Below are 72,089 nucleotides of genomic sequence, written 5' to 3'. Positions count from 1 at the left end.
CCTTTTCTCCTCCGAAATTGCTTTGTTTTATTTTGTAGTCGGTGATTAGTTCTGTTGCAGTGTTTAGTTCGCCGGAGAAGTTCGTTTGGTGTACCGTTCTTCTTGTCTTCCGCCGTTGTATCCTGTCAGGTAAATTGCTCGTCGATTTTCGACACCGGTCCGTGGAATGACAATATTACTTTAAGCAGACCGTCGAACGGTCCTCAACCTTTGGTTTTCCATCTTGTTTTTCCTTTACTTCTTCTCGTTCATAATATTTTTGTGTTGTACTTTATTTATTCTAATATCAAAGTTGTCGTTTATTTCCATAAAATAAATATTATTTACGTAATATTTCTAACAATATATCTATGTGTGTATGTGTGCGCGCGCTTATTTATAATTCTAAGTAGTCTCTAGTTCAAAAATATTATAATTAATTATAGATGGCTTTGTTGTCTGCCGCTACTAATTTGTTGGCTGCAATGTCAAAGTTTCTGTATGAAGTGTCGCAATACTTGGTTGATTTCCATCGTATAAAAATCCAACCAGGATTTGTTTCTTTGTTTGGAAATTATGGTACCGTGTTATCTGTACAGATGATAGTATTGTTAAACTTGGAATTCCTAGTGTGTAAGTGCCGTTGTTGTTTCCAATAAGAAAGGAGAGACTTTTCCATATATCTTCTTCTTCAGCGAGGCCAGTCCATTTTGAGCATATGAAGGAGCACACAATCGCTCACCTCTTCAAAAAATGGTTCTCGAGTAGTGCAAAAAAAAAGTATCGTATAAAGTAAATTACAACATGCTTGCTATATCTTGTAGAAAATTTGGAAGATGAGGATTGTGATATTAACATTTTGATCATTAAAACTAGTATGACTACAATAGCTGTCGCTCTCATTAAGGCGAGTAATTCCTTTTCCAATATGAGTTATGGAAGTGGACATGGGCTCGGTTCTTGATGAACATTGATGGTTCATTTAATTCAAGAAGAGAAATTTGATTATGTGGGTCTCAATGTTAACCAAATATCAAAAATTAGAATGATTATTTTAAAAACATTTGAAATTAGATTTTTGACATAAAATCGGACAAAAATACCATTTCAGGATATTTCATCCTCTTTCTCTCATCCTCTCTTTAATTTTCCTCATTTCCTTTGTTCATGCTCTCTCTTTATCTCTCAAAGATCCCTCTGATCTTCTCTCCATTTGCGGATTTTGCTGGATAATAGTGAGTTTCGATTTGGTGATCCATGGTAAATAAAAAAAAACACACACACACACACTACAGAAAATGAGATTTGCCTTATAATGTACGATAATATACGATAAAATATGATAATATACGACAAAATACTATAATGTACAATAAAATTGAAACACTAAAGAAAATGAGGTTTGCGTTATAAACACGATAATTTACGTTAAAATACGATAATGTGCCATAAAATACGATAATGTACGATAAAATTTATATTTTTTGGGAATTTTTTAGTAATTAAGATAATTTACGATGATATACGGTAATATACGATGGTATACGATGATATACGATAATATATTATGGAATACGATAAATTATGATAAAATTCATACTTTTTGGACATTTGACCGGTGAAGATCACATTCAAGTGAAAACTCATCGTAGTCTGTCATAGCACGTCAGATTCCCTCGTATCTCGTCGAATTTTGTTGCATCTCGTCGGAATCGAGCGTGAGTGAGACGGATCGAGGGATTGAGAGGAGATAGAGTGAGAGTAAAATATATTAATTTGATTGAATGACATTTTTGTCTGATTTTGGATTAAAAGTCTAATATTAGATATTTTACAAATAATTGGTTTAACTTTGATATTTCACCACTTTTTAGGGTTACTTTATGAAATTTCTCCTTAAGAATGGAAATGGAGCTATTGGTTGTATAGTGAGAAACTCTAAAGGTGAGTGTATTTATAAGAGTTTTGCTGGTGGTGTTGTAGTCGACTCTAGTCTTGCTGCCAAGTTGTAGAGTTTGATATTTTGCATTTCAAGAGATTTGTGGGAAGACATCAAAGTAATTGAGAGTGACTGATCTAAAACTATAATTGATTATTTGAATGGGAAAACTTCTCCTCTTGGGATCATCAATGCCTACTGGAATTTCTTACGCTGTACAAGGGATTGAGCTTGTTCATGTATTTTCTGAAGAAAATATGGTGGTTAACGCACTCGACAAATTTGATCATCCTGAAAGTCAGCGCAACTTCATTGATCGTTTAAACATCTCTTGCTATTTCTTCTCTACTTCTAAAAGATTGCACGGGATTTCATAAAAAAAAGTCATGTAATATATGATTCTTACAATCTTTTTTTTCTTTCTTTGTTTTTATTTTTTTATTTTTTATTCTGATGTACCCACTGTATTTCTCCCCCATAAACGAGGGTTATGAATAAAATTTCCCTTGGTTCCGCCCACGTTTAATAAAAAAAAAAGAATGAGATTAATTGATCAAAAGAAAAAGCGGCTCCACTTATTTTTTTGGCAATAAATATTGATGGTGATTTAAATCAGAAAAATTGTCAATTTAAACGCTTGACATTGCTAAATACCCAATGTTTGTTATATGAAAGTGTATATTTATCTAATATTTACGTTTGAAAGTGACTATTTACCTAAGATTTACCGAACGTTGACTATTTAGCAATGTCAAATGTTTAAGTTGACTATTTTTCTAATGAATCCATTTAAATTTCATCGTGTATAATTGATCTAATAGACATTGTTTAAGTTTACTATTTTCCTAATGAACTCATTTAAATTTCTTCGTGTGTAATTGATCTTATATTACCTTTGTACTAGACATTGTAATTATATTAGAGCGTAAAACGGGAAAAGCATTTTGTAGATTTTTGCATTTCCTAAAATTTGATTCTTGGATCATCAGATTAGCGACTTGGCATGAAGTCACCAATCCATGAGTCTATTGATTAAAGGGCTTTTGAGAGTTATATATAACATCCATAGAAACTCGTATAGCCTAGATATATTTTGAGTAGAGAATTCGAGAGGATTGGGGTGATTTTGTGAAAGTTGTAATCGGTTCTCAAAGAACATTGCTCATTGACAGTGGATTTACTTCTAAGATTGGACGAGGTCAATTAAAACGAACCAAGATAAAGCTCTTGTACCTTTCTTTCCTTCATCATTCTCTATTGAGTAAACGAATTTGCTTGTATTGTCGCAAACACTTCGTATTATGGATAATTTTTCGCACATATATTTGTTTGCGAACGTTCAACAATTGCTAGAATAACTAATAATTACATCAGATAATTGTCGAAAGAAATTTTTTTGAGCAATTATTTATCAATACATATTAATTTTTTTGGCAATCTAAATTAAATATAAGAATTAGTAACTTAACTCATCAGTGCTTTACACTGTTAAATTCTATCTTAAAATCAATTAGTGTCAAGTGCATAAATGCAACTAATATATAAACACATGTCAATTCACACACACAACCAATATGATACTATCCCATTTCAATACTCCCCCTCACGCGTAGCGTAATCAAGCCGAGTAACAATCTCTCTAATGCTTCGCGTGGGCCGTGTCAAATTCAAGTTGTGTGAATGAACAAAGCTTTGATACCATGTTAAGTTTCATCTTTAAACTAACTGGTGTCAAGCGAAGAGATGCAACCGATATATAAACACAAGTCCATTCACATACACAATTAATGTAAGACTATCCCACTTCAATATACACTTATTATTGTTGTTCTGAGTTTGTGTAGAAAATGATATAATAAGCAAGGAGTGTGCTTAGTTGTCACACTCTTAAGATCTCTTTGAGTTGTCTTTTGTCAGATATCTATTATTTTTATAAACTGAAATCATCCGACTCCATCAAAGCTTCCTCTAGCACTTACATAATTCTCGATAAAATTTTATTACCACAATCAAATAAGGATTTCTTAACTGTATAGCCATTTGACTTATAGTGTTTTGTATAATATCCAATCTTTTGTTAATTATCTGTAAATAGCCACCTTAATTTATTTACGGCACTAAAAAAACCAAAATAGGCGGGAATGTTTTTGGGTATTTTTGTCTTTTTGATTGCCGTAAATAAGTTGAGATGGCTATTTACAAAAACTTGACTATCTAGCAATTCTTAGACTTTCGGTGACTTATTTGGCTAATTTTTTTTTAATCAAATAACCATATAAGCAAATCACAAATTACACCCAACCCTTTCCCTCTAATGTTCAACAATCATGTTTCTCTTAAAAAAATAAAGAAGCTCATCAGTTGAATTGATCATGTTGAAAATTATTAATAAACGCGTAGGTTCGAAAACATAAACTGGAATTGACGGCTATTGGAAGATTTTTTTTTTCTTTTATCACGTCGTTTCTTGACATTTTTTTGGACATTATGGTGTTTGATTCGTTTTTTTCATTTTTATATTCTGCCGTTTTTCTCTCTCTTGTCGTTTTTATTATTCCTGTCTTTTATCCTCAATTTTCGTAATTTTCTACCGTTTTCCCTTGTGAAAGTATCATCGGATTCCATCTCAAAATCAATTGACAATGAGAGGAGTAACTCATGATCTTTATAAACTTTGTTGGTTCCCATTCTTTATTTCTATGTGGAATACCTAACAACCCCCTTCAAGATGATGGCAATTCGCTCATCATTTTGAGCCTAATCTCAACGATTGGACCTGTTACTCGTTTGGGCTTAGTGGGCTCTGATACCATGTGAAAGTATCGTGGGGTTCCATCTCAAAAGCAATTGTCAATGAGAGTACTAACCCATGGTCTTTATAAACTTTGTTATCCCTTGTTGTTTGAAATTCATAAGAGAAATTTCATTTGTAGATCTCAAAATTGGGAAAATATCAATATTAGACCTTTTAGTTGAAAAATATCCAAAATTGGACTTTTGACTCAAATTCGGACAAAAATATCATTTTAGCTAATTTAACCTCTAACTTTTGATAAATTCATTGGAATTCATAGGAAATTTGATAAATTCCGATGATTTGGCCTAATTTTACAAAAAAATGGTCTTTGGACGTCACTCTATAATAAAGTTACATTAAATCTTCATAAAACATAGAATATAAAATTATAATTGATGTCACTTTTTTAAACAGTGACTTTAAATTATCAATTCGGAATAAAAATTTAATACAACAAACATTAACTAATTAAAAACTTTGTTTCTCAAAAATAAAAACTCTTTAAACATCTACATTCATTATAAGTTTTAAATTATTAATGTAGACACATTTTTATTAATAAAGTAGATATATTTTAATTAAAAAAAAGTAGACGCATTTTTAAATGGAAAAATGGCATGAACTAGCCAATTCAAACTATGGCTTTTGCAAAATAGCCATAGTTTCATTAGGTTAACCAAAATAGCCATTACTCTCATCCCTGGACTAAATTAATCCTGCCTGGATTAAATTTAATCCCGATATTTTATGTGGATTAAATTTAATCCTGCCTGGATTAATAATCGCAGCTTGGCTATTTTGCTTATACTTGATAAACTTTGGCTATTTTGCAAATCCTTAAGTTCTATTTGGCCATTTAGCCGCTTGACCCTTTTTAAATATAGTACCTCAAGGCCGTCATATACAATATATTTTATCTAATGATGTAAATATTTTGAATTTAAACTTTTTCTATCTATTAATTTTAAGCTCTTTGTTTTTTTTTTTTTTCTAACACCATCGACAACTCAGATAAAGAAAAAAAAAAATTAAACGTTAAACAACTCATCAGAATGATTTCTCGATTGTGAACAACTTTTCATTGCAAAAAGAACTTAAGTGCATTTTTCAAAGCAGAATATGCCACAGTAACTGAGCAAATCGGAATTTATACAATCTTTTTGTAGGTTCATCAGAATTTATATATATGCGTTATTGATGAATTAGAAAGGAACTTTCAATGCAGAATACGTTCCCATATGGTTTCATGAACCAAAAATAAACTGCAAACAAGGAGTAGTAATTATTCGTAATTACTAATCTAAAATAGATATAAAAAACAAAGATTTGCGTGACCGACAATGTAGGGAAGAAATTGGCTGATAAGTCAATTTTCATCGATATAAAATCATATATATCTTTCTACAATATATAGTGATGAAAAATTAAAATCTGAGATAAAGTTGTCCGTTTGTAAGTTGTTTTTTTCCCTATTCTTTTTATAAAAGTCTTTTTAGGGTTTTCAATATATTAAAAAGCATACCTTTTTCTTTACTTTTATAAAAATCATACCAAATTTTAGTACATGATAAAAGACATGTGGAGTGTTCAATCATATTCTTCTTCTCACGGGCTTAACAGCCGGTACATGTTAAAAAAGTTCTCTCTCTCTCTCTCTCTCTCTCTCTCTCTCTCTCTCTCTCAAGTTAAAAAGATAATTACGCTGTAGAAAAACGTTGATTGAACAAGCAAAATGAAGCTTAGCAATATCCTGATACTCTCACAACTTATCCGTCAAACAAAAAAAAAACCTGAATATTGATATTACGGCTACAATACGAAATGAAATCAACAAAATTAGTAAATTATCCCAGGAAATCTAATTTTTATAAAATATAACTTATTTGAAATGTTTGCAGACTTCGTCTTTTGTAAAGTAATTTTTTTACTTATAACAAGTTTTCCGGTAAGCTAATTATTAGTTAAGAAAGTAACTAACATTAAAACAAAAAATTAATGTTTTAAGATTTTACGATAAAGACAAATTAACACATTTACTTTATATATATATATATATATATATATATATATATATATATATATATGTGTGTGTGTGTGTGTGTGTGTTTGTGGCTAGATATAGCTGTTGTTTTACAGAATTGATTGGTCGCGACCACTACTATACGTTATGGTTCATACGGGTTTATTAGGGCATCTACCTACGACTTTTTCTAGTTAATTTATTTTATTAATATATTAATAAAAGAAAAAACATAAAATTATAAATTGCAATATAACTCAAACAAAAAATTCAAAATCCTTCATAAGATTAAAATGAATCAATACACAGAGAATTATAGTGAGATCCATGCCAGTAAAAAACAAGACAATATCTATTCTGAGATTGGCAAAACAGACGTCGAAAATATCAGACAGAAGGACCTGTAGAAGAGCGGTTTATATCTATATAGACTCGTTTACAAATTTGTATTCAGTATTTAATCCCCAGAGCTCTTAATTCGACACGGTTATAATTATTTAACTAGTACGATAAGTACTATGCAGATTTAAAATGGGAACACAAAAAATTGAACGACTATAATTTGTGGTGTACGTTATTCCATGAACCCAACCAAGCTGTAGTTTTGAAGAAATTCACTCGTTAGTTTGTAGTCGATCAAGTCAACTGAAAGAGATATAGAGGGGAAAAAAAAATCGTAGTTGTCCCTTGTCGTGTTCATTCAGTCAATGAATAATTAAACTGGGGGTGATGTATATATTGAATACCCTGAAGGAGACAAAACTGCATCATTCTTCAGTACATATACGTATCACTCACGCCATTGTTTTACAGGGAATATATACAATGAGACTTAAATATACAACTTTGTTTTACTATCTTCATCTATATTGGTTTCGTGGAACAGTAATATCCTTGCATATTCGGTTAAGTAAATAATTGGATAATGTTACCACCCGTACGTTCATGTGATCCGTTAGAACATGCTTTTGCATGTTCATTTTCTAGGATAACATTGTAAATAAAACGCACTAGCTAGCACATGCAATGTTATCAAATCAGCATATGTCTTGTGCAGCTTATAATTATTGGTTCGGTTTAACTATACAATTCACCTGAGGTAAGGTAAAGAATCTAATGCAACCGACATTATTTTATTATAATAAGTTTGTCTCGTAATCTTAATGTCATCATGTATCAATATTTAATATATACAATTGAGAAAACGATGTCGCGTTTTTCCAAACAAGATGACACGATCAAATGCTAGCTAGCTAGTTCTTCAAAGAAAATTGTGTACGCTTATTTTTAACAGCATCAGCGCAATAGCCAGCTCTTTTGCTATAAAACAATAGCTGGCTAGTGCAACAATTATAGCATTATCATAACAATAGCTACCTAGTATATTTCTTAGAGGTAATGATAATGAATAAGCAATGGCAAGCTAGTACTTCATAGGAATTTGTATACATAATCTATTATACGTTATAAAAGCTATATTTCAGATATTTCGTATAACATTTTATTCACTAAGCCTTAAATGATAATTTATTTATTTAATTTTTTTTTTATGGATTTTGCGTTTGTCATTAAGCCATAAAAATAAAAATAAAATGTATACCTATAACGACTATATGGATTTTGCGGGATTTGTTGGATTAAAATTACAAATTTATTGAAAAATTTAAAATAAAGATGTAATCAAAGAGCTCGAGAATATTAGTTTAGGCTAGTTTCAAAATAATATTTTATAGGGAGTTTCCAGTTACTATATTTTATTCAAATACATTATTTAGTTACGTTAGTAGTGAAAAGAGGATATAACTGCTCTAAAATGAGATGATTCATTCAAAAGATAAATAATCATCATGCCCAAAATTTAATTTTAATTTTTAGAATAACATAACAAGATTATAATGTAGAACAAAAGTTTAACAAATTAACTAAAGAAATTATTTATCTATGAGTAAAAATTACATATACAAAATTTGGACATTGTGATTTATTTTTTAAAATTTAACATCCTGTTATATCATTTACATCACTATACATTTTATTTTTATTTTTTCCAAAAAGTTTATTTGAAAAACTAAATACGTGTAATACTAAAAAACGATAATAATCGCAATGAGAGAGAGAGAGAGGCATTTGGAACTCCTAAACACAAAGTTTCCACTGCCTTTAGATTAATGATGTGAAATACATGGTGAGCTCCACATGCAGGTGGGTCCCACCTATATCTCACATCATGTATATCAGTGTTCCCGTCTTTATGGTCATGTAATGGAGAAATAGTCCATAAACAATTCTTTGTAAATCTGCTAATATGAGCAAATGTATGAACATGATCATAATAATATTTGAGGTTTCACAAATAGACGATATTTAAGTTTTTGCTAAAAAATGATCAATTTCAAGATTTTTTTTTTTAGATTAAGGCTCATTAGCACACATGATAATGTAAGGGGTCATGTGTACTTTAGATAATATTGTTGTCATTTTAGTATTGTACTCGTCTTGAGGACCTTAACTATGATTAAAAAGGTGAATTTGATATACCACGAGATCAAAATAATCTTATATAAATCAATTCAAATGAGGAGTCGATCGTAGGTCTTGATCTTCTCTTCATCAAAGTGTTGGTTTTTGGGTATCTATCACCTTGGTAATCAAGAAAATAGCTAAAAGGGGGAGATATTTTCTCCAATGCACGCTCCGGTGATCATTAGCTCAAGTTGGAGGCCTAAGTTTTGTCCCTTGATTTAAGAGAGAGAGTGAGAGAGAGAGAGAGAGAGAGAGAGAGAACTTTCATTTTGTTATAGTTTGCCTAAGTTCTTATGTTAAATGAGGGGTATTTATAGGCTTTTTTGTGTGTATGTGGACCAAGAGAAAAAAGGACAAGAATATCGTCTTGCTGAGAACCGTTGATCTTGAGAGCACATGGCAAGATAGCCATTTGGTGATAGGCGGGGGCATGAATTAGCTAGTTTCCGAGCATTAGTTCAGTGAAGACTCTTGAGCATTGAAGGTGAAGGCAAACATATGGGAAAACAAAGACATGGAAAAAGGCTATAGACTCATACGGGAAAGTCAGTGAGGGGACGGCGAGTGTCTTTGTATACTGGGTAATAGGATGGCTCGGTATATGGGACAAATGTACCTGTCAACGGAAGCCAATATTGGTGAAGGCTTGACAAGGGGCCGATTGTCCACATTGACAAAGGGATGTTTCGAGTGATAGCCTTTCTCGACAAGGGGATATTTCACAAGGAGGCTAAGCTATACGTGAGGTGATGAATCAAGATCTAGCTTTGATAAAGGGGACAAGAGATTGGAAGTCAGAGTTTGGTGAGGCACTGAGGGTGTCTTGTTCGATTAATTAGCTAGGTGATGCGAGAATCATGCGAGGGAGATTTTCTTGGAGAATTAGTTTGGTGAGGCAAGGAGAGCATTGTGAGAGGGAGAAATGAGGTCTCGCTCGAAATTTGGATTGGCAAGGCTAGAGGCGAGGTCGTGTGACAAAAAAACTGTGATCAACATTAGAAAACTAATTTGACTAAACTAGAGGCAAGGGGTGCAAGTGTCGAACTAGAAAATATGACATTCACACCAGAGAAGTCGCATATGTATCTTGTTCCGCTAAATCACGGGTGATTTTTTTATGTCCACTAAGGGGAATTATGTCCCACATTCTATTGTTTGTTGTGCAAGTCTAGATATAGACGTTGTTGACAGACAAAATTAGTACAACAATTATCTCACGACGAGCACCTGGTTCCGAGCACGCAGTCTCGAGAACTCCAAATGTCTAGGTAAGATTATCTCTAAATATACACAAATCTAGTAAAAGAGAGCAAGTAAATGAGGGTGACGAATGATAGGTAAGACTTCAGGCGTGTGTTTCTGTGCGTCAAAAAGTGAATTGTCTTGTTTCAGTGTGTCTTCTTGTATTTATAGACCTCAAGGTTGAGTATGTGGGGTGATCAATGCCACGTCCCTGTCCGTTATAAGGTAACCGTTCCCAGAACATGTGTAGTGGGTGATTATTCCCTCGAGTGCTCGGAATAACCGTCAAGGTGTCCGGTTTACTTAAGTTTGAATTTGTTTACACATGTTTATATTTGATTTGACTAGTCTTTGACTTACCAACTTCTCTTATCTCCGAAGTTCAGCTCAATACGGTTCGTTCTTAACTTATGAATGAGGTGTTCCTTAGACTTAATGTGCTCTTGGGTTTATTTGACTCAGGCTCAGTGCTAGATTCCTTCTGCTCTCGGTGCCTCCGAGCTATTGCTCAGACTGTGCAAATTATATGAGTAATAGAAGCCTTCCAGTTTCTTAGTATATTATAAAAAAAATGGTAAAGAACTATATGGTATGATCTTCAATTCAATTCTACCTCGAATATTCTTACTAATTTTTTTCTCGTGATGTTCTGAAAAATTTGGGCTTGCTCTTTTTTGGGTTAAGTTATTGAGACGACATCGTCTTGGTTATATTTTCTTTTGAACCGAGGCGACCTTTTGCCTTCACCATTCGATCGTAAAGCTTCTTGGACGTGTTTAATCTCGCATGTTGATCTAGACTATATATAGCCTTTTTGAGGATTCTCAATTAATTTCTCTTTCTTTCAAATTTTCATCATTTTCCCGATTCTTTGACTTCTTGGACGCGTTGTTTGGCAATTTTTGTATTTTTGAAGTTTCTTTGGCTACAATCTTGTTTGGGTAAGTCTTTCGGTCACCCTAATTGCTCATGTGTTCAGTGCATGTCTCTTTTTGTTTTATTAGGTGGAGAGTTTGAATATTGGTAATTTCTCGATGCTCGGACCTTTAATGTTTCCCAGTTCTTAGGGTTTTTAGTTTTCAGTCTGAATGTACTAGGAAATACAGGGTTTTTGCATCCAAACTTGAAATATTATCATCGAGTCGTTTGTAAGACAAAACTTGATCCCGAGGTCGTCATTCTTTCTTCAGGAAATGACGTTTCCTTTTTCTTTTGGACACAGATTGGTATCATGTTCCGAAGATTGGTTAGGACCAACCTATTTTTGCGACTGCCCTGTCAAGAGTCTATCACCGGCCTCTTGGGCTCTCCGAGTCTGAGAATAAAAACTTAAGGATAGGATGTTTTTATCTTTCCTCGCTATTGTGTACGGAAAATGTCTCTGCTGACACTGACGCTTCAGAGATTGTGGAGAGGAATGAGGATCCGGCTTCGAGCCCAGAGCGATAATCTTCTTTTGCCACCCGATCTATTGAAGCGGATCATGCCCAAGCAGCGGCTGCCCACTCAGAGCCCCTTGGGACCTATGATCGGACTTTTGGAGTGGATGTTCCCATAGAGAGCTCAGAAGAAGAATACTTTGAAAGGAAAGAAGGCCAATGGTCGGGTATGCACTAGACTTTTCGGGTAAAAAATCGGTACCTTTAGGGTATACGCCGCCCCCCCCCCCAATCTCCTCCCCTCATTTCGATAGAGTAGCCTTTAATAAGGCAATCTTGAAGGTGATTAGAGAGTTACCCATGCACCCGCTGATCGATCGCCCAGTTTCTTAACCGGCTCGGATGCGCACCGACTCAGCTCGTCCCTAATGTTTATAAGATTTTGTTGGGATAACCACGTTGTGGGACAAGTTCAATGATGCATCTCCGTATAGTTTGAAGACAAGTCCCGATCAGTGTTACTGGTAATAAACCGCCACTCACTGAGATGCCGAGAAGATAATGGAGTGCCTGCAGTCAAAATAAATGGAATGATTACTTCTTCTGGGTTGAGGGAGCCTATCATTTTTACAAGTTCCCTATTCCCACTGAATTTTCACAAATTGGTGTGGTTCGGAGCTTATTTATTTTTGTTACTTCATTAGTTACATATCTGATTATACTTTGTTATTTTCATGTCCTCTGCCCCTGTATGCTGAACAAGACCTTCAAGATTTTTCTAAGATAAAACAAAATATTCGATCTTGATTTTCTTGAAGAAAAATGAGAAAAAGCATGACTAAGAAATCTAGATAACTAACAAAGAGTTGTTCGGCACTTTAACAGGAAGGTCCGATCAAGAACATTCCATGTCGGCGACAAAGTCCTCCGAAAAGTCTTCCTCTATACAAAAGTAACCCGAGATGGAGCCCTCGGTGCCTATTGGGAAGAACCTTATGTCATCAAAGAAGTCTTCGGAAACGGCGTGTATTGACTACAAAATCTTAACGCATAAATGTAAAGAAACCCATGGACCGTAGAACACGTCTGAAGATTTTACATCTACCAAATGGTAGAATTATTTCGTGAGCATCTCTACCCACTCACTTTTATGTTCATCCAACTTCATTTTTAGACCATGTTTGATGATCTTGTTGAGTGCTTCCACTAATTCGTTGGATTATGGTCGGACTGTTGTAGAAAACGCTTTGTTAATACCATATTTTTCACATAAAACTCGAAATGAATCACAGTCAAAATAATTTTTGTGGTCGAATACTATTTTATTCGGTATTCCGAACTCTGTGAAGATATTTTACCACACATAATTTTTCAATGTTATAAGGAGTTATTTTGTTTAAAAAGTTCTACTTCGACCCATTTTGAAAAATAATCGACTGCTACTATTGCATACCGACATCCTCCCTTTTCTGCTGGCAATGCACGATGAGATCTATCCCCCATTTTGCGAATGATATAGGGGATGTTAGTGTTATGAGGTTCGATGGAGGGAGCCTCAGAATGTTTGAGAATTTTTGGCACTTGGCGTATTTGCGGGCCATGTTTTGAGCATCCTTCTTCAGGTCGGCCAATAAAGGCCTTGATGAAGGGCATTTTTGGCCAGTGCTTATGCTCCGATGTGGCTTCCACAAATCCTTTCGTGAATTTTCCGAACCACAAACTTTGTCTCATACTCATCTAGGCATCTGAGAAGTGGTCTTGTGAAACCTGTTTTATAAAGAGAATTTCCTTCCATTACGTAATCGCGCAACCCAGAATTTAAGGTTCCTTCCATTAAATTTTGGATGGTGGAGTTTTCCATGACTTTTATCCTTCTATTTGAAAAACTTAGCAGCCTTCCTATATGCTTGAGTGGTACACCTAGATGATTGGGACTGAGTTTGAGACAGATCCTTGAGTAGCTAGCTTTGCTAGGGATCGGCCTCTTCATTCATAGCTGTTGCAAAATAACTCGCGCACGCAAGCATACGTGTGTCGCTCAAGTAATATAGAATGTAAATTCGAGTATCGTACCCACAGAGACTAGTGAAACAACGATTTTCTAATACTTGATGCTAATTAACTCCAAATAATATTAAGAAGATGTTTGTAGCAAGAATAATAATAAAACTAAAGCAGAGAAATAGATACAAGTTTTGCAAGATGAGAAGGTAGGGGTCATGACTTCACCGGAGCTAACTAGGTCGGGGGGTTTTGGGTTTGAACAACAAATCTACTCCTATAAATGTTAATCTCACTCTGTCGAAATTATTCACTAGCCTCTCTCGAGTGTTCTAGCAAACCTATGTAATTGACGGATTATTATCCTCTCGGCATCTAGTCCTATTAAAACAATTACACGCAATGAAACAAGAGTTCAAACGATTACATAAATTGCCTAGATTTCCTAACCTAGGATCAACTATGAAGCCATGAATAGACGCATGATTATCGATTCTCTCTCGAGTAATAAACAATCCTAGATAACAATTCTAATGGTGATCAAGCACTAGAAAGCATTAAACATGATTCATGATAAGCAATTTAATAGATGGAGTAAACAAGCATAATCTAACCTAACACAACCCCCTTCCCATTATCAACCCTAGCTACATCGTAACCCTAAAGAAATCTAGCCGCTAAAGGAACCCATGATAATCAAAACACAAAGCAAAATAATCAAGAGCAATAAGATGAGCATGGAAAGCAGAAACAAATTCATATTGAAATTTAAACGAAGTTCAACAATATTTAAAAGAGAATAATAAAATAAAAGTAAAGGAAGAAGGAGAAACAATGGTTGTGAGTTCAAGTGAGTCGCCGGAGTTGTCGATTCTAACGAAGAACGCTCTCTCTCTCTCTCTAAGCAATCCTCTCTAAAACAACCTAAAAGCAATAAGAAAACTAAAAATAAAAGCAAAAGTATGTTTCTAGGTTACGAGAGTGGTTTATATAGGAACTAAGGTGATTTTCAAAGCTCAAATGGGCTTTTGATTGAATTGATTTGGCCCAAAATCTTCAAAAACGGAAATAATTCACGCCAAAGTCGAAGCCTCTCGCGCCGCGCGAAACAAAGGTCGCGGCGCGAGGATGTTGTCTGGAGGACGTCGCGGCGCGAGGAATAAGAGTCGCAGCGTGAGGAATGCTGCTTGAGGAGTTCCGCCAAAGCCGAAAGAACGTCGCGGCGCGAGGATAGACGGTCGCGGTGCAAGGTGCTCCGGAATTCTTCTTCTAACTCTTCTATGCTTCATTTTAGCTCGTTTTTCGTCATAAACGCTTCTATTTGTCATCAAATACTCCGAGACTTCAATTAACACCATTTTCTTGAAATACGTTGCAAAAACTCACAACAACCGTTAAAAACACTTAAGGACTATCTCAATTCAAGTCAAATGAGGGTGTATTCGCACGTAAAATACGCGCTCATCAATAGCTCTCGGGATTTGAGTGATCTCGCGGTACTTGAATTCCTTTGTGAAGCTCCAAGCCTTCTCGGCATATAGCGATCGTTTCGCCTTTTTCCTGGAATTCATTTTTCATTTGATTAATAATCGATTGAGAGTCCATATAGCTTTTTAGTTTCTTGATTTATAACTGTTTTTCAATTTCTTAACCGTGTATCATGACCTCATATTTAGCCTCGTTATTTGAAGCACTGAAAGAAAAATTTAAGTAAATTTACCTTATGATTATCTAATTCTGAGATAAAAATTCCGACTTGTGCTCCTTTTTTCGTTTGCTGCTCCATTTATATGCATTTCCCAGGTTGGATAATCTATGGGTTGGTATGTAAACTCATCAATGAATCCCACGATTGCTTGCTCTTTTATGGAAGGTTGGGGCTTAAACTGAATGTCTTACTGAGTTAATTCGATTGACCATTCATTGTCCTTCCTTAGACATCTGCTTTCTGCAATACTTGTCGGAGCAAGAAATTGGTGAGAACGGTGATCAGATATGCCAGAAAGTAATGTTTTAGCTTCCGAGATGCCGCCACGAGGGCGAAATCTAGTTTTTCTAGCTCTGGATATCTTCCTTCGGCATCATGTAGGCATCTTGATGTATAGTAAACCGGCAGTTGGTGATTGCCCTTACCTATAATGAGCGCCGAGCTCACTACATGCTGCAAGACTACTAAGTAGATTTCTATTGATTCTCCATCTTGTACATTTCTTAAGTTCGGGGGCCAACTGAGGTGCTCGTTTAATGCTTCCAACTCTCTGTTGCACTATCTATCCATTCAAAATATTTTGACCCTCGAAAGGCGTCGAAGAAATGAATGCTCTAATTCATTGATCGGGATATGAACCGACTAAGCGCTGCAATACACCCTGTCAGTCTCTGCACTTCCTTTATGCTCTAAGGAGGCCTCATGTCTAGCACTGATGTGATTTTTTCGGGATTCACTTCTATCCATTTCGCATGGACGATGAGACTTTAAAAAATTTCTGCAGAGACACCAAAAGTACATTTTAAATGGTTAAGTTTCATAAAAAAATTGACGAAGTAATTCAAAATAATTTTTAAGTCTTCTGCATGTTCGCTTATTTAACTTTTTTACTAGTAGGTCATCGATGTATGCTTCCATCATGACTCTGAGTAAGTCTGCAAGCATCCTATTAACCAATCTTTGGTATGTTACTCCCGCTTATTTTAGTCCGAAACGCATTAATGTATAGCAGTATAATCCTGGGTATGTTATAAATTTCGTGTGATCCTGGTTTGGACCATACATCAGTGTCGCCCTCGAGTCCCACCACAGCGACCCCACCTTCTCCAAGCTGTTCGGCAAGACCGTCTGCATCGATCACATCCACGACCTCGTTGATGTCCTCACTTACGAGGTCTTCCCATCATCTTCCCGACCACTTCTCACTTACTCAGTGTTATCAACTTCTTATATTCATTGTTTTTGCAGCGCAAGTGTGAAGCCCTGATGCTGCTTCATAAGAACGGCCTCCACAAGAAGAACCTGGCGATCGCGGTCGTGGCTACCCTATTCGGGGACGCCAAGGACATCGCTTCTCTCGAGAGAATGGCCTCGTGGAGTGGAGCGAGCAATACTCGGCCGAGGAGCTGATCAGCGGGACCCTCGACGAGTCCCAAAATACATATGCATATGTATTGTGGCTGATATCTGTTATCTGTGAGATCTAGTTTTCTAGTGAAAAAGAAGTGTGTCTGTATTTTCTGGCTCGCTGCTCATATGATGATGCAATTGCTGGTGAGGTCAAGAGTTTTATTTTGCAGAAGCTTCTTGTTGGGTAGGAATTTAGGATTTTGTAGATTTCGTTTACTCCATAAGATGCAAGAGATTTCCATTCACATAAATTAAAATCACTTGCGGCACAAATGATTATTATCCGTAGCTGTAAATATTGGCTCTTCTAAAGGTGTTTGTTTAGAATTTAATCTATAATGTTTTTACAATGTTGTACAGTTTATCCACCGAGATTTTGAATCTTAAGAAGAAACATGTAAATAAGGTCCAGCTTTTAAAGCAAAAATAGAAAAGTGATGACGAAATCCAATTTATCACGGCACCAAAGGTCGAATGATGCATTATTATCACTTTCGGTGTCTTAATTATTTTTCTTTGTTGTTGGATCAATGCCATTTTTTGCTATGGTTTTGCTCTATGTCAAAGGTTCGATTACAAGAAACATTGCAAACTCTAACTTTCTCCAAACTCTTGTTTGGCCATTGAATTTCTTGTACTAGTCTCTTACAGGTTTGCTTCTTCAAAGTTATATATATATATATATATATATATATATATATATATATATATATATATGTGTGTGTGTGTGTGTGTGTGTGTGTGTGTGTGACTAACCATATGTATATCTCTTTCTCTATCTTCGGAGCTGTGATTAGTTAGCCTCGTTCTTTTTTTACGGTTGGCCTTTTCTCTGTCTCAGTCTTGGTAAAATATTACCTCAATGTGGACTGGTTTAAGCTTTTTCTTTTTATGATGTGGTTAAGTTATACTTTGGTGTTGTTGTGATACTACTCTCTCTCTCTCTCTCTCTCTCTCTCTCTCTCTCTCTCTCTCTCTCTCTCTCTCTGTTAGGCGCATGTTGGGTTTTGTCTTCGAGCTTGGGCAATGTCGGTAAAAGAATTTGAAACGAAACTACACATATATACTTTATATATTTTGATGTTACACAATATGAGTAATACTTTTGTTTTCTTCATTTACTCATGTATACAGCTTCATGGGCACTATTGTGTATAACCTCATCGTCACTAGTTGGACGAGGAAGGCTAAAAGAAGAGAGAAGGAGAGAGGCTAGTCCTAACTTAGCAAAGTCGTTAGTCACATTGATTTATTTAGTACTCTTAATTTAGTTTTATATTTTAAAAACAACTCTTAAGTTTTGCAAACCATACATATAATATTGTTATTCTTGCATTTTGGATATTAATCTTTATAAATGTGTTTTGTTTAAAATATATTTTTATTAAAAAAAATTGTGGTTACGTAAATTTTCTACAAGAATAAGATGTAGTCTATATTATTAATAAATAATTTCATAAATATAAACCACTGTTTATAATTGTAGTCTTTATTTACCAGATACTATCACACTTCTGAAAACCAATGTAACCTTACAGTATCACTTCAATATGTATACATAGTCATATAGTATGTTAATTAAACATAAAAAAACTACCTTGTAACACTGTAGTTTTTACTCATTAGATTTGTATATACTATATGTAAATATCGGAGTAATATAGTTTAACAACTGTTTTATAAGTAAAAAAAAATTACGAAAAAAAAAAGAAGTCCTAGTTTAAAGACTACGGCCAAATGTTATTGTTGATAAAGTGAAGTCTTCTTGTATTTATAGACCCCGGGGTCGAATACATGGGGTGATCAATCCCACGTCTCTAGCAATTATCAGGTAACCGTTTCCAGAACGTGCGGAGTGAGTGATTATTCCTCGAGTGCTCTCTATAGTTCTGCTCGATAGAGTTCGTTCTTAATTTATGAACGGATCGTTTCTTAGACTTAATGAGCCCTCGAGTCTGTTTGACTCGAGCTCGGTATTTGATTTATTCTGTTCTCGGTGAATCCGAGCTCTTGCTCGAATTGTTCAAATTATATGGGTAACAGACATGGTGATTTTGTGCGTCTAATAAAAAATTTAGACGCGATTTTTGTGACATTATCAGATGCAATTTTCTCTGGTGTAAGAAATGGTTCATTGTAATGTATTAAGAAAAAAAAATTAGTAAAATAGTCACGTTAAACAAATAGTAATTGAGCAAAGTAGTCATTATATTATTTAAAGTGAATCTTGAGTGTGTTTTTAGCATATTTAAATCGAAATATGAAAAAGTTTTAGCTCAAAGTTTCACTATTCTCCAGCAATTGGGAAACATTTAAAAAATTTAATTGACCATATTTCTAGGGATCCCTTGAAACCTATGTAAATGGTTTAGTTAGACCGTAAATTTTGTATTTATGTTAATGTAAGTATCCTGATTGAAACTGGGACGAAAAAATTACCATGGATTAGAGATCCCAAATTAAAACTCTAATTATATTTAAAAAAATAAAAAAATAAAGTAAATAATCAACTAAAACGTTTTGAATTGTTATATGGCCAACGTTTTTTTAATTTTACGTAAATAGTCATAAATATGATGTGGCCTAATAAATATATAAAAATGGTTATTTACCTAAAATTTACGAAACGTTGGTTATTTAGTAATATTAAACTGTAATTGTGGTTATTTATCTAATGGAGCCTAAAAAATAATAATTCTAAGGTAAAGAACATTAATATACAAAATTATTAGCTACATAAGAAGAAGAAGAGATAAATAAGGAAAAGAAAAAAAAAATATGATTCAATTAATTTAAAACCAAGTCAAAGTTTCATATAAGGCAAGATCTGAACACGCTGAATGCACATCTCAGTGTCGGCTCAAGGAGGAAGGCAAGTGGGATCTTGCGCAAGACACCTCCCCAAAAACGCCTATTTTTTTTAATAAATATATTTTTATATATCTAAATTTGATATATAGTATATAGTTTGGATACTAAAATTTTACTTTATTAGTTTTAATTTATTCAGTAAATGAGTATTAGTATATTGTATTTATAATGTTAAGTACATTCAATAGTTTATTTTGTATTTATTATTAAGGGTAATTTAGCAAAATAGCCAATTGAAACATTGGAAATTGCTAAATAACCAAGGTTTTGTAAATATTAGGTAAATAGCTAATTTTATATATTTACAAACGTAAATATTAAGTAAATAGTCACTGCCAAGCCATGTCATCATTTATAGTTATTTACCTAATATTTATCTAACGTTGACTATTTAGCAATATCAAACGTTTAACTTGGCTATTTTTCTAATTTTTTGTATTATTAATTTACATGATAATTAATAAATATTATTATTAAAAATTAGAGACCCTTCAAACAAATTTATGTCCAATGCCTTAAAAAAAATTGTCGAGTCAGCTCTTGCACTCCCAATGAAGAGATCAGTTCAAATTACCGTCAAAACAAACATGATAAACAAAGTTTTATATTAAGTATTGAGCCATAAAAATCTATTAATTTTATTAGTTGTCTTTAACTATGATTGTTGGATTTTAATTAAATAATAAGGATAATTAAGTATGAAATTATAAAATAATATTTATTAATATTCTAGATAACATCTTAACTGTTTACAATAGAAACTAATTACTTTCCAATAATCAGTTATCTAAAAAACGCCAAACTCTAAGATAGTAGTGAACTATTTGTATTCAATACAAGAAGTGATCCAGAGCTAAATCTGAAAATGGGTATCCAAAATCGTAAATATTACCCCCTGATGGGAATTTTCTTAACTAAAGAAAAATTCTACACGACGCAAGCGAACGTGTCGTCAAGTAATAAAGTGCAAAAGCACGGATATCGATCCCACAAGGACTCTAGACTATTTCCGAAGCAAACTCACTAGCTTTCTTTTTCGAGTTATGGAAAATGAAAAATGGGGGGTTTTTGATTGTTTTGAGAACAAGATGAAATGTAAACAAAAGTGAAAACACTATTTAAACACAAGTTAAAAGGAAGGGGCGCGATTTCGTTATTTCATCGAGTCGGTTGGTCTTGGTACGATTCTAAGCTCGGGTTTAGAGTTGTAAAATTTAGTCTCAATCCCTCTTAAAACATTCACTAATCTCTCTCGAGTCTTTAGGAATCTAGTTACGTGTCGAACTTACACCTCTCGGTTTGGGTCCTACTAAAACACAAAACCGCATTTAGCCCGGGATTTCAATCAACTACATCTACCCCCTAGTCTTTCTATAGCTCTAGGAAGGTTAATGATGGGACGGGTAGAGCTCACTCGTTTATTACCTCTCGGTTTCTAAACTCGTCTAAGGTTCACTAATTAGTTAGCTACTCTAATTAGCGTTAACACACAACCCATACCCATAATATTTCACTCTCAACCTAACCATGAAGCACAAAATCTAATCTAAAGGTTTGACCAACCAACTCAACTACTCAACTACATCGCACCCCAAATCTATTTAGCTACTCATAATTAAGAATAAACAAAGTAAAATTGAAATAAGTAAAAGAAACAAAACAATAAAGAAACAAGACATTGAATGCTAATCTCAACAACCAAACAAAGCTTTCATTAACTCAAGCACTACTTCAATATTCCACTAAGATAAAACAATAAAGTAATCACAATACTCAATGCTCAATAGATAAAAATAATCAACAAAACTCAATAGAATGCTTGAAAGCTTAAAATATGTTCAACAAAACATTAAGTGGAGTAAATAAGTAAATAACAATAAATAAAAGAGATAGAGTTAAGGATGAACAAATGGAGATGATGAGGATGATGGAGGTTGTCACTTCTCCCTCTTCTTCTTCACTTCCAAGCTCAAGAACAAAAATGAGTGTCAACCCTAGCTTTCTCTCTCTCACTTTCTCTCTCAAGGTTTCAAAACAAAAACTAAAAGTGTCCTATGCTAAAGCCTCCTCCTTTTCTTCTTTGAATAAGTGTATATGAGGGTTTAGAAGAGGTTTTCGGAGCAAATATGGACCCTTGGATGAGATCCAAGGGCCAGAAATGATTTAAAAGACGAGCTCCAAGAATTCTGAAAAAGCACCTGGCGCGGCGCGCCACATAACAGGCGCGCCGCGCCACTCTTGAATTTCTGAAGGCGCGCCGCGCCTCTCTTGCGCGTTGGCCGCTCGAGCTCTCGGGTGAAAATTTGGTCACCAGGGGCGCGGCGCGCCATTAAATAGGCGCGGCGCGCCAGCCTTGAGAAGCTGACTTCTTGTTGACCTCCGTTGACTTTTGTTGACTTGACTTCAAATGACCATAACTTGCTCGATTTAGCTCCGATTCAGCCCGTTTTCGCACCACTACCTTCTCATACTCTCTCAAACCTGAAAATGCAATGAAAACTACAAAATAATATCAAAAACATTAAGAACAAGCTTCGATTCTTATCTAAGAGTCATAGATAAGTGTGAATGAATCTCACTTATCAAACCCCCAAACTTGAACCGTTACTTGTCCTCAAGTAACAAAGCAAAAATATATACAACACAACCACACAAAACTTAACAAAGTCACAAAGCTATACCGAAGAATGAAAGAAGTTATGCTACGCTAAACTAAAAAAAATGAGTGTTGAAAGTGCTATGGCCTTGGTTTCGCATGAACATCTCTCCTAGACAAAATCAACTCAAGAGTAAGAACAATCACAAGTAAAGCTCAATTAATACAAGTGTTCAACCAATTCTCGTGTGGCTTTACCTAGCTTGAGGCTTCCCGTGTAAAAGTTTTCATCGAGTCCAAGTCAAGTATCTTCGGAGTTCTTTCTACCTTTTCCTAGCATGCAAACTCAAAATGGATATTCAATGATGAATTAGGAACACCATAAGGCTTTCACCAAACACTCTCCACTCGGTTTAGGAGAGTAAGCGCTAGTCCAAAGGTCTTTTAAGGCTTGTAACGTTAGGCTTGGGTCAAGGGTAGGATATGGAGTTTTTAAGTGACTAAACACGCTACCCTAGCGACTCATACTCACCAAAAGAGCAACATTCACAACTTTCTTTTACATTCTTTTCTTCGTTAACACTAAGCTTCACCAATACCCCCAAACTTAGACTTTTCAAACTCTAGTCTAGATTATGTGATTGCTTGTCTAACAAGAAATGTTGCACCACGCCAAATACAAACAACATAAAATAAAATGTAAAAGGATATATGAATATGTACATCTCTTTACCAAGCAAGATTGTGCTCTTTTTTTTTTTTTTTTTTTCTTTTTTTTTCTTTTCTTTTTTTTTTTGTTTGATTTTTTTTTTTTTTTTTTTTTTGAAGAAATAAAGGGAAATAATAATTTACATGGATATAAACAAAAGCCGGCGCGGCACAAATTTCGACAAGCAAGAAGAGCACATATTCTACAAGATATAACACACAAGCTCAAAGAGTCACTCAAGAGTCGCTAGCTCACGGGGTTCTTTGTGGGAATTTCAATTCATTGGCTAGGCTTCTTTGTGACTATGTATCAAGAGTTGATTTACGTTCGGCTTTTTGTGAAAATGGTTCTAAGTGGAAGTAGAACGGGTTGGCTTTTGGCTCGATTGGCTATTCCTATGCCTTTTTCATCCTAACGCTTCTCTCCTATTACCATTGAGCCTCGAGGAAGGATCAAACGGTTCTAGTGTTCCGAGATGCATTCTTGCTAAGGTTAGATTTTCAAAACTCCTAAATACTCTCTATGGACTCGAAACGTGCAACGTGAGATGAAGATTCATCGGGTCACTAAAAGCTAAGCAAAGCCACCATAGAGTTTTGGCCAAGCACAAGACTTGTAGCGCAAGAAAGATACATTGCTATTACTCCTAAGTCTCAAGATTCTACGGGTCATCAACATTCATATTCCACAAGCAAAACCAAGGCATTTCACACATCCAAACACGACAAAAAAAAAAGGAAAGAAAATAAATTATGAAATTAAGCTACTTAAGATCAAGTCACACAAATTATGGAAAACCTAAAAAGAAAAAAAGAAACTAGATTAAACCAAAGACACACATAACACAACAAACAAACTTAAATTATCCAAAACAAAATATGCTACGAAAACGAAAATAAAGCAATAAAACTTAAATTATCCATGAAAAATGAGAAAAGAGAGAAAATAGAGTACCGACAAGCCCCCGCAATTTGTGGAAACACCCCCCCAAACTTGAACTCGACATTGTCCTCGATGGCGCGCATTGGAGGGGGGCGGAGCTAAGAGATCACATGGCGGTGTCGCCATCATTGTCCGGCGGTGGCGGTGGTGCGTCGTAGTAGCTTTGGTATCGGTAACATGGCGGGAATGGGTCGAAGAAGCCGTCGGGGAGGCTTGACGATGCACCGGATCCACTTGCGTCGGGGTAGCTTGCCGAGGCGCCTCCGGAAGTCCATTGGGTGTAGGCGTTGTAGCCGAACTCCGCCGTGGTCGAGAACCACGAGTGTTGATTCTCGACAAAGGTGGCGAGCGAGTTGTGCGCCGCACCGAGTTGATCGATGCTCCGCTCGAGTTGCCCAAGTCGAGCCTCCGATTGCTCCCACCTTTGGTCTTCTACACGGCGTCGTTCCGTCTCCTCGCGCATGAATTGAGAGGTGTACTCCCATCTTTGATCGTCCTGTTGGCGCCGCTCGGCTTCTTGACGCATGAAGTCATCCCACCTTCGGTCCTCGACTTGGTACCGCTCTTGAGAAGCGACACCGAGGTTCCCCATCATTGCGAGCACTTGAGCGTATTGTGGCTCATTGATGTCGGGCTCGGGCATAGGCGCTTCCGGAGCCGCGTGTCGGTAGCGGGCGGGTTCCTCGAGGTCGGGAGCCATGTTGAGGAAGCCTCTTCCATTCGCCTCCGCTAGCCCGGCCATTTGAGGAAGACCGTTGATGAAGGCGGAGTCGATCTTCTTCCCTTTCGGCGCCCTCTCTTCGTCGTCATACGTCTTCACATTGGCCGTCTCACACATCTCCGTGATAAGCCCGCCAAAACCGAGACCGCCGGTTGTAGAACACTTTGCCGCATCGAACATCTTTGCTCGAATTATTTTCCCGACGTTGACACTACGCCCGGTGACGATGCAATACAAGAGCACCACTTTGGAGATCGGGAGGCCGTGGGCGTGCGTGCTCGGCATGATGTTCGAGCTTATGAAATGAGCCCAAGTTTTTGCGTACTTGCTCATGTGTGTTGTCTTGAGCTCGAGCGGTTCTCCCGCTTGATTGCGCTTCCACGACGCTCCGGGGCCGCACAACGTGGTCAAAATATCGTTGAATGGAGGGTTGAGGGCTAAGTTGTGGTAGTCGTCGTCGGGTATATTAGGGAGGCCGAGATGCTCGTTGATTGCCCTCGACGTTATGCTCACGAAAACCCCCCGAACCGTTACCGAAGGGCTCGTTTCTTCGGTGGCCCCAAGGTTCGCGTAAAATTCACGAACGAGGTCCATGATAGCGCGGGTCTCGATGGTCGCTAATTTTGTCCACCCGCGCTCTTCGATTTGAGCCATGAGGTTGCCGTTGTCGGGGCTCGGTATGAATTTCCTCTCCGGGATGAAGTTCTTTTCTACGATTTTTGCCCATTTAGCGTCGGCTCCTACGATGAGCCTCGACAACGGAGTTCCACGGGCTGACGCCGCCCTCGCTCGCTTTGGTGCCATTCCTGAAAATCACAACTCGACACGGCATTAGACTCCCGACGCCGGGACGCGGCGTCCGGGAAAACGGGTCACAATATGGAAAAAATTAAAAATCGACCCTATGTTCAAAATTGTCAAATCAACACTTACGCACCACACTACCACCTTATATGAAGTCAACAACAAGTTCAAAATCGGTCTAAAACACACAAAAATCACAAAATTTCTCTCTCGGCCATTTTTACGAACACTTGGCGTGCAAACTTTTCGAGCATGAAACCCACACAAAATGCAATTTTCGAGCACCCAAACTCATCTACAAACAACCTAAACACATCCTAAACATCATATCCATCATCAATTCGTCCAAAATCATTAAGAAATTTCGAAAATCAACTCACCGTGAAAAAGGGAATTCGGAGTGAAAATGCACAAAAGAGTTGAAATCGACGATGAACACACAAGAAGGAGCGGGAATAATGATGTTTAATGCAAGATTTATGAGACAATTTGGTGTTTTGAAGTTGAAATTTCGAGCTAAAAATGTTAGGGTTCGGAGAGGAATGGAGAGAGTTTGTGGAAGTTTGAAAATGGGTGTTTTGAGCCAATCTCGGGTTTAAAACACGCCTAGGCGCGCCGCGCCACTTATAAGGCGCGCCGCGCCAAAGTTCAAAAACGTGAAGGCGCGTCGCGCCTGCCAGCGCGCCTCAACGCGCTGGCTCTCGGGAACTTTTTTTTACACAATCGCGCGGCGCGCCACTTGTCTAGCGCGCCGCGCCCTGTAGCTCGTTTTTTTTTTTTTTTTTTTTTTGAAATACAAAAAAGAACAAAATAAAAACTAAGAAAGAAAACTTCACACAGAATATTTAAAGAAAATAAAATTGAAGAAAATCAAATGAAAATTCAATGAAAGAAATTTGTGGGTTGCCTCCCATAAGCGCTTAATTTAACGTCTAGAGCTCGACGGGGTACCGTTTTGATGTTCATCGTTCGGGATCGAGGAGAGTGACTACCCGCTCACTCTCGAATACTCCACCGTAGTAAGGCTTCACACGTTGTCCATTCACTTTGAATACCGATCCATTTGCGGCCTTGAGTTCCACCGAGCCGTACGGGAACACTTGAGTGACTTCGAACGGTCCGGACCATCGAGATTTCAGCTTCCCGGGAAAGAGTTTCAACCTAGAGTTGAAGAGAAGAACTCGTTGACCCACTACGAACTCCTTGCGCACGATATGTTTGTCATGCCACGCCTTGGTCTTTTCTTTGTAGATCTTTGCGTTCTCATACGCGTCGGTTCTTAGCTCGTCGAGGGCGTTGAGATGAAGGAGTCGTTGTTGCCCCGCCGCTTGGTAGTCAAAGTTTAGCTTTTTCATCGCCCACAAGGCCTTGTGCTCAAGCTCAACCGGTAAGTGACAAGCTTTTCCATAAACAAGTCGATACGGAGACATACCTAAGGGCGTTTTGAATGCGGTTCGGTAAGCCCAAAGAGCGTCGTCGAGCTTGTTAGACCAATCTTTCAACGAACTACCCACCGTCTTTTCGAGAATTTGCTTGATTTCTCGATTCGACACTTCCGCTTGGCCATTGGCTTGAGGATGATAAGCCAACGCTTTCCGATGGGTAACGCTATACTTGGTGAGAAGCGCTTCAAATTGGCGGTTGCAAAAGTGAGACCCACCGTCGCTTATGATGGCTCGAGGGGTACCGAATCGAGAGAAGATGTTCTTCTTGAGGAAGTTTAGGACCGCTTTCCCGTCACTCATCGGAGTCGCCTTAGCTTCAACCCACTTCGTCACATAATCCACCGCGAGGAGGATGTACTTGTTGTTGTAAGACGATGGGAATGGTCCCATGAAATCGATTCCCCACACATCAAACGGTTCGATCTCTTGAATGTTTGTCAATGGCATCTCGTTTCGGTTGGAGATGTTTCCCGTCCGTTGACATCGATCGCACGCCATGATGAACTCTCGGCAATCCTTGAAGATCGACGGCCAATAAAAACCGCTTTGGAGAATCTTAGCCGCGGTGCGTGTCGGGCCGAAGTGCCCTCCACATTCCAACTTGTGGCAATGCCTCATCACCGAGTCCATCTCATCTTCCGGAACGCACCGACGAATGATTTGATCCGCACATTGCCGATAGAGAATCGGCTCTTCCCAATAGTACCTTCGAACATCCGAGAGAAACTTCTTCTTTTGGTACGACTTGAGGTCTTCCGGAATCACCTCGCCGACTAAATAGTTGACATAGTCGGCATACCATGGTAGTGCGACTCCTTGAACCGCCATGAGTTTCTCGTCGGGGAATAAGTCGTCAATGGGCTTGGCACGATCATGGACGTGCTCAAAGGTCTCGAGACGCGAGAGATGGTCGGCTACCAAATTCTCCGTTCCTTTCTTGTCCTTGATCTCCACGTCAAATTCTTGAAGCAAGAGAACCCACCGAATAAGCCGAGGCTTGGCATCTTTCTTCGTCATTAAATATCGTATCGCGGCGTGATCGGTGTAGACTACCACCTTGTTTCCGATGACGTACGGCCGGAACTTGTCGAAGGCAAACACCACGGCTAAGAGCTCCTTTTCGGTGGTGGTGTAGTTGAGTTGAGCTTCGTTGAGAGTTCGGCTTGCGTAGTAGATGGTGTGGAAGACCTTGTCCTTCCTTTGACCGAGAACCGCTCCAACCGCGAAGTCACTCGCGTCACACATCAACTCAAAAGGCAAGTCCCAATTCGGGGCGGTGATGATCGGGGCCGTGCTTAACATCTTCTTTAGAGTGTTGAAAGCTTCCAAACACTCCAAAGTGAAAACAAACTTCGCGTCCTTCTCGAGCAAGCCACAAAGAGGCTTAGTGATCTTTGAAAAATCTTTGACGAAGCGCCTATAGAAACCCGCATGGCCGAGAAAGCTTCGGACTCCCTTCACCGATATTGGAGGAGGTAACTTAGAAATCGTCTCTATCTTTGCTCGGTCAACCTCCAATCCTTTCGCCGAGATTCGATGACCCAACACAATGCCTTCTTTCACCATAAAGTGACACTTCTCCCAATTTAGCACAAGGTTGGTCTCAACACACCTCGAAAGCACCATGGACAAATGTTCAAGGCATTGGTCAAAGTCGGAACCAAACACCGAGAAATCGTCCATGAATACCTCGATGGTACGCTCCACCATGTCGGAGAAGATCGCCATCATGCATCGTTGGAAAGTCGCCGGTGCGTTGCATAGCCCAAATGGCATTCTCCGGAAAGCAAACGTGCCGTAGGGACACGTGAAAGTGGTCTTCTCTTGATCTTCGGGGGCGATGGCGATTTGATTATACCCGGAATAGCCGTCGAGGAAGCAATAGTAGTTGTGGCCGGCGAGACGGTCGAGCATTTGATCAATGAATGGCAACGGAAAATGGTCTTTCCGAGTTGCGTTGTTGAGCTTTCGGTAGTCCATGCAAATGCGGTGACCGGTCACCGTTCGAGTCGGAATGAGCTCGTTGTTGGCGTTCTTCACCACCGTTATGCCTCCTTTCTTCGGCACACATTGAACCGGGCTCACCCAAGGGCTATCGGAGATGGCGTAAATGACTCCGGCGTCGAGCCACTTCAAAATCTCCTTTCTCACCACTTCCTTCATCGCCGGGTTGAGTCGTCTTTGATGCTCGATCGAGGGGCGGTGGTCGTCTTCCATGAGGATTCGGTGCGTGCAATAGGATGAACTAATGCCTTTGATGTCGGACAAAGTCCATCCTAAAGCGGTCTTGTGTCTCCGCAACACCTCCAAGATTTTCGCTTCCTCCATTTTGCTCAAGTGAGCGGAAATGATCACCGGGAGTGTGGACTCGTCTCCTAGGTAGGAATATCGGAGGTGCGATGGCAACTCCTTGAGCTCTAGCTCGGGTGGCTTCTCGATGGATGGAAGGACTCGTGGTGGTCTCTCTCCCAAACTTTCAAAATACTTCTTTCGGTTTGGCTCAAAGCTATCCATGTAATTTGCTTCACCTAAAGCTTCACATCTCAACAACTCATTAGCAAACTCCATTGAGTTTAGAAGACATACCTCGAGTGAGTCGGTGGATTGGTGAGCATAATCGTTGATGATGGCGTTGCACATATCGACTCGGAACACGTCATCGCTAGCTCTCGAATACTTCACCGAGTCGAAGACGTTGAAATGAGCTTCTTCGCCATTGACCCGCAACTTCAATTCTCCTTTTTGCACATCGATGAGCGCACCGGCGGTCGCTAAGAAAGGTCTCCCCAAAATGATCGGAATGTTCCGATCTTCCTCCATGTCGAGCACAACAAAATCCGCGGGGAGGATGAACTTATCAACCTTGACGAGTACATCTTCAATCACTCCACGAGGATACTTGATTGACCGGTCCGCCATTTGAAGCGTGATGCGAGTCGGTTTGATTTCTCCGATTCCAAGCTTGAGGAAGATTGAGTACGGCATCAAGTTGATGCTAGCTCCCAAGTCACATAACGCCCTCCCAAGATTCGACCCTCCAATATCACAAGGAACGGTGAAGCTCCCCGGATCTTTCAACTTCGTGGGTAGCCTCCGTTGGATAATCGCGCTACACTCCTCGGTGAGAGCTATAGTATCGCACTCTTCGCTTATCCGTCTCTTGTGGGAAATGATCTCCTTTAGGAATTTCGCGTATTTCGGCATTTGCTCTATCGCATCGGCAAATGGTATATTGATCTCTAGTTTCTTGAAGATGTCAAGAAACTTACCAAATTGCTTGTCGATGTTGTTTTTCTTGAGGCGTTGAGGGAACGGGACTTGAACGGGAACCTTGGTGGTTGGTGGAGCAATCGGAAGTCGCGTCGGTGAAGCTTGATCCGTCGGTGAAGACTCGTCTACATGCCCCTTTCCTTTCTTTTTCTCTTGGCTCTCGGTCGAGTTGTCAACCACATTACCACTTCTCAAAGTGATGGCGTTACATTGTGATCGGGGGTTGACATCGGTATTGCTTGGAAGGGACCCTTGCGGTCTCTCGCTCATGGCTTTAGCGAAGTGACCCATTTGAACTTCAAGAGTTCTTATTTGGGCCGAGTTGCTTTTGAGGACCGCTTCTTGGCGTTCGAGTGCGGCCGTGGTGTTCGTCATGAACTTGGTGTTTTCAATTGCCATTTGGGCAATTAAATCTTCAAGATTTGGTCTCTTGTCTTGAGGAGGAGGATTATTCCGGTATTGTGAGCTTCCATGGTGTTGTTGATGTTGTTGTTGAGGCGGTGGGTGTTGATGTTGTTGATGATGTGGTGGGAGGTATGGTTGTTGGTGTTGAGGTGGAGCCGGTTGCATCGCCACTTGGTCTTGAGGATTTCTCCATGAGAAGTTTGGATGATTGTTCCTCGCTCCCGTGTAATAATTCCCCGAGTTTTGGTACGTGGGACGATTGTTGTGGTTTCCCACAAACTTGGACTCCTCTATCTCGCCACATTCGTCCGTCGGATGCGGACCCGCACACAAACCACACTTGTGGTGAGATGTTCCCACCGCCTTCACCGCTTCTTTTCCATGGACGGTCTTCGCGAGTTTGGCTACCTCAATTGTCAACGATTTGAGGAGCTCCATCTCCGGAGTTATCGGCTCTCTCGCGGCAATTCTTCTCTCGACCGGGCATTGATCGTTCACTTGGGCCATCTTCTCGAGTAGTGCAAATGCATCGGTGGTGGTGTTGTCGAGAAGTGAGCCCCCCGATGCGGTGTTGACTCGGTCTTGCGTCGAGGCCATAAGCCCGCTATAGAAGATTTGGAGTTGCACCCACTCCGCAATACCGTGGCCCGGACACTTCCGAATCATGTCCTTGAAGCGAGCCCACGCTTCGTAAAGGGACTCTCCGTCGTATTGTCCAAAGTTATGGATTTCGTTTCTCCTCCGGGTCATCTTCTCAAAAGTGAAGAATCGTGAGATGAACTTCGAGCATAAGTCATCCCATGTGGTGATCGAACCCGGAGCAAGAGAGGATAACCACCCATGTGCGCGGTCTCGGATGGAGAACGGGAAGAGTCGTAGACACACGGCCTCCTTGGATAAGTGAGGGAGATTGAACGTGTTGCAAATCCGCAAGAAGTTGTTGATGTGGTCTTGCGGATCTTCGGAGGGGGAACCGGCAAATTGGTTGTTTTGCACCATGTGGATGATCGAGGTTTTAATCTCGAAGTTTGGGTTCCCTTCCATCTCCGGAATTCGTATTGCCGATTGGTGCTCGTCGAAAGTAGGTTGACCATAGTCGAGTATGGTCCTTCGTTCTTCTCCATGTTCCGCGTTTCGACGAGCTTGATGTTGTGCTTCATTGCCTCCTTCCATGGCGGCTCGCCTTGCCTCCGCTCGGTTCCGTCGGCAAGTCCGTTCGATCTCGTGATTGATAGGAATGAGCGGAGGGTTACGTCGTCGCATGCACCTTTAAAACATAAGAGGCCCACAATAAGCACAATAATAACAAACAAACTCAAAAATTAAACTAGATAATTCAATCGAAAATAGAACCGAGTTCCCCGGCAACGGCGCCAAAAACTTGATGGGAATTTTCTTAACTAAAGAAAAATTCTACACGACGCAAGCGAACGTGTCGTCAAGTAATAAAGTGCAAAAGCACGGATATCGATCCCACAAGGACTCTAGACTATTTCCGAAGCAAACTCACTAGCTTTCTTTTTCGAGTTATGGAAAATGAAAAATGGGGGGTTTTTGATTGTTTTGAGAACAAGATGAAATGTAAACAAAAGTGAAAACACTATTTAAACACAAGTTAAAAGGAAGGGGCGCGATTTCGTTATTTCATCGAGTCGGTTGGTCTTGGTACGATTCTAAGCTCGGGTTTAGAGTTGTAAAATTTAGTCTCAATCCCTCTTAAAACATTCACTAATCTCTCTCGAGTCTTTAGGAATCTAGTTACGTGTCGAACTTACACCTCTCGGTTTGGGTCCTACTAAAACACAAAACCGCATTTAGCCCGGGATTTCAATCAACTACATCTACCCCCTAGTCTTTCTATAGCTCTAGGAAGGTTAATGATGGGACGGGTAGAGCTCACTCGTTTATTACCTCTCGGTTTCTAAACTCGTCTAAGGTTCACTAATTAGTTAGCTACTCTAATTAGCGTTAACACACAACCCATACCCATAATATTTCACTCTCAACCTAACCATGAAGCACAAAATCTAATCTAAAGGTTTGACCAACCAACTCAACTACTCAACTACATCGCACCCCAAATCTATTTAGCTACTCATAATTAAGAATAAACAAAGTAAAATTGAAATAAGTAAAAGAAACAAAACAATAAAGAAACAAGACATTGAATGCTAATCTCAACAACCAAACAAAGCTTTCATTAACTCAAGCACTACTTCAATATTCCACTAAGATAAAACAATAAAGTAATCACAATACTCAATGCTCAATAGATAAAAATAATCAACAAAACTCAATAGAATGCTTGAAAGCTTAAAATATGTTCAACAAAACATTAAGTGGAGTAAATAAGTAAATAACAATAAATAAAAGAGATAGAGTTAAGGATGAACAAATGGAGATGATGAGGATGATGGAGGTTGTCACTTCTCCCTCTTCTTCTTCACTTCCAAGCTCAAGAACAAAAATGAGTGTCAACCCTAGCTTTCTCTCTCTCACTTTCTCTCTCAAGGTTTCAAAACAAAAACTAAAAGTGTCCTATGCTAAAGCCTCCTCCTTTTCTTCTTTGAATAAGTGTATATGAGGGTTTAGAAGAGGTTTTCGGAGCAAATATGGACCCTTGGATGAGATCCAAGGGCCAGAAATGATTTAAAAGACGAGCTCCAAGAATTCTGAAAAAGCACCTGGCGCGGCGCGCCACATAACAGGCGCGCCGCGCCACTCTTGAATTTCTGAAGGCGCGCCGCGCCTCTCTTGCGCGTTGGCCGCTCGAGCTCTCGGGTGAAAATTTGGTCACCAGGGGCGCGGCGCGCCATTAAATAGGCGCGGCGCGCCAGCCTTGAGAAGCTGACTTCTTGTTGACCTCCGTTGACTTTTGTTGACTTGACTTCAAATGACCATAACTTGCTCGATTTAGCTCCGATTCAGCCCGTTTTCGCACCACTACCTTCTCATACTCTCTCAAACCTGAAAATGCAATGAAAACTACAAAATAATATCAAAAACATTAAGAACAAGCTTCGATTCTTATCTAAGAGTCATAGATAAGTGTGAATGAATCTCACTTATCACCCCCCACTTGAGAAGAAAAAAAAAAAGAACCCTAATTATATTGACGAATTTGATAAATAATCTCAAATATTAATATATATATATATATATTCCAAGTATATTCATAATAAGCATATTGATTTCTCTAAAAAAAAATGTACGTCACTCACCCACCAGTAGTACTACAATAGCCCATCTATAAATAGACCACCCCGTAACACAATCTCAATATCTCTCACCCAACACACACAGACTCAAAAACAGGAGACCATACAGAATGGGGAAGCTAGCCAAAACCAGCTTAGCGCTCCTCTTACTCCTAAACTTGACCACGCTCTTCGCAGTCAGTCTCGGCAAGAAAGTGGACTGCCCAACCCCTGAACACCCTCCCAAATACCCCCCGAAACATCCCCCTAAACACAAAACTCCCCCCACACCCCACTACCCTCATCCCAAACCCCCCAAACCTCCCACCGTCAAACCTCCTCCGGTCTATCCTAAGCCGCCGACACACGTCCCCAAGCCCCCCACCGTCAAACCCCCTCCGGTTTATCCCAAGCCCCCCACCGGCAAACCCCCAAAACCCCCCACCGTAAAACCCCCTCCGGTCTATCCCAAGCCCCCCACCGTCAAACCCCCTCCAGTCACTCCCAAGCCCCCTCCGGTCTATCCCACGCCCCCCACCGTCAAACCCCCTCCGGTCACTCCCAAGCCCCCTCCGGTCTATCCCACGCCCCCCACCGTCAAACCCCCTCCGGTCACTCCCAAGCCCCCTCCGGTCTATCCCAAGCCGCCGCCTACCACCCCAGCACCGGTTGTTCCCATGCCGCCTCCTTCAACTCCGACGCCAGCTGTTCCCATGCCGCCTAGCCCGCCAGCGGAGGAGCCGTGCCCTCCGCCAGCGCCGCCACCACCATCAGGAGGAGGAGGGTGCCCGTTGGACACGCTGAAGCTGGCGGCGTGCGTGGACGTGCTGGGAGGGCTCGTGCACGCCGTGATCGGCGGCGGCGGAGCCAAGGAGGCTTGTTGCCCGGTGCTCCAGGGCGTCGCTGACCTCGACGCCGCGCTGTGCCTCTGCACCACCATCAAAGCCAAGCTTCTCAACATCAACATCGTCATTCCCATCGCTCTACAAGTCCTCGTCGACTGTGGAAAGCACCTCCCGTCGGACTTCCAGTGCCCTGCTTGATAATCTTTGGTACAGTTCATACGTATACTGGCTTTGCTGTCTTGTTTTGTCTTTATAATGTTTCTTCTTTTATTTTAAGAAAATAATAAGGAGTAGTGTTACGTATTAAAGCAATTGCGTACGCATAGCTCCAAGGTTTGGTTATTTAGGGTTTCGGTTTTACATTAAGTCTCTTGTTTTCGCTCATGTGGTTCAGTTTTTGTTTTAAGTTTATCTCATCGGGTATCGGAATGTCGATATCCGTTTTGGGAAATTAACGTAATATTTTGTATTGGAATTCCTCGTTCTGAGAAGTGTACGTGAAATGAATATATGTCTCTTTCTTCTGTTTGAGACTTTTCTACGTGGTAACTTAGGTGAATCTCTCTCTCTCTCACTCACGTGAACGGTGAAGATCTGTCTCTGTCTGAAGTTTTTTGACCGCATGTGTCTGTAGACTTTTGTAGGTACTCTCGTGACTAACAAGTGGCGCGAATAAAACAAATAAGTGTACTGCATGATAAAAAATAAATTAATTAAAAATGAAAAAAACAGTGAGTTTTCTTTAATAGTAAAAGAGAGAGAATTGAAAGTTGTTGCAGCAGTTTATCATAGCGCCTAAATTAATGAAAGTCTCAAAATTAATATGATTTGTTTGTATTGTGTTTATTATAAATAAACATGTACATATATTTTTGCAGGGTTCTTATTATTCTTGAACTTTTGACGGATTGACTAGTATTTTCTTGTTAGTATACATTTTATTGTCCCTGATATTTAAAATCTAATTTTCATCATTTTTGTTAAAAGAATCTACTTCCGTAAACACAATTATAAGAGATAAAATGATCAGCTTGAAAGTTTTAGTGTGCCACTGCTTAAGTTACTTGTAAAACGCTGAATATTGTCGTTTTCTGGTGATTTTATTACATTTGAAATAATCGTTTTATCGGAACAGATAAAATTGAGGTAGTCAGACTTGAAATTTTAGCGAAATAAATTGATGGAAATTCGAAATAATGATTGTGCGTACCAAATTTTAATGTTTAGGAATTACTGATGCCAAAAAAGAAGAAATTTTTTTTTTATAAAATTCAGAGACTACATCTGCAAAAAATATTCGTGTAATAATAATAATAATAACACAAGTTTTAGAAGCTTACGATCATACCAATTAATTTACTCACACAGCCACACTGGCTTATAAATATGTGTATATATATATATATATATATATATATATATATATATATATATATATATATATATATAAATAGAAAAACTCGCGCGATAAAAATATTTTCTTTACGAAAATAATAAATCTCTCACAGTATAGTTATTTTTCTTCATTGAAATTTGGTAACATAACTTCTCAATATATATATATATATATATATATATATATATATATATATATATATATGTATATATGGAAAAAGAAACTCACTGCGATAACAATATTTTCTTGTACCGGTTAGCGGTTAGGTATCTAGCCAAAATTAGTCATCTCCTTTAAAATTCTAACTCAATTATTACTTAAATTTGGTAACTAACTCAATCCACTACCAAACAATATTATATTCCTATCTTACCCATCATCAAATACACACCAAAATTTTCGCATCCAACTCCGAATCCTTCAATCCTTCGATATTGCCTCCGAACTCTCCGTCGATTTCGAATCCTTCAATCATCCGATATTGCGTCCGACCTCATTTACGAAAATAATAAATCTCTCACAGTATAGTTATTTTTCTTCATTGAAATTTGATAATATACTTCTCACTAAGTAATCCTTTTAAAGCCCACCCCAAAAAGATTGAAATGACCCTACTACTTTCACGCAGCTTCAGTTTCAAAATGTTTTGTTAAGCAAGTTACGTATTCAATAATATGTTTATTAGAAAGAATTCCTAAGACCACGAGAGACGTTGTGTACGAAGATTTACGTCATAATTCTATATATGTAGTATTGATAAGGTGGACAAAAAGGCAAAAGTTATTAATAAAGTTGGTGTTGGTGGATATCTACCATTAAATTATTAAGATTATTGTCTAACCGTAGCATAAAATAATATTGATATATACAAAACTTGTACATTCTATCTTGCCTATTTTAGCGGTATTACATGAGAGAGACTAAGTAAAATATGAAATTGATATTTTAAGTAAAACATGCTCAAAACTGTAAACAGGTGTATTTCACTTCGAAAAAAAATATATACATATACTTTTGAAGGAAAACAACTTACTTTTTAGCTACAGGCTTTGCAAAGATTAAGGTCTTATCACTAGGACAAAAAACGTCATCCGATACGACGATTGTCGCACCAAATACCTCATATGTCGCACCTAATAGTTTATTAGGTGCGACAAAGTCGCACCTAAAAGCCCGTCGCTAAAGGCATTATGTGCGACACTTTCAGGTGCGACAATGTCGCACCTAATATCCAAACTATTTTCCTACCAAATTTATAAAAATTGGCGGGTTATTCATATCGGGTGCGACGATCGGGTGCGACATCGTCGCACCTAATATCATTCCCGCCATTATATTCGGTGCGACAATGTCGCACCGAATATGTTTTTTTAATTAAAAAAAATTATAGAAAATTAAATCAAAATTCATTTAGAATTAAATAAAAATTAATTAACAAAATTCTAAATTAATTAGAAATAATATTATGAAAATAGAATTCTTAATTAAAAATACAAATTCATTCTAAAAAAGCGAAAAATGAATTCCTAATTTTTTTCCTATAAAACTTATCGATAGTAGAATTCCCTCTACCGAATAAGTTGCAAGAACTTCGGGAACCGCTTCCGCTTCCTCGTCCATCGCTTCCTGACGCGCTGCCGCTCGCTCCGCCACTTCCGTAAGGACGGTCTCGCAAGAAATCCATAGAACCAGGTGTAGAACCCGGCGTGGAACCTGGCGTCTTCTGATCAGTCCCACCTGGTTGCGGTGCAGGCGGAGGTTGGGGAGTCGTGGGAGGCTGGTTGTGCATCTGGCTGAGGAAGGCGATCTGTTGCCGCATCTTCTGCAGCTCGGCTTGTTGGGCATCCATCTGAGCTCGCATCTTTCCAACCAATGGATCGGTCTGATATGACGAACTTGACGAGCCTCTATGCGTTTGGGCAACCCAGCAATGACCTTGGGATCGAAGGCCCTAAACCGACTTCCCAGTTTCTGTGTATTCCCAAAACTTCGCGCATCGCGTACATCTCTGCATTTTCTTGGGAGATCAGGGTGTTTTGCTCCGCCGCTTGCCGCAAAATATCTATCGTTTGAGCAGTGATTTGATCCTTAAAAAAAACCACAAAAAACTTATCAGATAAGAATAATTTAAGTAATTAAATATAGTAAATAAAACAATTAACTTACGAATTGCGACTTCGCGAAGTCCGTCGCCCACGATCCCTTAGCGTCATGGTGACCATATCGCTAAAGCCGAGCCTATACTCCCATCTTCCCTTCGTTGTAATTTATCAAAATTAAAATATGAATCACATATATATTGCATATTAATATTAAGCGACTTACGTTCCTCGAGCGATGACAAAAAAAACTAAGCGACCCTTGTCTCGCTTCGTCTTCTTCATCTTCGAATTTTCCAGAATGCGGACAGACTTTGCCTGCGAGACATAAATTCGTTAAGTTCAATTTTAAGAAATTCAAATAACAATCGGAAGTTCAACTCATACCTTATGCTCCGGCGAGTCGAACGTCTCTATTGCTTTCAACCAGGCTTCCTGGTTATAGCCTTCGGGAGTTTCGTTTTTAGCGAGATCCTTACTCCCGCAAAATGTCTTGAAGAAGAGCTGCGACAACCTCGACTTCTGGCCACGGCGCTGTTGGAGTTGATCTAGGGTTTAAGAAAAAGTTTAACACTTCGTTAAGCGACGGAATTTTAAAAATTTTCTTTTACAAGTAAAAACAGTTTTTACTAACCTAGACAAAGTGCAAGCACATGTAAATAAAACTAATATGAGCATAATAAATTTACTAACCTCTTTAGAAGCTTGAACGTTGATGAGCCTTCGGAAGGTTGAAAACGTTCGTCTCCCTCGCAGCACGTCTCTCTTCCTTTCCTCGGCAACTCGAGCAACCACGAAAGTTTCTATCACTAAATCACTCGAAATAAAAGGAATTAGTGTGTGGGCACTTTTAAACACTACGAGTCTTGAAGTCGCAGAGCTAAACTCTAGGTCAAATGAGGACCTAGGTACCAAAACAATAAAACGAAATTGACTTAGAGAGAGAGATGAGAGGGGCGGCCACAAGGTCTAGAGAGAGAGGCTCTCAATCTCTAACTTATGTGGAATGAATGAAATGAGAAGAATGAGGCTCCTATTTATAGGAGAGGTCTTACATTCAATAAGGTAGTTTCCTCTTCTATAGAATATCACATATTCATGAGCCAATTTTCTCTTTTCCTCTATGACATACTCGGCCAAGGCAAGCCTTCTAGAAGGCTTGGATTTGTTTCTTTTTTTGTTCCTTGCCTTGCCTTGTCTCTCTCTTGGGCGCCTACCTCATTTCCTCTTAGGGAAAATTTGTTTCCTCTTTTTCTTTTGGCAAGTATCTTCATACATTTATGCACAAAATATTCTCTCTTACTCTTGGGTATGTTGGGCGCCTATCTCAATCTAGAAAGGCCTTCTAGAAGTTTTTCCACTTGTTCATGACAACATGAAAAATGCCCATTAAGAATTTTCAATAAAATTCTTATGAAATGAAATTAATCCACAAGGCCCAATAAGACTAATATTGGCCGAGTGAAACATGTCATTAAATGACCTTGTCAAAAAAATTTATTGACATTCATTTCATGCTATGTCTCAAAAGACAAAAATACCCTTTTGACAATTTTCGTTCTTGTTTTGACTTAGCTTCCAGTTTAACTATTCATAATCGATGTGATTCGTGACAGTGACCTCATGGATCCAAATGAACAAAGCTTGAGCGAAAATACTTGGACTCAAAAGTTCACAAACCTTTTCCAAGTTTAGCTTAATGTCAACTGACTCCATTAAAGAGTTGACACTGAACATCTCTCGGTTCAAATGAATTTATTTTCTACTCAAGAATTCAACCTAATTGTAATGAGTGGATCCACAGAATATTATCAGTGTTTACCCTTCATGAATATCATCAGCTAGTCGGGATTTACAAAATTACCATTTTACCCTTCTAACTGCTATTTCCTCAACTAATTTGTCGCTTGTGAATAAGTTAGAAACAATGTATTGACGAGGAGCTAACAAGTCACATTGTTTCATCCAAAAGAGTCAAGACTCAATTTGGACACTGGCCAGTTCATTTATTCACACTCCAAGGAACAAAGCATGAGGTGATATATATTGCATTTCAGCAATCTTGTACATGAATTCCATATCTATGAGAACTTCACAAAGTTACTCATGACATTCTCACAACTTAGTACTTCACCAATAGGCCTTGTTCGGAATCACATGGTGAGTCCGAACTCTGACTTTCTCAAATGAGAATACTAAGGTGTGAAATGACATGTCTCATTTCAGGATTAAGGTAAGCACGATGCAATTCATACGTAGTGACTTCGAGACATAAGAGGTTAAATAGTTTGTTCTTATCTTGTCTCTAGAAGTGCACTGGTCAATTCAGTACCTTCGGAAGATACCTAGAAGAAGTATAAAGTCTCCAACTCTCAATGCCCCATAACCAGACATCATAGATTCTCCTAACAATCGTACTGAGGTCAATAGTCCTTTGACCCTTAGATTGCGAATATATCGTTTTAAGCAAACTACGAAGAGTTTGTTCATGCAAATCTACATTTGTCTCTTCGTAAGTTGTTTAGTTTGTTTATGGACTAAAGACTAATGTTTTATCATAAAGCTTCAAACAGACACGGAAGAATGAATGAACGTTTCAACCTTTTATTAATGAATAAGCAATTACAAGCAAGAGTCTTCATGAGACTTTATTACATCAAATGTACAATATAAAGATTACAACTCTTCTTGTGGGCACCATTGACAACAGGCGCATCCTCTTCGCATCGCGAATGATAGCCATATCAATCTCGTTGCGAATAGGATCTGCAGCCACAAGTTCGCCACTGTTGGGATGTTCATAAACGAAGCGATACTCGTTATGAATCGAGTTCATAAGAGCCGCCACACTCTACGCAGGCACATGATTCCAGTCTGGGAGGTCGACTGGAATGGTACTCTTGATCAGGTTTCCTAATCGGTTTTGGAACGTCCCGATCAACGGATTTTGCTCCCTGACGTCTTCGTAGAACGCCTGCGCAGTCTGATCGTAGCGAACTGTGTTCGCTCCAGGGGTCCCAACACCAGCTCTCGCAGAAACGAGGCCAGTCGTTGGTCCCCGCTTCTTCCTCGGCATCTGTGGGGGGTCACGCTCTCCTCCTGATGGGTCCTGACCTGAAGTAGACATCCTGCAAAATGAATTGTAGTTAGTATTTTTACTATTTAATTAGTATTCGACGACTATGGATATTACATGGTGTTAGTCATTCATCGTTGTCACTCGATGTAATGTTAGTATCGACATCAACATAATCTCCCTCAAAAACGGCGTAGGCCTCATCTTCTTCATCCACTTCTTCATCATTCTTCATCAAAGAATCCATCTATTTCCTCTTAATCCTTCCTACTTCCAAGAATAAAAAATAAAAGAAAAAGAGTGCTCTAAACTGACATTTGATGGTATAGATCAATTTGAAATACGTATTAAAAATATAAAAACCAACGAAATGACTTTAAATTTTACGTAGTTCGAATTTTGTTGAACATGATAAAACTTGTCTCCAAAGATATATTTTTTGTGAAAAATAACAAAGACATATATGTGTGTATATATATATATATATATATATATATATATATATATATATATATATAAGAAGATTTTCAACCCAAAATAATATTTTATCAACTTTCTCCTAATAAATCAAAAGGGGATAGTACTGCCAATAATCAAATCTGATCAATTAGCCATTGATCATGGCTGTAGCCACACTTCTAGACAAAAGTACAATAATAATTAGTCATCACCACTTGCATTTTAAAACCACACTATCCTGTATTTACTCAGTCATATCTGATGACTCGTATTTATATATATATATATATATATATATATATATATATATATATATATATATATATATATATATATAATGGCCAAAGATTCTAAGGAAACCATTTTGTGTGGCGGGAGAAATGTGAAACTGTATTTTAGTGCTGCTACGGCTGGCTCTTGTTTAAGAGCGTGAAAGAGAAAGGCTTTGATATGAAACAATGGGCGTGTTTAGCACAGTTTTTTTAAGCCTGTTTTTATTGTTAGCAAAAACCAAACTGCAATCTTACTGTTTGGTAAAAAAGTTTTTAGAAAAAATTTCAAAAACGATTTTAAAAATTGTACATGAGTCACAAAAGCTACGAATCTTAGCTTTTAGAAAAAGCGTTTTTGTATTTGATATAAAATTACTTTAATATCCTCACGTGATTATCCATAGCATTGTTAAATATTTATTTTATGTCTATTTTAGTCTTTTTACTATAATATATTTATTTTATTAAACGCAAAATCAGATTTTGTTACCAGCAACAACTGTTTTATAAACAGCTTAACAAACACCTGTCAGTTTAAAAAAAAAAACAGTTTTTTCCAAAACTTGAATCTAAAAGCGTTTTTTTTTTAAAACAAAGCTATGTCAAACGATGCCAACGTTGATGGTCTTCAATATATACTAGGAATTAATTAACAGGTCTGAACTCTGAACTGTGAATGTTTCACGAATATCTTAGCTAATATGCGGTGATAACGACATAGTGATTGCCTAAATTTTTTTGAAATTTGCGAAAGAAAAAACGATACAAAGTCAAATGAATCTAGAAAAATTTGGCAAAAATAATATCTGTCACAAAAATTTGTATTCTTTTTTATTCGATATATCAAATTATCATGAGAAACGTCAATCCTTCAACAATACTAAAAAGGAGAGAATATGGGACCTAACAAATCGTGGACTTCGTTTGCGTTCAAATTCAGGGCTCTGTTATCCAAATAAAAAGCGGTAATTGATCGTTTTTGTTTTTATTTTTTTTTATTTTGGAATAACTTAAATAAGTTTGTATTACAAAATAACCTTTCTTTTAAAAAAATAATCCAAATTTCATTTGATTTGATAAATAGCTCAGCAGTATGAAGTTATAAATTGACTGTTCAATTTATTTAATTAACTGAACAGTTAATTTAATTAACTTCGTTCTGAAAGACTATTTTTCTAATAAAATGAAATTTCGACTAAATTCTTAAAAAGAGGTAGAAAATTAGCTAATTACAATATATATTTATTTTTTTAATTATAAACAATTTTTTTCTTAATATTTTTATTTTTTATTTAAATTTATTTATTATTTTGGGTTCTATTTAACTCTATTTACAAGAAAAATAATTGTTTATAGCATTTGAAACAATGATATTTTTTAAAGGTATAAAATATCCACTATTTTAGAAATGTTACACTTAAAAATAATTATTTTTGTAATTTTCTTAGTAAAAAGGAACACCAATGAGCATGTATATCCTGTGAAGAATTATAAGGTTGCAAATCAAAACAAATGTGTAATGAAGAAAGTAACCTATGATGTTTATATTTTTGTTTTAATTTCATTTCATGTGAAATTTCTAACATGCCCATCAAGATGGCAGTCCTTTAAGTTTACTCATTTTTGGCTAGTTCTCAACGTTTGGACCGGATACATGTTTGGACTTTCTCGAGATAATTTATTATTATTATTATTATTATTGACCTTTGTTAAAAAGGAGAATCTCTTCGGTATATGATTTAACCGGAAAGCAATTCAGGATATATTAAATAGGATCCGATTTCTGTGAATCACTTTCTGTTAAGATCTATCTGAATTCCCAAGACATAAGTATTTAGCCATTTTCAAGTAACCATAAACGAATGAGTCAAAGAACCTTGTAATATAACTTAGAAGTCCGTTACTAATTAATTCGGGATTTAGATTAAGTCTCACTATAACCATCATAGCGACCCCGATTAGTGTGTCATAACGGCGCTTAAACGATACATCAACAACCAAAGTCTGTCCAGGTCATGCACATACCAAATGTATAGAATGCTCCCCAAGTGATCAAATTTTCACTTATGTTCCACATATGCGATTTTAGATCCAGCTATTCAGACGTAGATCAATCACCGACCACGTTTTAGTTCATCGCTTGAACTTAGATGCCCAACATGTAATTCAGTTTAATATTGAGGCTGTGGATGATAGTTGTTATTGATTCTAACTAGAAAACAATCCACTAATCAATAATGCTTATACAGTAAACTTCATATTATATTCAGTAATAATTCATGTTTATTTTATTATTTTCAGTGGACAATATTCCTAATATGTCCTTCATCGTTGCTTCCTATATCAGCCTCTTTTCTGATTTAGAACTGCGTGTTTTTCATAATCATTCACCTTAGAAGAAAAATCGATCTTCGGAGCCATATGTGCGTGTTCTTAGGATATTCCCCATAAAAAAGGGATATATGTGTTATTTATTAGAAAAAGAAAATATTTAGTCTCTAAAGATGTTTCATTTTTCGAAGAAATTCCCTTTTACTCTCAAAATTCAGTTCGGGGGGAGCTTAACATCTAGTCAACTTATTGCTGCAAATTTTGAGAATAATCAGTGGCATTTCACCCCAAATTGGGAACATTTATGGGAATCGACCATTATCCAATTTTCTCGAAAAAAAACAAAACCAAATCCCACAAAATAAAGAAATAATAATTGAAAATCCTATCTTATCAAATCCAAAATCAAGAAATAATCAGCAAAAATCATATCTTACCAAATCAAGAGACAGATACCCTTTTCTCTTCGCAGCCCTCGCCAATTGATCCAAATCCAAGTCACAACACTGAAAGATATCTGAATACCCTAGCCGACCATGAAGATCCGAAGAAGGTAACAAAACTGAAATAAATGAGATAGATGAACTAAATATTCCTATTGCTTTGAGAAATTGCACTAGATTTTGCACCAAATATCCGATATGTAACTTTTGTTTGATACACTCAGTTGTCCAAAAAATTTGCAATGTTTATCTCGAGTCTTTCAATGATAGAAGAGCCATAGACAATTCAAGAGGCCCTCGACAACATTGAGTGGTCTCAGGAAGTTAACAAGGAGATGCAAGCACTAGGATAAAACGAGACTTGGAATGTGGTGCAAAGACCAAAAGATATATCCATTGTCGGTTGTAAATGGGTATTAACAACCAAACATAACCTCGACCTCTTGATTGAGTGGTATAAAGCTCGCCTCATCGCAAAAGGCTGCACACAAGCTTATGGGATTGACTACTATTATGAGAGGTTTGCCACTATGGCAAAGACCAACACTGTCCTTCTTTAACTGGCAGAAAATTTGGAGTGCCTGTTACGTCAACTAGACGTAAAAGAATGCTTTCCCAAATGGAGATCTTGAGGAAGAAGTGTACGTGAAGTTGCCACCGGATTTTGAAGACGAGAGCAAGCTTAAAAAAGTGTGCTTACATAAGAAGTCACTGTATGGGCGTAAATAATCATTGTTGGTGATTTGTTCACCTTAATAACCATATAAAGTTGCAGAATGAATAATTAAGTAATTACACTAACAAGAGCTGATTAATTTTATGGTTATCTAACAAGATCTAGATTTACTTATTGATTAATTTATGAAAGCATTCAAACACGTCAAGCAACCGTTAAGAACAAAAATAAAAAGTTCATAGGAAACTTACGGGTTGGGCTCACGGACTAAAACTTCAAGCTTTCACAATCCGTCTTCAAAATGCCTAGAGCTCTTTCTTCAAGCTTTCATATCCCCGTACTCCTCTTGATGACACCGTAGTCCTCAGAGACGTGATCCACAGACGAATAAAAAAAACGGCGTGAGACCACACACTATAATCTCACTCAATCTAGAAACAATGTTGCTTCAAGATCTCACTCTTATTTTTCTAAGAACAGAATTGAGTAATTCCAAGGGGAAAGAGAGAGATAGAGAAGAGAGAGAGAGAGAGAGAGAGAGAGAGAGAGAGAGAGAGAGAGAGAGAAAGGGAGCGCGGCCAACAGAGAGGGATAGGGGAATTTTTTGCTCTTTCAAAAACCTTATTTTTCTTTTCTCATGAACCCCTATTTATAGTAGTGCAAAGAGATATTCATGGTAACTACCAGAATATATTATTTTCTTTCATTGTGTTCACATCAATGTGTTCACACTATGGATTTAATTCAAAACCTTTGATCTCATCACATGAATCCTACTTTCTCTCTTAGCCATCAATTCAATATCTATGAGATTTTATATCTTATTTAGATAGAGAATATTTATTAATGAGAGAATAAATGAAATATCTTATTTCCAATTAAAATATTTTTTCTCTAAATATTCATGAGAGAGAATAAAAGACAATATCTTATTTCCTTTTAAATATTATGGACCTAGTAATAGAAGCCTAACAAATCCGATGAAAAGTAAAAAAAAGTCCTTTCTTTTTTTCACATCGATTTGTCTAATCTTGGTCAGACTCCACCTAGGTACGCCAAGATTAAACTATCATTTATACTAGAAGTATATTTACTCATCGTGACGAGTGTCCACTAATCTAGTCAGTACGTGATCAAGATCCTCAAGGTTCAACCCGTATCGAGAAAGGTCAATTAATCTATTATACCTTCCTTGATACATATATACCGTAAGCACTGTTGCTTCCCAAACAAAAGATTCTTCCGAAGTGCCGACAATCTATCGGTTCTGGAATTAACCCTTAGGTGAGTGAATATTGACCTTCTTTCAGGAAGGCTGGATTCCATATCTGTCAACCATTTCCCACTCAAATCATGCTCCGAAACTACCAAGACATAAGCTGTGATTAGCATGATAGTAGCCTTTGAGCGAATGAGTCAAAGAGCGTGGTAACATGATCCAATGTCCATGATCACATCAGGATTAAGATAGAGTCTCACTGTGACCATCATAACGACCTTCGGTTAGTGTGTCGTGCACTTACCACAAGTGCAGATTGCTCGCACGTCGTGATCAACCTTCACTAGTGTTCTGTTGGAATTGATCTAGGGTTTAAGAAAAAGTTTAACGCTTCGTTAAGCGGCGGAATTTTAAAAATTTTCTTTTTCAAGAAAAATAGTTTTTACTAACCTAGACAAAGAGCAAGCACATGTAAATAAAAACTAATATGAGCATAGAAGTTTACTAACCTTTTTAGACGCTTGAACGTTGAGAAGCTTTTGGAAAAAGGTTGCAACGTTCATCTCCCCTCGCAGCACGTCTCTCTTCGTTCCTCGGCAACTCGAGCAACCACGAAAGTTTCTATCACTAAATCACTCGAGAGAAAAGGAATTAGTGTTTGGGCACTTTTAAACACTACAACTTAAGAACGAGTCTTGAAGTCGCAGAGCTAAACACTAGGTCAAATGAGGACCTAGGTGCCAAAACAATAAAAAAGAAATTGAATAGAGAGAGAGAGAGGAAAGGGGCGGCCATAAGGTCTAGAGAGAGAGGCTCTCAATCTCTAACTTATGTGGAATGAATGAAATGAGAGGAACGAGGCTCCTATTTATAGGAGAGGTCTCACCTTCAATAAGGTAGTTTCCTCTTCTATAGAATATCACATATTGATGAGCCAATTTCCTCTTTTCTTTCATGAGGTACACGGCCAAGGCTTGCCAAGCAAGTCCTTGGATTTGTTTCCTCTTTTATTTGCTTCTCCCTTGACCCATGTGGCCGAAATTCCCTATGCATGTGTGGGAAATTTGTTTCCTCTTTTTCTTTTGGCAAGTATCATGATACATTTATGCACAAAATATTCTCTCTTTCTTTGGGTATTATGGGCGCCTATTTCAATCTAGAAGGGGCTTCTAGAAGCTGCTTCATTTGTTCATGACAACATGAAAAAGGCCCATTAAGAATTTTCAATAAAATTCTTATGAAATGAAATTAATCCACAAGGCCCAATGATCAAGTCATGGCCGAGTGTTATTGAGTCATCAAATGACCTTGTCAAAAAAATTTATTGACATTCATTTCATCCTATGTCTCAAAAGACAAAAAATACCCTTTTGGCAATTTTCGTTCTTGTTTTGACTTAGCTTCCAGTTTAACTATTTCTACTCGATGTGATTCATGACAGTGACCTCATGGATCCAAATGAACAAAGCTTGAGCTAAAATACTTGGACTCAAAAGTTCACAAACCTTTTCCAAGTTTAGCTTAATGTCAAGTGACTCCACTAAAGAGTTGACACTGAAAATCTCTCGGTTCAAATGCATTTATTTTCCACTCAAGAATTCAACCTAATTGTAATGAGCGGATCCACAAAATATTATTAGTGTTTACCCTTCATGAATATCATCAGCTAGTCGGGATTTATAAAATTACCATTTTACCCTTCTAGCTGTTATTTCCTCAACTCCTTTGTCGCTTGTGAATAAGTTAGAAACAATGTATTGATGAAGAGATAACAAGTCACATTGTTTCATCCAAAAAAGTCAAGACTCAATTTGGACACTGGCCAGTTCATTTATTCACACTCCAAGGAACAAAGCATGAGGTGATATACATTGCATTTCAGCAATCTTGTACATGAATTCCATATCTATGAGAACTTCACAAAGTTACTCATGACATTCTCACAACTTAGTACTTCACCAATAGGCCTAGTTCGGAATCACATAGTGAGTCGGAACTCTGACTTTCTCAAATGAGAATACGTAAGGTGTGAAATGGCATGTCTCATTTCAGGATTAAGGTAAGCACGATGCAATTCATACGTAGTGACTTCGAGACATAAGAGGTTAAATGGTTTTTTCTTATCTTGTCTCTAGAAGTGCACTGGTCAATCCAGTACCTTCAGAAGATACGTAGAAGAACTATAGAGTCTCCAACTCTCAATGCCCCATAACTAGACAACATAGATTCACCTAACAATCGTACTGAGGTCAATAGTCCTTTGACCCTTAGATTGCGAATATATCGTTTTAAGCAAACTACGAAGAGTTTGTACATGAAAATCTACATTTGTCTCTTCGTAAGTTGTTAAGTTTGTTTATGGACTAAAAGACTAAGGTTTTATCATAAAGCTTCAGACAAGGAAGATTGAATGAACGTTTCAACTTTTATTAATAAATAAGCAGTTACAAGCAAGAGTCTTCGTAAGACTATATGACATCAAATGTACATGAATACACACTACAACTCTTCTTGTGGGCACCATTGACAACAAACTCCCACTTGACTCATAGAAGATGTGTGTAGTCCTTCATGCCTAATCTCTCTCGATGTTGGTCGAAGACCTTGTTCGCTAGGGTCTTTGTGAATGGATCTGCTAGGTTGTCCTCCATTGAGATCTTCTTCACTTCCACGTCTCCGCGCTGCATGATCTCTCGAATCAAATGGTATTTCCTCTCAATATGCTTAGAGCGCTTATGGCTTCGAGGTTCCTTTGGGTTAGCGACTGCCTCACTGTTATCACAATAAAGGGTCATGGGCTCGTCGACGTTTGGAACAATTTCCAAATACTTAAGGAATTTTCTAAGCCATACAGCCTCTTTGGATGCTTCACAAGCAGCCACATATTTTGCTTCCATTGTGGAGTCAGCAATGCAAGATTGCTTAATACTCATCCACACAACAGCTCCACCATTAAGGATGAACACAGATCCCGAAGTGGATTTCTTGGAATCCTTGTCTGCTTGAAAATCGGAGTCGGTATATCCCGTCATAGTCAGGTCAGTACCTGAATATGTAATCATCAAGTTCCTAGTTCTTCGAAGATACTTAAGAACATGCTTAACAGAAATCCAGTGCTTGGGTTCAGGGTTAGATTGGAAACGGCTAACTACGCCAACGGCGAAATATATATCAGGTCTAGTGCAGAGCATAGCATACATGAGGCTTCCTACGGCATAGGCGTAAGGAATTTTCCTCATGTCTTCAATCTCTTGTGCAGTCTTGGGAGACTGGTCCTTAGAGAGTGAGACTCCATGCCTAAAGGGTGTTTGGCCCTTCTTGGAGTCTTGCATCGAGAAGCGATCCATCACCTTATCAATATAAGATGCTTGAGAGAGCGACAGGGTCCGGTTTTTCCGATCTCGAAAGATTTGGATCCCCAGAATGTACGCGGCCTCTCCTAGATCCTTCATATCGAATTGCTTTGCTAACCAGACCTTAACCTCAGATAATTTACCCACAGCGTTACCGATGAGTAATATATCATCGACATGTAATACCAGAAACACAACTTTGCCTTCGTGTATTAACTTGTAAACACAAGGCTCATCTATTGACTGTTCAAAGCCGAAGCTTTTCACACTTTCATCGAATCTAATATTCCATGACCTAGATGCTTGCTTTAGTCCATAAATGGATTTAAGCAACTCACAAACCTTGGTCTCCTGACCTTTTTCCACGAAACCGTCTGGTTGAGCCATGTAAATGCGCTCGTCAAGATTGCCATTCAGGAAGGCTGTCTTGACATCCATTTGCCAGATCTCATAGTCGAGAGCTGCAGCTATGGGTAGGAGTATGCGGATGGATTTAAGCATCGCGACTGGCGAGAAGGTTTCTTCATAGTCAATCCCTTCTTGTTGGGTATAACCCTTAGCCACAAGTCGTGCTTTGAACGTCTCGACGTTCCCATCCGGACCCCTTTTCTTCTTGTATATCCACTTACTCCCTACGGGTTTAATCCCTTCAGGAAGGTCTACAAGTTCCCAGACTTTGTTGACATACATCGAGTGCATTTCAACTTTCATGGCGTCAAGCCAAAGGTTTGATTCAGAACAAGCCATTGCCTGGCTATAGGAAACAGGGTCATCCTTGTCGGAGACGGCTACAAGAGAGTCTCCATAGGACATGTACCTGTCAGGCTTTTGAGTAGCCCTCCCACTACGTCGAAGTACTACTTGACGAGATTTTGATGAGTTAGGTTGTGTTTCAGTTGGGGTAAGAACAATTCTTACAGATGAGGTTGAAGCTTCCTCGCCCAACTTTTCTTCAAGCACAATTTTGCTTCTAGGTTTCACATCTTTCATAAAGTCCTCCTCAAGGAAACGAGCATTCGTGCTAACGAAAGTCTTATCGTCCTCGGGACTATAGAAAATGAAACCTTTGGTTTCCTTTGGATATCCCACAAACAGGCACAATTCTGACCTACTAGCCAACTTGCTAGTCTTTTGCCTTAGCACATGTGCATGGCAACCCCAAATTCGGATGTGGCCCAGATTTACTTTACGGCCAGTCCATCATTCATAAGGAGTACCAGGAACCGTTTTGGACGGAACTTGGTTCAGAATTAAAGCGGCTGTTTCGAGGGCATATCTCCAAAAGGAATGAGGGAGTGATGAGTAACTCATCATTGATCTAACCATCTCCATAAGAGTTCGGTTTCTTCTCTCTGACACTCCGTTTTGTTGAGGTGTGCCAGGTGCGGTAAGCTGAGAAGCGATTCCTTCTTCTTTAAGAAAGTCATCGAACTCTCTAGACATATACTCACCACCTCGATCAGATCGAAGTGTTTTGATCACTTTGCCAGTTTGCTTTTCCACTAAAGCCCTAAAGACCTTAAATGCGTTAAAGGTCTCGGATTTGTGTTTGAGCAAATAGACAAAACCATATCGCGAGTAATCATCGGTGAAGGTAACGAAGTATTCGTATCCCCCACGTGCCTGTTGGCTTAGCGGACCACATACATCATAATGTATTAGTTCCAGCAGCTCAGTGGCTCTTCGACCCTTATCGGAGAAAGGTCGCTTAGTCATTTTTCCTTCTATGCAGGAATCACAAGTAGGTAGTGAACCTATTGTAGAGGCTTGGAGTGGACCGTCCCTCACAAGTCTCTTAATCCTATCTAGACTGATGTGACCAAGTCTTAAGTGCCATAGGTGTGTTGATTTTGTTAGATCGGAGGATTCAGAAAGTTTGATCCTCTTTGGCTCCCTAATTAGATCATTATCTATTTCGGTGTCTAAAAGAGAAGGTTGAGTGGGATAGATGTAGAAAAGAGCATTCTTCATACATGCATCAGTGACAAAAGAATTATCAGGAAATGAAATACGAATTCCATTCTTAATGAACTTTAAACAATAATCTTGCTTAAGAAGACGAGCAACGGATATTAAGTTCTTCCCAAAGGTAGGAACAAAATAAACATTATTCAAGTTTAAAGTGCGGTCTTCAAAAGACAGCGTCACGGATCCCACAGCCTTCGCAGACACCAGGCTCCCATCACCCCATTTGAAACAGAACTCGCCTTCCTCTAAGCTTTTGGTTTTCTTGAAACCATTCAAGGAACAACAAATATGGTTAGTAGCAACTGAGTCAAGAATCCATGTTGATACATTATCAGCTACTAAGCATGCTTCGGTAACTAGTACAATACTATGTTCCTTTGCTCTGAGATAGGCAGGACAGTTCTTTTTATCGACCTTGTGAGGTCTGTTCTTAGTTCCTGAGGCGGAGGCTTTGTGCTCAGTAGCATGTGCCTCTGCTTGATTCCTTTTTCTCTTAGTGAGACCTTTAGCAGTGTGAAGCTCCTTTATAAACTTGGTAACAGTGTACTCTAGCTTGTTTATGGAGTAGTTCATCTTGGAGGTATCAAGAGATGCGGGGAGAGTTTCTAAGATCATATCTATGACATTCTTCCCATTAATCTCAGATCCTAGGATTTCCATTTTATTTAGAAAACTAATGATCAGTATCATAGTCTTCAACATGAGTCCTAGCCTTCATGTGACAGTTCATAAACTGTCGGACTGCTTGTTGCCTTGCTTGACGCCTTTGCCCTACAAACATCTCATGGAGATTGCTGAGCATGTCGGCGGCAGTCTCGATGTCACGATGTTGCTTTTTCAGCATATTGTTCATAGATGCTAAGATATAGCACCTCAAAATCTCATCAGATCGAAGCCAGGCCGCTAAGGCGTCATTGTCCTCTTGAGTCGAATCATTATTCGTTCGAGAAGGACACGGGGTGGTGAGTACCCATTTGTGCTTGTTAAAGGTAGGTATAATGTCGAGGTTATGTTTCTAATCTACGTAGTTTTTGTTTTCGAGTTTGTTCGACGAAAGGATGATTGAGAGATGGTTGAGAGACATGTTGCTTATATAAGGTTGAAACAAGTTTATGATTAGTCTTTGGTTTAGGATTTAAGTTTTATTTAAGACTTTGATAAAATCCAAAGGTGTTATAAACCAAACGATAATTTACTCTCTTAAGAGAAGGCCGCAAAAAATCTCCATTTATAAGTAAATGACACATCATTAATGCTTAGCCAAGATGTCAATACATCAATTTTGACTAGCCACCTTTTAAATTGGTTTGATCATACACATCATTTCGCAGAGCCTCAAGGGAGGATTACTAGGGATTGAGCCTAAGTGTGCAACCAACCACTTAGTCCAAAAGGTCAACTTTGAAAAACAATCCCCCAAGGGGAGGCCTTGTCATCATCGTCTCACTCTCGGACGTAGCTCATTGAGCAATGATCGAAGCAAAAATGCCTTAGAGTACTCCTATTTAAGAGAGGGTCGCAAGAGCGGCTCTTAGTCCCACGTTAATTGCTTCTTTCATTAGTGTTGCGGATCGTGGGTTACAAACAACAAATATAACCCTCCCACTTAGTTTTTGGAGTTGGTACATCAACTCTTATAAGTTCGGAAACGGTTTTCCTAGTTATAGAGCGATAGAGCGGACAACTAGAAAAGAATCCTAGATATTCATGTTCAGAGCAGTGTTAGTGCATAAAGGCACAAGGGACATACTCGGATCTTTTCCTATTTTCTATTTCGGGAAAGTGCATGAGGGAAGTGTGAACTTCAACTCACTCGAACACTTGAAAGTTTGAGATTACACATCTTTTTATTTTTCGGCTTGTCTACAAGGAGACCTCCCACTCAAATTTTCAAGAACATATAGATTTTGAACATATGTGATATAGATATAGTTTTGAAAACATTTTGAAAACTTATTTGATTTGGATGACAAAATATTTTTTTAAGTTTGAAAATGAAAACGGTTTTTCAAGATTCAAACTAGTTTTGTAAAATTCAATTTCAATTAAACTTTCAAAAATAAAAACATTAAAATCTTACACATCATGTTTATAATCTTATGAAAAACATTTTTGCTCAAGAAATTTTTCTCATTAGAGTTCTATAACTCATGGTAGTGGGGCTGAAAATCCGGAATTCTAAAAAACTGGACTTTCGGAATAGCCGCGCACCTCGGAGTAAAATCACCTTAACTGGCGGCTCCGATGTCCTTTTGACCTGAAACCGGTGGCATTGGACAGAGGACAGACAGAGCTTTAATTTGATTCAAGAATCATTAAATTTCTATTTCTGAGAAGAGAGTTATGCCACTTTTACTGCGGGTTTTACTCCAGCTCGAAGAAAAAGAAATAATTAAAGTTTGGTCCTTTTTAGGTGCGAAAAAGAATCGAGTGTAACAGAACGTTTTATGAAGGTTGTTAAAGCTTTTATTTGTGTTTTATTATCAAGGTAATAACATGGTATAAAAGAAATAACAACATGCAGAAAACGATTCAAGTAAATAAAAGAAACTAGTAAGACAAGAAAACTAGTCACAAAATTTACTCAAAATTTCTCAAACCTTTAAAACACGTTTTTCAATATAAAAAATTAATAACTTTTAGAACTGATTCAAATATGTTTTAATAATATCCCAAACTCTTAGAAAATCTACATGATTTTTAATTTAGAGGCATGAGCAATAAATTTAAAAAAATCTAAGATAACAATTCTAACTTGTCACAAAATTAGTAAACTTTCGAAAACGATTTTCAAGCTCATATTTTTAAATACACGTACATGCATATCTTTGACCATAGCTCTGATACCATTTGTTGGAATTGATCTAGGGTTTAAGAAAAAATTTAACGCTTCGTTAAGCGGCGGAATTTTAAAAATTTTCTTTTTCAAGTAAAACAGTTTTTACTAACCTAGACAAAGAGCAAGCACATGTAAATAAAAACTAATATGAGCATAGAAGTTTACTAACCTTTTTAGACGCTTGAACGTTGAGAAGCTTTTGGAAAAAGGTTGCAACGTTCGTCTCCCCTCGCAGCACGTCTCTCTTCCTTCCTCGGCAACTCGAGCAACCACGAAAGTTTCTATCACTAAATCACTCGAGAGAAAAGGAATGAGTGTGTGGGCACTTTTAAACACTACGAATTAAGAACGAGTCTTGAAGTCGCAGAGCTAAACACTAGGTCAAATGAGGACCTAGGTGCCAAAACAATAAAAAAGAAATTGAATAGAGAGAGAGAAGAGAGGGGCGGCCACAAGGTCTAGAGAGAGAGGCTCTCAATCTCTAACTTATGTGGAATGAATGAAATAAGAGGAATGAGGATCTTATTTATAGGAGATGTCTCACCTTCAATAAGGCAGTTTCCTCTTGTATAGAATATCACATATTGATGAGCCAATTTCCTCTTTTCTTTCATGAGGTACACGGCCAAGGCTTGCCAAGCAAGTCCTTGGATTTGTTTCCTCTTTTATTTGCTTCTCCCTTGACCCATGTGGCAGAAATTCCCTATGCATGTGCGGGAAATTTGTTTCCTCTTTTTGTTTTGGCAAGTATCAAGATACATTTATGCACAAAATATTCTCTCTTTCTTTGGGTATTATGGGCGCCTATTTCAATCTACAAGGGGCTTCTAGAAGCTTCTTTATTTGTTCATGACAACATGAAAAAGGCCCATTAAGAATTTTCAATAAAATTCTTATGAAATGAAATTAATCCATAAGGCCCAATGATCAAGTCATGGCCGAGTGTTATTGAGTCATCAAATGACTTTGTCAAAAAAAATTATTGACATTCATTTCATCCTATGTCTCAAAAGACAAAAATACCCTTTTGGCAATTTTCGTTCTTGTTTTGACTTAGCTTCCAGTTTAACTATTCCTACTCGATGTGATTCGTGACAGTGACCTCATGGATCCAAATGAACAAAGCTTGAGCTAAAATACTTGGACTCAAAAGTTCACAAACCTTTTCCAAGTTTAGCTTAATGTCAACTGACTCCACTAAAGAGTTGACACTGAAAATCTCTCGGTTCAAATGAATTTGTTTTCTACTCAAGAATGCAACCTAATTTTAATGAGCGGATCCACAGAATATTATCCGTGTTTACCCTTCATGAATATCATCAGCTAGTCGAGATTTACAAAATTACCATTTTACCCTTCTAGCTGTTATTTCCTCAACTCCTTTGTCGCTTGTGAATAAGTTAGAAACAATGTATTGACGAAGAGCTAACAAGTCACAGTGTTTCATCCTAAAAAGTCAAGACTTAATTTGGACACTAGCCAATTCATTTATTCACACTCTAAGGAATAAAGCATGAGGTGAATATACATTGCATTTTAGCAATCTTGTACATGAATTCCATATCTATGAGAACTTCACAAAGTTACTCATGACATTCTCACAACTTAGTACTTCACAAATAGGCCTTGTTCGGAATCACATAGTGAGTCCGAACTCTGACTTTCTCAAATGAGAATACGTAAGATGTGAAATGGCATGTCTCATTTCAGGATTAAGGTAAGCACGATGCAATTCATACGTAGTGACTTTGAGACATAAGAGGTTAAATGGTTTGTTCTTATCTTGTCTCTAGAAGTGCACTGGTCAATTCAGTACCTTCGGAAGATACCTAGAAGAACTATAGAGTCTCCAACTCTCAATGCCCCATAACCAGACAGCATAGATTCTCCTAACAATCGTACTGAGGTCAATAGTCCTTTGACCCTTAGATTGCGAATATATCGTTTTAAGCAAACTACGAAGAGTTTGTTCATGCAAATCTACATTTGTCTCTTCGTAAGTTGTTAAGTTTGTTTATGGACTAAAAGACTAAGGTTTTATCATAAAGCTTCAGGCAAGGAAGATTGAATGAGCGTTTCAACTTTTATTAATAAATAAGCAGTTACAAGCAAGAGTCTTCGTAAGACTATATGACATCAAATGTACATGAATACACACTACAACTCTTCTTGTGGGCACCATTGACAACATGTTCCATATATATGACTTTAGATACAGCTATCCAGGCGTGTATCAGTCATCGATCACGTGCGCCATGTAAGCGTCTTAGGTTGCGCCATGTAGGCGTCTTACGTGCGCCATGTAGGCGTCTTGAGTGCGCCATGTAGGCGTCTTAGGTTGCGCCATGTAGGCATCTTACGCACGCCATGTAGGCGTCTTGAGTGCGCCATTTAGGCGTCTTAAGTGCGCCATGTAGGCGTCTTATAAATTTTTTGGTGGAGCGTGTTCTTTTGATGGTTTCCTTACCATTGCTAGCCCCCCCAAGTTTTAGGGTTATAAGTTAATTTTTTGTAACCGGAAAACTTGCACACAACGAAATTTGAAACGAAAAACTCGAGTTTTATTACGTTTGCGAAATATTTGCGAGAAATTTAAAATCCTAAAACATTGGCTATTAGGCCTTATTGAAAATAGGAAATAAAAGCGACAAAAACGTAGGGAATGCTAGCTACTGGTAGTACTGCCTCAAGTGTTCCGCATTCCACGGGTGGCGAATCGGAGTTCCGTCTGTGTGCTCAATGCAGTATGTTCCGTCGTGAATGACTTTGCGGACTCTATAGGGACCTTCCCAGTTCGGGCCTAGGACGCCGGCGCCTTGGACTTGTGTATTCTGGAACACTCGTCTGAGTACAAGGCTTCTGACGGCAAAGGTTCGCCTTTTGATCTTGGAGTTGTAGTATCTTTCGACTTTGCGCTTCTGTGCGGCGAGGCGTTTGAACGCTTCTGATCTCTTTTCGTCGATCAAATCCAGCTCCAGGCGCATGGCCTTGTCGTTGTTCGCTTCGTCGAACGTATCGACTCGGAACGTGGGTATCACGGTTTCGATTGGGACCACAGCCTCGATCCCGTACGCGAGGGAGAATGGCGTTTCGCCGGTGGCGTTTCGCGCGGTTGTCCTGTACGCCCATAGGACGAATGGAAATTCCTCGGCCCAGGCGCGCTTTTTATCTTCGAGCTTCTTTTTAAGATTGCCCTTGATAATCTTGTTGACTGCTTCGACCTGGCCGTTGGCCTGAGGGTGACGCGGCGAGGAGAAGGTCTTGCTAATCTTTAGCTGATCGCAGATATCTCTTACTCGCGCGTTGTCGAATTGGGTGCCATTATCGGTCACGATCGAGGCGGGGATACCGTGCCTGCATATGATGCTTTTCCAGATGAAGTTTGTCGTATTCGCTTTAGTTAATCTGGCAAGCGGCTCGGCCCCTACCCACTTAGTGAAGTAATCAATGGCGATAATGGCATACTCGTATTGCCTTGGCGCTCTTGGGAGCTTACCAATGATGTCCACGCCTCACTTAGCAAAGGGACGTGGGACAATGATGCTGCTTAATGGGGTCGGAGGCTGTCGCGGAATTTCTGCGAAGCGCTGGCATCTGTCGCAACGTCTTGCCCATTCGCAAGCATCTCGCTTCATGGTAGGCCAGAAATAGCCTTGCTTAAGCGCTTTGAGCGCGAAGGAAGTTCCAGCGGCGTGGTTCCCACAGATGCCCTCATGAATTTCGCGGAGGACCTTGGTCGACTCAACGCTATCGAGGCATCGGAGCAGCGGTGTTGAGTAACCGCGCTTATAGAGTACGCCCCCACGGAGCGTGTATTTGGATGCTAAGGCCCTCAGATTATCGGCTTCCTTGCGGTCTTCGGGGAGTTCCCCTCTTCGCAGAAACTCGACAATCGGGTCCATCCAAGTCGGCTGAGATGCCACCTCTATGATCCCGATTTCGTCTCGGGAGACGGATGGCCGTGGGAGGAATTCAATGGGTACGGTCCCCAATCCGTCTTCGTCGATGCCAGATCCGAGGCGAGCAAGTGCGTCAGCCTCTGAATTTTGTTCTCTTGGGATTTGGTGAATCTCGAACCAACAGAAGGTATCGAGTTTGGAGTTTGTCTTAGCCAGGTACGCAACCATATTAGGTTCCTTGGCGGTGTAATCTCCTTTTACTTGGTTCACGATCAATTGCAAGTTGCAGTGTATTCGCACACTACAACAAATAAGACAATTACCGACGATTTTTTTTGTCGGTAATAACCCTATAATCGTCGCTAAATCTATTTAGCGACGACGTTAGCGACGATTTTTATCGTCACTAAATGTCCGTGCCTAAATATATTTAGCGACGATTTATTTGTCGCTAAATAATTAGCGACGATATTAGCGACGATAATGTCGTCCCTAAATGTCGTGACGAGAAGTTTTTTTCCATTTTGAAACATGTAATTAGCGACGACTTTGTCGTCGCTAATTCACGAGCGAAAATTTCCCGCGTGAATTAGCGACGACAAAGTCGTCGCTAATTACTTCTGTGTAATAATATTTAGCGACGACTTTGTCGTCGCTAATTATTATTATTATTTTTTTTATTTTTTTTCGTCGTTAATTATTTATTTTTTATGGTTTTTTGTTTATGAAATTCTAAAATGAAAAATCAAATAAAAACTAAATTATATTATCCAAATCAAGAAATATATAAAATCCGATTACGTACGTTTTCGGTTATCGAGAAATATGTAAATAATAATCTACTATACACAAAATATCTAATAAAACACTAGTCGCGACGTTTGTTTTGTCGTCCCGCCGCTCGTTTTCCCCCTCCTCGACGTGAAACGCTCTGTTGCTGGCACTGAAGTTCTGCAGGCTGCGGCGTCGGAGTAGACTGACTTGGTCCACCGGGCGTCGTTTACTGGCTAGCGTCGGGAGTCCTCTGCTGGCCGCTCGTCGGAGTGTGGACACCGGGCGTCGGAGTGTGGACGCCGGCCGTCGGAGTCTGCTGGCTGTGGGATGACGGAGCCTGCTGCGAACTCTGTGGAAATTGGGACATGAACGAGCTAAGGTTGAGGCCGGGCACCTGACTCCGTATTGTCTCGGCGAACGCGGCGAGGGTCGATGTCAACACCTCCTGTGAGATATATCCCGGTTGCGACGTCCCAGCCTCCGAACTGTAGACTTCGACGACTTCAGCCGCCATCCGTGCTCCCTATGGCACCAAACGTCCGACGCCGGTCAAGTGATCAGTCCGCGAACCCATAATATCGCTGATCGCCTGCTGCTCTAGGACGAAAATATCAACGTCCGCTCCTTGTTGCTCAGCCTCCGCTCGCAACGTGTTGAACCTATCGACCAGTCGATCCTGATATAATTAACTAGTTAGTATATATTAATCGAAAAATAAAAAAAATAAACGTAAACTTACATAACGTGCGGAGGCTTCAGGAGTCAGCCATTCGGACTTGTCGGACTGATGTTGGCGCTTGTAGTTCGCAAACAAGCTCTCGAAAGCGATGTCTCGGCGCTCTTCTGCATGTAAACAAAACTTCAAGATTTAGATAATTTTAACGATTTGATGTATCATATAAACATAAAACTTACGTTCTTCATGCGATGGGTCGAGAACCCAATCGTCCCCTGTCGAGTCTTCGTCTTCTTCTTCGCACGATTCGCCTTGTTCTTCGCTTGTATGTCCTGTAATATAAGTAAACGTACACGTAAATAACAAATCGTTTAATAAAAGGGTAAACACATATTTAACGTATATGATTTGATTACCTTAAACTCATCGCTCGTATATCGTTGTATCAGCGTCTCCCATTCGGTGTCGAGTTTAACGGTCCTCGGTTTCAGCGACCGCGCCACCTGTACGCTGCTCTTGCAGTCGATGTCGAACCATGACCGCAAGGTATGCCTCCAATCGCGAAGACGAGTCTTCGCGTCTCGAATGATTGCCGCATCGACAATCGCCTTCTTCTTCCCGGTTGCATCACCATCGACTCGAATGTCGTACTTGTCTCGAATCGCTGCTCGGATCTCGGCCTCCTTCGCCGGCCCCGCGTTCGCATTCGTCCACCTTGGGACCGTAGGCGAGATCTTGTCTCGGACGATCAAACCGAGCGTGTTCGCGAACGTCGCGAGATCCGGATCCATCTCGCGCTCTGGCTGCAAGAACGACTGAAACTCCTCGTTATAAACAACGACTTCCTTCACCCCGGGGCATCGTGCACGCTCAGATCGAAGCCCGACCGTCGGCCCACGCACGGCCGGTTCGATATCCTCGTCTTCTTCTTCGACGCCATCACGTACGGGCGCCGACTGGCAATAATTCGGGACTAAAGACTATAGATTATCATAAAGCTTCAAACAGACAAGGAAAAATGAAAGAACGTTTCAACTTTTATTAATGATTCAGTAGTTACAAACAAGAGTCTTCGTGAGACTTTATTACATCAAATGTACATAAGTAAAGACTACTACTCTTCTTGTGGGCACCATTGACAACAGCATAGTCGATCCTTATTGGTCTTGTTCATATCCAATAGACACAGGACTCGAGGTTCTACTATATCTATAATACCTAAGTATCTCACTATTTCAAGAAATAATTGTGTTTTAAACATTTGTTAGATTTCTCGGAGATTGATCATTGTCATCAAGGGACTAATGGTTAGCCATTATGATGACAATGTCTTCAGCCTCGTCAGTCGAGCTATATACCTTATGCCAATAAGTATATTTGAGATAATATGGAAATAGCTAGTTGTTTCTAAAACTTAAGTTATAGAAACGGTCAACTCTGTCAATTTCCTTATGTCAAATAGTTGACATGTGTTTTAGGAGTTACACGTATCGATCATTCTCGTAATATTGATTTCATTCTATCAACTCTTAAGTACAATCGTACTTAGTTTATTTCATTCTTGGATCAACCTTTGTGGAGGTTTTAGTAGTTATACTACTTAGATCCATGTCATATGTTTTCAGAACTTTATCCACAAGGACAGTTCAACTTCCAATTGGAAGACACAATGAATTGGTTCGTGGTATCAGAAGAGGCATCATTGTTGCCAATGTCTCTAATCAAGGGCTCAAACCCCTTTTGTACCATTAAGCTTATTTAAGCTTGAACGCATTCATTAACCATTTATAGATCTATTCTAATCCATTAAGTCGAAGAGATTTCATGATCAAATCTTTCATTGAGTGAAAGATATTGTTGATGGTATTGAGGTGACGAGGATCCTTGCAAGGATGCTCCCACTATTTCATTAACCATTTTCATAAGGAAAATATCATTTTTCCTTAAGTTCTATTTATCGATTTATCGAACCATGTGGTAAGCTAATTTTTAATTATCCTTCCGCTCAAATTATTTTATGATAGCAAAAATATCATCATTAATGATGAGCTTGATCTTGTGAAGGATATTGCTATGCATTGAACAACAAGTGGCTAGATTCAGAACCTCCTACTTAATTGACGAACAACAGTGACTAAGATCCAATTAAGGATGCTCCCACTTAATAATTTGAAACATAGTGGCTAGGGTCCTTTTAAGGATGCTCCCACTTATTATTGAACTAGAGTAGCTAGGTTCCTATTAAGAAAGCTCTCACTCATTTAGTGAACTAGAGTAGCTAGGTTCCAATTAAGGAAGCTCCCACTCAATTAATGAAGTATTAATGGCTAGGATCAAAGATGTTCCCAATAACTCATCATCATCAATACTAACTTTAGTTGTGTTTCCTTATTATCTCTTATTCGCACAAGTCATTGTTGAAACAAGGTAACTTACTTTAGACGCTCTCAGAGCTTTAAAGAGTTCTTAAACATATAAACATATTCAATTATAAGAAATAAAGCAATCAAATGCTAATTAAATTTCTAACAGAGATACAACTAATAGAACATCACAACGCTCACTTATAGTGTACGAATGGGACACTAAGTCCTTCACACACTATAACTGTTGGAATCGATCTAGGGTTTAAGAAAATAATTAACGCTTCGGTAAGCGGCAGAATTTTAAAAATTTTCTTTTACAAGTAAAAACGGTTTTTTACTAACCTAGACAAAAGAGCAAGTACACGTAATTAAAAACTATTATGAACTAAGAAGTTTACTAACCTTTCTTGAAGCTTGAACTTTGAAGAAGCTTTTGGAAAGTTTGCAACGCTCGTCTCCCCTCGCAGCACGTCTCTCTTTCTTTCCTCGGCACCTCGAGCAACCACGAAAGTTTCTATCACTAAATCACTCGAAATAAAGGAATTAGTGAGTGGGCACTTTTAAACACTACGACTTAAGAACGAGTCTTGAAGTCGCAGAGCTAAACACTAGGTCAAATGAGGACCTAGGTGCCAAAACAAAAAATCAAAAATAAACTAGAGAGAGAGAGAGGAAGGGGCGGCCAAGTCTAGAGAGAGAAGCTCTCAATCTCTAAAACTTTGGATGAATGAAATGAGAAGAATAAGGCTCCTATTTATAGGAGAGGTCTCACCTTCAATAAGGTAGTTTCCTCTTCTATAGAATATCACATATTCATGAGCAAATATTCCTTTATTTCTCCTTTCATTTGGGCGGCCAAGAGGTTCCATGCATAGCCATGGATTTGTTTCCCCTTTTACTTAGCTTCCCTTTGACTCTACTTGGGCGCCCATATGCTTTCCTCTTGGAGAAAATTTGTTTCCTCTTTTTCTTTTGGCAAGTATCTTAATACATTCATGCACAAAATATTCTCTCTTTCCTTGGGTATGTTGGGCGCCTATAGCCTACTAGAAAGAGCTTCTAGAAGCTTTTCCATTTGTTCATGACAACATGAAAAAAGCCCATTAAGAATTTTCATTAAAATTCTTATGAAATGAAATTAGTCCACAAGGCCCATTTAATCTTATTATGGCCGAGTGTTACTTGTCATCAAATGACCATGTCAAAAAAATTATTGACATTCATTTCATCCTATGTCTCAAAAGACAAAAATACCCTTTTGACAATTTTCGTTCTTGTTTTGACTTAGCTTCCAGTTTAACTATTCCTACTCGATGTGATTCGTGACAGTGACCTCATGGACCCAAATGAACAAAGCTTGAGCTAAACACTTGGACTCAAAAGTTCACAAACCTTTTCCAAGTTTAGCTTAATGCCAACTGACTCCACTAAAGAGTTGACACTGAAAATCTCTCGGTTCAAATGAATTTATTTTCTACTCAAGAATTCAACCTAATTATGATGAGCGGATCCACTGAATATTATCTATGTTTACCCTTCATGAATGTCATCAGCTAGTCGGGATTTACTAAATTACCATTTTACCCTTCTAGCTGTTATTTCCTCAACTCCTTTGTCGCTTGTGAATAAGTTAGAAACAATGTATTGACGAGGAGCTAACAAGTCACATTGTTTCATCCAAAAGAGTCAGGACTCAATTTGGACACTGGCCAGTTCATTTATTCACACTCCAAGGAACAAAGCATGAGGTGACATACATTGCATTTCAACAATCTTGTACATGAATTCCATATCTATGAGAACTTCACAAAGTTACTCATGACATTCTCACAACTTAGTACTTCACCAATAGGCCCTGTTCGGAATCACATAGTGAGTCCGAACTCTGACTTTCTCAAATGAGAATACTAAGCTGTGAAATGACATGTCTCATTTCAGGATTAAGGTAAGCATGATGCAATTCATACGTAGTGACTTCGAGACATAAGAGGTTAAATGGTTTGTTCTTATCTTGTCTCTAGAAGTGCACTGGTCAATTCAGTACCTTCGGAAGATACCTAGAAGAACTATAGAGTCTCCAACTCTCAATGCCTCATAACCAGACATCATAGATTCTTCTAACAATCATACTGAGGTCAATAGTCCTTTGACCCTTAGATTGCGAATATATCGTTTTAAGCAAACTACGAAGAGTTTGTTCATGCAAATCTACATTTGTCTCTTCGTAAGTTGTTTAGTTTGTTTATGGACGAAAAGACTAAGGTTTTATCATAAAGCTTCAGACAAGGAAGATTGAATGAACGTTTCAACTTTTTATTAATGAATAAGCAATTACAAGCAAGAGTCTTCATGAGACTATATTACATCAAATGTACACAAATAGACACTACTACTCTTCTTGTGGGCACCATTGACAACAATAACATCCACATTATTAATCACGAGACATTTATGCATAAACATTATCATAAAAACTTCAAATGCATTTCAGGAATCAAAGAGGGGAAAATATTCATATGACACAACAATGTGTCCATAAAAGAATATAAAAACATAATGTAATGTATAAGGAAAAAAAAAGAGAGATTCATCCTATCTGAAATAGCCTAGAAGGCTACAGTTGAGAAAACCTCGGATGATAAAGACACATCAACATGTTCAAAGTATCAATCAAAAAATAAAACTAGCACGAAATTATATCTTCAGACGGTGCATCAGCTTCTCTACAACTCGGGCTTGAATCCGACATTGTTCAGCAAGCTCATCAACACTTGTGTGTTCCATCAGATCTACTCTGCAGTAAGAGAAGAAGTTGTTCATGAATAAGTATCCACAAAAACATTTTTAGGAGATCTTTAATCATGAATTTTAAGGTACCACACCAGCATTCTTCTTGTGTTTCTCAAGCTCGGCCAAGTACAAAGGACAGTGCTTTCGCCAATGACCTTCAGTGTTGCAGTGGTGACATTTACCAGTGTTTTTCTTGTTTCTTATTTTTTTTTCATTTTCCATTCCTCTTGAAGTTTTTTCTTTCCCTCTTAGCCGGAGCTTTCCCCTTTGAAGTACTAGGTCGTGCCTTAGATGACTCATCACCAGAAGTCTACTTCTTCTTGGTTTTCTGAGGAGAACTTTTGGTAGCATAAATTTTCGACCCTTTGTTCTTCCCATGTCGAGTGATAGACTCAAAAGTCTGTAATTTATTCAACAGCTGAGATAGTCCATAACTCAACTTATTCATGATATAGTTGGATGTAAACTGTATGAAGTCACTCGAAAGGGGAACTTATGTGTTGGGCTCACGGATTGAACTTCAAACTTTTGCAATCCGTCTTCAAAACGCCCAGAGCTCCTTCTTCAAGCTTTCAGATCCCGTACTCGTCTTGATGACACTGTAGTCTTGCGAGACGTAATCTCTCTAATCTTACTCGATCTAGAAACAATATTGTTTCAAGACCTCACTCTTATTTTTCTAGGAACGGAATTGAGTAATTCCAATGGGAAAGAGAGAGAGAGAGAGAGAGAGAGCGGGGGGGGGGGGGGGGGGGGGGGGGGGGGGGGGGAGCACGTCCAACACAGAGGGATGGGCGAATTTTTTGCTCTTTCAAAAACCTTATTTTTCTCTTCTCACGAACCCCTATTTATAGTAGTACAAAGAGATATTCATGGTAACTATTAGAATATATTATTTCTTTTTATTGTGTTCACACTATGGATTTAACTCAAAACCTTTGATCTCATCACATGAATCCTACTTTTTCTCTTAGCCATCATTTTAACATGTATGAGATTTTATATTCTTTTTAAATAGAGAATATTTATTAATGAGAGAATAAATGAAATATCTTATTTCCTTTTAAATATATTCTCTCTAAATATTCATGAGAGAGAATAAAAGACAATATTTTATTTCCTTTTAAATATTATTTTCTCTCATTAATTTAAACAATTAAAGAGAAAATATTGGTAAATACCAATAAATAGAAAACGAATTTTATGGTACACGGCCAAGTGGATTTGCGTGACTTCCAAGTTGCCAATTCAAAAAATTTGACTTTCACGTGTTGCAAGGCCCAATTGCTTAAAATCCAATAATTATTTATTTACTTGGTCGAAAAATAAATAAATAATGGATTAATTGATTATTTACTTGATCAAACAATAAATAAACAATTATACTATAAATATTTTATTAATTCAGCAAATACCCACTTTCTAAATTAAATGCTGTCAAACACCATTACAGCTTGTGAGATTTATAATAATGAAACTCATTATTATTAGAGGTTTTTTATTTGTCTTACCGTAGCCGAATCGGAGACTATGGACCTAGTTATAGAAGCTTAACAAATCCAATGAAAAGATGAAAAGTCTTTTCTCTTTTTCACATCGATTTGTCTAATCTTGGTCAGACTCCACCTAGGTACGCCAAGACTGAACTCTCCTTAATACTAGAAGTATATTTACTCATCGTGATGAGTGTCCACTGATCTAGTCAGTACGTGGTCAAGATCCTCCAGGTGTAACCTGCATCGAGAAAGGTCAATTAACCTGTTATACCTTTCTTGATACATATATACTCTAAGCACTGTTGTTTCCCTAGCAAAAGATTATTCCGATCGTACATACTTCGGAAGTGCCGGTAATCTATTTGTTCTGGAATCAACCCTTAGGTGAGTGAACATTGACCTTCTTTCAGGAAGGTTGGAGTTCGTATTTGTCAACTACTTCCCACTCGAATTATGCTCTTAAACTCCCAAGCCATAAATTCTGATTAGCATGATAGTAGCCTTTTAACGAATGAGTCAAAGAGCGCGGTAACATGATCCAATGTCCATGATCACATCAGGATTTAGATCAAGTCTCATTGTGACCACCATAGCGACCTTCGGTTAGTGTGTCACAACGATACTTAAACGACACATCTACAATCAAACCTGTCTGGGTCGTGCACTTACCACAAGTGCGGAATGCTCGCACATCGTGATCAACCTTCACTAGTGTTACACATATATGACTTTAGATACAACTATCCTGGCGTGTATCAGTAATCGATCACGTTTTAGCTCACCGCCCGAATTCAGGTGCCTAGGCACGTTACTCAGTTTAATACGGAGGTTACGGATGATAGTTGCTATTGATTCTGATATTCAGAGCTCAACCCACTAATCATATGATGCTAATAAAGTAAACCATTATTCTATTTAGTAATCATTTATGATTTATCATTACTTCTCGTGGGTAAGAATTCCTAACAATCACCAAGAGCTTAGTTCGGCAGATTCACCAAGGTCATCATTCAAAAAAGCTACAAGCAAACTCAATATGATAATTTCCTCTTTCATATATAGAAGTCAAGGTGAATAAATTAAAATTATTTTCGTTTATATTGATGATATTGTGATAACATGGAATGATAAGATTGAAATGGACCGTGTGAAATTGAAATTGGTCCATAAATTTGAAATGAAGGACCTAAGTCACTTACACTAGGAATCGAGATTGCACGAAATAAATATGCTATCTATGTGACTCAGAGAAAGTATGTGTTAGATCTTCTAAGGAATTCATAATGATGGATTGCAAACCAATAGATACTCCCATGAATGGAAATGAGAAGTTGGAACATAAAGCTGATGAGAAACTAGTTGAGAGTGAACAATACAAAACGATAGTCAGATAAATCATTTATCTTGCCTACACCAGAACTGACATAACTTTCTCAGTAAACTGAGTTAGTAAGTTCATGCACGCTATAACGACAACACATATGATCGATGTTTATCGAATTCTTCAGTATTTGAAAAATACACCAGGAAAATGGTTACTTTTTCTGAAATGTGAAGATGCTGAAATTGAAGTCTTCACAGTCGATTGGGCAGGTTCACCAGAGGACAGACGATCTACTTCTGGTTATTGATCATTTGTTATGGGGAATTTGGTCACCTGAAAAAGTAAAAAAGTAGTTTTTCATGATCGCAAAAAGCAGTGCAAAAGCTGAATTTAGAGCTCTATCTTAAGGAATATGTGACTTTCCTATGGTCGGGATTCTTAATTAGAGTTACGCATAATTTTTTGGTTCTCTCTCTTCACTAATCACATTCACATAGTATTCTTGCTAAATCTCTCGTGAGCATCTAACAACCTATGTCAATACAAGGTTTTTATCTCTCGACCTCAAACCCTAAAAAAAATAAGACAAGCATTACAAACAAGAGTTGTCACACGATTCCATAGCACGGCCAACACAGAGGGATGGGCGAATTTTTGCTCTTTCAAAAACCTTATTTTTCTCTTCTCACGAACCCCTATTTATAGTAGTACAAAGAGATATTCATGGTAACTATCAGAATATATTATTTCTTTTTATTGTGTTCACATTAATGTGTTCACACTATGGATTTAACTCAAAACCTTTGATCTCATCACATGAATCCTACTTTTTCTCTTAGCCATCATTTTAACATGTATGAGATTTTATATTCTTTTTAAATAGAGAATATTTATTAATGAGAGAATAAATGAAATATCTTATTTCCTTTTAAATATATTCTCTCTAAATATTCATGAGAGAGAATAAAAGACAATATTTTATTTCCTTTTAAATATTATTTTCTCTCATTAATTTAAACAACTAAAGAGAAAATATTGGTAAATACCAATAAATAGAAAACGAATTTTATGGTACACGGCCAAGTGGATTTGCGTGACTTCCAAGTTGCCAATTCAAAAAATTCGACTTTCACGTGTTGCAAGGCCCAATTGCTTAAAATCCAATAATTATTTATTTACTTGGTCGAAAAATAAATAAATAATGGATTAATTGATTATTTACTTGATCAAACAATAAATAAACAATTATACTATAAATATTTTATTAATTCAGCAAATACCCACTTTCTAAATTAAATGCTGTCAAACACCATTACAGCTTGTGAGATTTATAATAATGAAACTCATTATTATTAGAGGTTTTTTATTTGTCTTACCGTAGCCGAATCGGAGACTATGGACCTAGTAATAGAAGCTTAACAAATCCAATGAAAAGATGAAAAGTCTTTTCTCTTTTTCACATCGATTTGTCTAATCTTGGTCAGACTCCACCTAGGTACGCCAAGACTGAACTCTCCTTAATACTAGAAGTATATTTACTCATCGTGATGAGTGTCCACTGATCTAGTCAGTACGTGGTCAAGATCCTCCAGGTGTAACCTGCATCGAGAAAGGTCAATTAACCTGTTATACCTTTCTTGATACATATATACTCTAAGCACTGTTGTTTCCCTAGCAAAAGATTATTCCGATCGTACATACTTCGGAAGTGCCGGTAATCTATTTGTTCTGGAATCAACCCTTAGGTGAGTGAACATTGACCTTCTTTCAGGAAGGTTGGAGTTCGTATTTGTCAACTACTTCCCACTCGAATTATGCTCTTAAACTCCCAAGCCATAAATTCTGATTAGCATGATAGTAGCCTTTTAACGAATGAGTCAAAGAGCGCGGTAACATGATCCAATGTCCATGATCACATCAGGATTTAGATCAAGTCTCATTGTGACCACCATAGCGACCTTCGGTTAGTGTGTCATAACGATACTTAAACGACACATCTACAATCAAACCTGTCTGGGTCGTGCACTTACCACAAGTGCGGAATGCTCGCACATCGTGATCAACCTTCACTAGTGTTACACATATATGACTTTAGATACAACTATCCTGGCGTGTATCAGTAATCGATCACGTTTTAGCTCACCGCCCGAATTCAGGTGCCTAGGCACGTTACTCAGTTTAATACGGAGGTTACGGATGATAGTTGCTATTGATTCTGATATTCAGAGCTCAACCCACTAATCATATGATGCTAATAAAGTAAACCATTATTCTATTTAGTAATCATTTATGATTTATCATTACTTCTCGTGGGTAAGAATTCCTAACAATCACCAAGAGCTTAGTTCGGCAGATTCACCAAGGTCATCATTCAAAAAAGCTACAAGCAAACTCAATATGATAATTTCCTCTTTCATATATAGAAGTCAAGGTGAATAAATTAAAATTATTTTCGTTTATATTGATGATATTGTGATAACATGGAATGATAAGATTGAAATGGACCGTGTGAAATTGATATTGGTCCATAAATTTGAAATGAAGGACCTAAGTCACTTACACTAGGAATCGAGATTGCACGAAATAAATATGCTATCTATGTGACTCAGAGAAAGTATGTGTTAGATCTTCTAAGGAATTCATAATGATGGATTGCAAACCAATAGATACTCCCATGAATGGAAATGAGAAGTTGGAACATAAAGCTGATGAGAAACTAGTTGAGAGTGAACAATACAAAACGATAGTCAGATAAATCATTTATCTTGCCTACACCAGAACTGACATAACTTTCTCAGTAAACTGAGTTAGTAAGTTCATGCACGCTATAACGACAACACATATGATCGATGTTTATCGAATTCTTCAGTATTTGAAAAATACACCAGGAAAATGGTTACTTTTTCTGAAATGTGAAGATGCTGAAATTGAAGTCTTCACAGTCGATTGGGCAGGTTCACCAGAGGACAGACGATCTACTTCTGGTTATTGATCATTTGTTATGGGGAATTTGGTCACCTGAAAAAGTAAAAAAGTAGTTTTTCATGATCGCAAAAAGCAGTGCAAAAGCTGAATTTAGAGCTCTATCTTAAGGAATATGTGACTTTCCTATGGTCGGGATTCTTAATTAGAGTTACGCATAATTTTTTGGTTCTCTCTCTTCACTAATCACATTCACATAGTATTCTTGCTAAATCTCTCGTGAGCATCTAACAACCTATGTCAATACAAGGTTTTTATCTCTCGACCTCAAACCCTAAAAAAAATAAGACAAGCATTACAAACAAGAGTTGTCACACGATTCCATAGCACGGCCAACACAGAGGGATGGGCGAATTTTTGCTCTTTCAAAAACCTTATTTTTCTCTTCTCACGAACCCCTATTTATAGTAGTACAAAGAGATATTCATGGTAACTATCAGAATATATTATTTCTTTTTATTGTGTTCACATTAATGTGTTCACACTATGGATTTAACTCAAAACCTTTGATCTCATCACATGAATCCTACTTTTTCTCTTAGCCATCATTTTAACATGTATGAGATTTTATATTCTTTTTAAATAGAGAATATTTATTAATGAGAGAATAAATGAAATATCTTATTTCCTTTTAAATATATTCTCTCTAAATATTCATGAGAGAGAATAAAAGACAATATTTTATTTCCTTTTAAATATTATTTTCTCTCATTAATTTAAACAACTAAAGAGAAAATATTGGTAAATACCAATAAATAGAAAACGAATTTTATGGTACACGGCCAAGTGGATTTGCGTGACTTCCAAGTTGCCAATTCAAAAAATTCGACTTTCACGTGTTGCAAGGC

At 38.1% G+C, this 72,089-nt stretch overlaps 2 protein-coding genes across 2 annotated transcripts; one reads left to right on the top strand and one right to left on the bottom strand.

Annotated features, from left to right (window-relative positions):
- Nucleotides 1-26,603: 26,603 nt before the first annotated feature.
- Nucleotides 26,604-31,934, bottom strand: LOC149407247 (uncharacterized). Its single transcript, XM_089619552.1, has 4 exons — nt 31,097-31,934; nt 28,695-30,790; nt 27,708-28,598; nt 26,604-27,590 (listed from the first exon to the last, which is right to left on the bottom strand). The coding sequence occupies exons 1-4, from the start codon at nt 31,932-31,934 to the stop codon at nt 26,604-26,606; spliced, it is 4,812 nt and encodes a 1,603-aa protein (XP_089475678.1).
- Nucleotides 31,935-34,016: 2,082 nt separating this feature from the next.
- On the top strand, nt 34,017-35,344 carry LOC149407246 (uncharacterized). The gene has a single exon (XM_089612266.1). It carries the CDS (start codon nt 34,090-34,092, stop codon nt 34,999-35,001), a length of 912 nt encoding a protein of 303 aa, XP_089468392.1. The 5' UTR covers nt 34,017-34,089; the 3' UTR covers nt 35,002-35,344.
- The last annotated feature ends 36,745 nt before the right edge of the window (nt 35,345-72,089 follow it).

The sequence above is a fragment of the Urtica dioica genome, chromosome 1 (assembly GCF_054948205.1).
Source record: "Urtica dioica subsp. dioica isolate 48M chromosome 1, U.dioica_male_clone48M_v1_H2, whole genome shotgun sequence".
Classification (NCBI taxonomy): Eukaryota; Viridiplantae; Streptophyta; class Magnoliopsida; order Rosales; family Urticaceae; genus Urtica; species Urtica dioica.
The sequence above is the reverse complement of the archived record's forward strand: the minus strand, read 5'-3'. Positions and strand labels throughout refer to the sequence as shown.

Coding starts and splice junctions, on each gene's coding strand:
- LOC149407247 (XM_089619552.1), bottom strand. CDS start 31,934: ATGGAAGGAGGCAATGAAGCACAACATCAAGCTCGTCGAAACGCGGAA. Junction 30,791..31,096: donor AACATCTCACCACAAGTGTG/GTTTGTGTGCGG, acceptor CTCCTCCTCAAG/ACAAGAGACCAAATCTTGAA. Junction 27,591..27,707: donor CGGAAGATGAGATGGACTCG/GTGATGAGGCAT, acceptor GATTGCCGAGAG/TTCATCATGGCGTGCGATCG.
- LOC149407246 (XM_089612266.1), top strand. CDS start 34,090: ATGGGGAAGCTAGCCAAAACCAGCTTAGCGCTCCTCTTACTCCTAAAC.